The 72,089-nt window shown below is 43.8% G+C and overlaps 4 protein-coding genes across 4 annotated transcripts; 2 read left to right on the plus strand and 2 right to left on the minus strand.

Annotated features, from left to right (window-relative positions):
* Positions 1-2,565: 2,565 nt before the first annotated feature.
* Positions 2,566-5,913, plus strand: ACET3X_004682 (uncharacterized protein; the record flags this gene model as incomplete). Its single annotated transcript, XM_069450913.1, has 4 exons — positions 2,566-2,791; positions 2,841-5,268; positions 5,315-5,843; positions 5,893-5,913. The coding sequence occupies 4 exons, from the start codon at positions 2,566-2,568 to the stop codon at positions 5,911-5,913; spliced, it is 3,204 nt and encodes a 1,067-aa protein (XP_069308660.1).
* Positions 5,914-7,209: 1,296 nt separating this feature from the next.
* Positions 7,210-8,679, minus strand: ACET3X_004683 (uncharacterized protein; the record flags this gene model as incomplete). The annotated part of the gene is made up of 1 exon (XM_069450914.1): positions 7,210-8,679. The coding sequence occupies one exon, from the start codon at positions 8,677-8,679 to the stop codon at positions 7,210-7,212; it is 1,470 nt and encodes a 489-aa protein (XP_069308661.1).
* An 18,961-nt stretch (positions 8,680-27,640) lies between these two features.
* Positions 27,641-30,988, plus strand: ACET3X_004684 (uncharacterized protein; the record flags this gene model as incomplete). Its single annotated transcript, XM_069450915.1, has 4 exons — positions 27,641-27,866; positions 27,916-30,343; positions 30,390-30,918; positions 30,968-30,988. The coding sequence occupies 4 exons, from the start codon at positions 27,641-27,643 to the stop codon at positions 30,986-30,988; spliced, it is 3,204 nt and encodes a 1,067-aa protein (XP_069308662.1).
* Positions 30,989-32,284: 1,296 nt separating this feature from the next.
* ACET3X_004685 (uncharacterized protein) lies at positions 32,285-33,754 on the minus strand (the record flags this gene model as incomplete). The annotated part of the gene is made up of 1 exon (XM_069450916.1): positions 32,285-33,754. The coding sequence occupies one exon, from the start codon at positions 33,752-33,754 to the stop codon at positions 32,285-32,287; it is 1,470 nt and encodes a 489-aa protein (XP_069308663.1).
* Between the last annotated feature and the right edge of the window lie 38,335 nt (positions 33,755-72,089).

Here is a 72,089-nt window from a genome sequence, read left to right on the forward strand (position 1 = left end):
AGACTTACAGCGGCCTATGCAAGAATAGACGGCTTCTCGCCTACTTATACCTTGTGTAGTACCTCTCTATTGCTTTCTTACCTTCTCTTATCTCTTTTCCACTTACCTTAGTTTCTGTGTTCTTTCTAACAACGTTGCAATGAAGCGCCCTCTAGCAAACGTTTTAACCAAAAACAGCAAACGGCAGCGTACGAATGATCCAGAGATTGAAGAGACAACTCCTATCCACGAACAAGCTGCGCCATACCTACTCGCTATAGCGAAGTTTCCAATCGATGCGCTTAGCGCAGAATGGAGTTTTGGTGTCAATAGGTCTATTGACACAGCACACCAGCGCCGCCTCTGCGAGATCTTTAACGAAACTGGTATTCTTCGACGAGACCCTAGCCACCAACTGCAGATTGCCTGTTCTAAGGAACACGTAGAGCAGATGCTTCATCATCTGAAGGTGGAATTGCCAGCTCAGAGCACAGTTACTTCTGCCACGTTTGCGGATAAGGAAGGATTGGAATGGCCGTCGTTCAAGAGCTGGAAAAGCGTGACTGGAGGGACAGCGGAACTTATTACGGGTCACCATCGTGTAGAGGCATTCAAAGAGTATCTTCGCCTTCGGCAGTTAGGAGAAGAGGAGAGGTGGTGGGTGTGCCGCATCTACGATAAAGGCGGGTGCCCCTTAACGCGCGTACTGTGAACAACAGCCCCTAACCTTTTTAGACACGCTACCACCAGACACTCGTGTTAAACTTCGGGCGAATCGGGCCGATATTACGCTCCCTGACAATCATGGCCAGATATGGTCCGAGTTAACCAGCCTGTTCTGCACAAACGCCAATCTCTTTCAAGGCTCAAGCAAGTCAGTTGAGAAAGAGATGAGAGAGCATCTTCAGCTTAGTAGCCGCGTCAAGTTCCCAATACGGCGGCTAGTTACCCTGTGGAGAAATCAAAACTGGCAGCCCCTGCTTACGCGTTGGTGTTCTACCGCAATTGGGCAGGCAACGTTTAATCTCTCCACTTTTGAGTGGATGGCTAGTTGTCGGATAGATGACGTATGTGTAACCCGCCGCCGAAATACTCTGACCTGTCTTGCTAATCTACTGTCTAGCATTGGTTCGCTGCGTTTGAGAACGTACTTCGCATCTCTACATCTATTCGAAAGCAGTATGGGGTTGACGCCAGTTTAGCAGACTGGAACACGCTAGCTAGCCTGCCCCAGGCACGAAGTCCCCATGACGTACAAGACCTGTTCTACCCTGGCGAGGAGTTAGACAAGGATCCTGGCCCTTCCCATACGCGCCGGCAGGGCTTCTTCCCAACTCTAAGCAATGAGGCCTACCATGCGCTATACTCCACTGTACTTTCAAAGCCCACACACACGTACACAAACATCCTCGCTCTCTTAAAAACCCCGAAGAAAGAGGGGAAGCTTATGAGGAGTATTATGACCCACGTCAGCCAATGGGTAAACAGCGGATCCGCCAAGGTGTCTGACAGCGACAACAACAAACCCGCACTGCGGAAGTATCTAGTGCCCGTGCTGCAGAGCAGGCATGCCGGCCAGGCTGATCAAAAATCTCTTGACCTCCAACAAGAAGTACTGCAACACGTACAGCAAAATGCGGAAGCATTCACAAGCTCTATACTAGACCGCTATATTGACGAGTACCCAAGTGCAGAGATCAAGAACTACGGCGCACGCTTCCAGCATAAGGTGTGGAGAGAACTGCTGTCAATTGTGACCAGTTTCACAGGGCCAACCTTGCACAACAAGCACTTGGCGTGCCTAATTCAAAGCGATACCTACATAGCGCGAACGCCTACAATCGCACAAATCGCGTGTGATGCTATCTGTCAGGTCCCTGAAGTCGTCAACGAACCTGCGCTCCAGTCTACTAGGGCAGCAAACGACTTGCTAGAGACAATTCAGGTCGCAATCACTGAATGGATGTCTAGACACACTCTAGAAGACTCTGATAATACAAGTCAAGAGGTTCCGCTGCCCGCAAGGCACTCTAACGCCGAGTCTAGCAGAGAGAGAGAGCTCAATCTGACAGTCTCTGAAGCGGCACGTAGCGTTTCAGCACGGTCGAGTTCGGACCAGCTTACCCCAGAGCTAATTTCTCACCCCTCAACTGAGCCGCGCATACCCAAGGCATCCCAGCAGACCAAAGTTCAAAACAGGGGGATTGAGGACTTGAGTCTAAGCGACCTTGCTGCAGCCCGAGAGAAACACCGTCAGAAACGCACCCTTAGCGACCAGGTAGCTGTAAAGGGCAGTGCTTCTCTAAGCGAAAAGACCCGAAAGAAACACCGTAAGAAACACACCCTTGGCGACCAGGTAGCTGTAGAGGGCAGTGCTTCTCCAAGCGAAAAGACTCGACAGAAACAACGAGGGGCTTGGAGGAAGTAATCCGTATCTGACCCTAGCCCTAACCCAATAGACACTGTTCCTCTCCTCTTTCCTCTGCACTGGATATTGTGATTCTCGATCATCATCTATCGATCTACCCTACAAGATCCTCAGCCCTTAGCCAACGTACTATTTTATATAATACTGTTCTTATCATCATGTCTTTAGATCTTGCACAACAAAACGATAGCGATTACGATAACAGCAGTGCTGGAGAGGAGGACGGCCTGTACCAAGATGTGCAACCTGATGAGCACGATAGAGAACCTGACGAGCATGATGGAGAAGAATACCACGAGAGCAGCCTTGGGGACGAAGACGCAATAGCGAATAATCAACTTACCTGGGCTATTGACCACAGCGGAGGTGACCACCGACTACCTGGTGAGTTTAAGAGCATCCTACTTGTACGCATATAGTAACTACGTAGTAGTGAAGGGATTTATCAAGATGATAGACAGCCCCGAATTTAACGGCAGTAAGGCTATTGGAATGCTGCAGAAGCGATACACGATAGACTACGGATCGAGGCGCGTTGGGTCCCGACCAGCCAAGCCTGAGGACAAATTTATCCCTGAGTTCCACCTCGACCTTATCATTATCATCGGCCGGCCGCTCCAACCCATTGTGAAGTTCTCTACGTTCTTCGACCACGTAACAATCAGCTTTAAACACTGGCGAGCTCCATACAGCGCTAAACACAGCCACGGACTGTCGTTTGATATGGAGCATCGTACCTTCCGTCTTGCAAAGGGTGGAACGCGCGAATCTTGGTTTATTGTTATGCACCCTGTCGATAGCACAGTAGACCCTCTTCTGTCAGGCAGCGAACGTCGCAAACGCCGCGAGAAGGCGTCTGAGCACAGCGCTCTCAAACCCTCCCATGCCCTGTTCCTTACGTCGTACATTAAGAAAGTCTTCCTTACAGGCGTATTACTTGGAGAGGGTGTTGAGGCTTCTTGGAAATTGGATGGACCCCAGTCGCAATCGATCTCAATCGTCAAGTGGGAAACGTTCCAGGAGCAGTTCATGGAAGGGTGGCCAGAGTACGTGCGCAAGAACACGCAGGATCCGTTCTGGACTGAGAACCTGCCAGCGTTCCATGCGTATGACTACGGGCAGAACCTTCCAATTGAGTTGTCTACTGAGCAACTCAATAGTCTGCCTAAGGAAACCCGGTTGCGCCCTGATGACGAGACGTCTGACTCTGATGACGAGACGTCTGACTCTGATGACGAGACGTCTGACTCTGATAGCGAGACGTCTGATTCTGGGAATGATTTGTCAAACTCTGGGAATGATTTACCAAACTCTCAGAATGATTTATCTAACTCTGAAGACGCGGCGGCTAGGTCCGAAGGCGGCGCAGAGGGGGCTACGCCCCCACAGAGCGGTACACAAACAGGCGATCCAATTCCCCCGCCGCACGACCATCAACAGCCGTTTGATAACTACACACAGGATCTTCTACGCGCACTAGAGGACAAGTATAGACTGGAGAGCATTGAGACGGTCTCCTACGCGCTAGCGGTCGACATCCACTCAATAGCATCTTCCAACCTCCCTAACGCCTCTAATGACGTCGGTGTCATTCTCGCACCTGCGCGCTGCCTCCTTGCCAATCGCAACAACGTTGTTCGCCAATACCAACACCCGCGCGACTTTACCTTCTACCCTCTTGCCTTCCATCCATCGTACGGCAACTTCTCCTCCGCGCAGCCCCCAGCATTCCTACGCGACAACGTGCTCGCTGTAATGGAGGACAACATGAGCTATCAGAACAACGGTGCGAGCGTGTTGACTAGTGGTTATTTTCAGGCGTACTCCAACATTAAGCGAACTATACGCCATAGCCCCGGCAACTTACTTGCTACCAAGGGCATTGCCACGGCTGCCCTGACGCTGCCAGATCAGGATGGCAACCTAAACCCTCGGGTAGCGGCGAAGCGGCAGCGTTTACTGCGGAAATTGCGAGGCGAACAGACTCCTGATAACCCTACGTCTTCCCAACCGTTCGCTCGCGAGCAACAGCGGATTAAAGCCGCTATAAAGGAAGAACTGTACGCGTTTAGGATGGAGCAAGTTCTGTCTGTGCAGGTGTCGCAGTTAGCTGACGGTCAACGGAATTTTGCGACAGTGCTTCAACCTATCCTCCAGCTAATCCGGTACTTCTCGCTGGAACAACCTACCTACATTGATGTCCTCTTCGCGTTCAAAGAACGCATCTTTCCAAAGGTTCTCTCCTCCTTTGCTAGTCTGTTCGCGCACGCATCAGACGAGTTTTATCGTCGCTTCAAGGCTGCTGGCTCTAAAGGGCTGCCTTTTGCCCTAGCGGAAGGTGTGGCCGCATTCGATCGCCTTGGCAGCTACTGCTTTACTGGGTTCCCCCGGTCTTTAGTGGGCTCAGTGCTCGGGCCTCTCTGCACCATAGAAAGCATTGAGCAGGGTGGGTGGCCGTTTATCGACCCCAACATGCTCAATCTGCAAGGCAGTGGCCATGCTAACCTAGTGCGTTGGCCGCGCATGGACAATGGACGACCTATTATGATGCACGTTGCTTCCATTCGCCACCACTATGGGCCCCAGGTTGCCGCTTATTGTCACAGCGAGGTATGGTTCCGTGAGCTTGGTGGGCTCACAGGTAAAGGGCCTCGTGGCGCAGAAGAGTTCCTAGTAGAGGTGCTCGAAGAGATGTGGAAGCCGCAGACAATCGCTTTCGTAACACACCAATTCTATCGCGCTCTGAACAAGGGCGGACGGGGCAATGCTCAAAGCGTAAGCCTAACAACACTGCAGGCACGACAGGAGGCGCAAGAGCAGGTGACGCGTTGGGCTGAAAGCGAGCACCCCTTCTCTGCAGGGTTCGTGCAATTAGCGTTTCAAATATCAGCCGCTAACACAGTACAGGGAGTACGAGTCGATCTTTCCTGTCTTTTATCCAGAAGCGACTTCGGGTTTGAGAAGCCAGACGCGACGCGACTTTGCGCAAGAGCTCTACTGGGAGTGTGTTAACAGCCATGGCCAATCTAGTAGCTACCTCTTTTCAAAGAACGCGAGCTGGTTCACTGTGTTACGCGCTGCCGTGCAACACGCCAGGGCCAAGGCGATGAAGGAGGAATACTGGATCAGCGCCATAATGTCAGCTCTAGCGGCGTGCCGCATTGACTGTGTGCCTGGTTCATACCATGGCCGATTGAGCTACCGGAGAATGACGCGGCTAGTCGGTAACGTTCCGGCCCCATCCGCTATAGCGGCGAGACCGGGCAGCCTCAAGCGGGCAGCGATTGAGGCAGTACACCAAGCAAAGCGGCGCTCGCAAACAAAGAGTACTATCGACTTTGGTTGCCAAATCCCTTTTAACGCCATCCCGCCGCTAGTTGAAAAAGGTTTTCAGCAGTTGGACGGCCAGTTCTCAAAGTCCGGCATGAATCAGAAGGTTCGTGAACACTACCACAGAGCACGTCAGTGCCTCATCGAGTGCTTAGGTCAGCCAAAATGCGATCTAATGCTCATGTTGGTGTTAACCCTTGCATCCTCTTCAGCTACCCCTACTGTAGCGGTGAATGCGACTGAGTTTTCCAAAGGACCAACCAAGAACTCTGAAATGTTTGCGGCCGCCTTGGTAACAAGAATGCTCTGGTCTCTTCGACCAGATTACTTCCCGTCGGAGGAAGACGATGGTTGGGTGCTTTCGGTACGGGAGATGACGAAGAAGATTGGTAAGACTTCCCTAAGAGAGGCCCTTTTCCCAAGTAAGAAGCATTGCTAACATAGTACTATCTGGGGTAGAGCACAAAGGTTGCAACAACCGCTTCCTTCGACAACTGCAATGGATTCGGGTTACTAGTGGGCGTCGAGACTCCCCAAGGAACAGCGACATAGCGATCAACTATGATTCCGTTCTTGAGAAGAGACGTACAGAGTTAATGCGACTACGGAGCGATGCTAAAGGTTTTATTCAATGCGTGTTTGGTAGTTCTGATTATGCATGGGTTGACCGATGTCATACTATTATACAGGAGTCCCCAGTGTAGAGTAAGCTATTATAGCTTCCACTATAATTTTACATCTTCTCTCCTATAAAACACGTATATACTATATACATCTTCTATCCTATACAGCTTTTGAAGAGATTAATACACGTTACGTAGTGTTATGATTTTTTAAAATATTTCGTATTAACTGTAAATTCAGAAAAACACCAACCCCAATATTAACCGTACTATCGTTGTCGCATGTAATCCGTTTCTTAATCTTAACTGTGTCTCTTCTCTACTATTTACATAATTAACGTAATAGTAAAAAGACGCAGGCACTAGAGAATAGAGCCTGCGAAGTCTACATTGCATTAGTGGCTGAAGTAGCACAGTGTAGAGGCATCCTGTTACTATTCTCCGCAGGCAAAGGTAATAGCACCTTGCGCGGCAACCTTTAAGGAAAAGAGAGGAAGCCGCTATGTGTTTCGCTCTTCTTTGTAGTTATTTGTAGATTTGTAGCCTGCGGTGTTGTTGACTTATCTGTATCGCAATACGACAGCAGCTTCCTAGCAGGCTGTAATCGTCGAGAGCCACGGTACAGCCGGTGACTTAGACGACAGACCTAGCCTAACACTAAATTGGCAAGCTTCCGCAACACGGACGCATACACCCCACCTGCTAATAAGCACCGCTATGACTAGCAACTCTCGTCTACCTCACTACTTCCGTAGAGTGTCGCTAGAAGCTCAGCATTGTGCTCTTCGAGCCCATCACTCTTTTTCCGCAGCGCATAGTTCAGGGTCGTCAGGTAACCCGGTTTATTGTTCAACCTATAGGGCTTACAGGACAGAATAATTCAAGTACCGACATCTGTCGCAATGGCGCCGGCGATGCCGGGATACTTTCCGATGCGTCAGAATCAGTGTCATCTTCGGCTTCGCTGTCTGGAATCTCTGTTAACCCCACCGCCGTAGCTAGCGCATTCGCTTCAATGCTAAGCCTCTCCTTTCCAGCAATCGGCGCACCAGTAATTCCATCCGGCCCTAGCCAGGCTTCGAGGGCCCTGCTTGCCGTGCAAATTTCCGGCCGTTCGCGCTTCACTAGCTCAAGAAAAACATCGCGCTGGTTCTTCCGCAGCACACGCTCGAGCCAATGGTTTGAGACCTCTTCGTGGGGTATGAGCAGCAGCGATCCCCAGCCTAGAGCTTGAACTATGTCGAACCATCGTGTCGCTCGCTTTAGGCGGTAACGAAAGGCTGCGTGGTCAGATTTAGATGGTGATTGGCAAACCAGATGGACCAAATATGTGATAGCCTCTGTTCGTGCCTGGCCCTTCCCGTACCTGTTGCGAGTTCTGTCGTTACTGGCTAGACGATCAGCGACCTGGATTTCGTCGACCTTGCGAGCGTACGCCTTCCCTAGCAAAGCGAAAGCCCAGCGAGTGCCAATGTTTACAGCTGCAAGCATCGTCTCGTACCGTGTGCACATGTCCCAGGCAAAGCAGAATGCATTGTCGGCATCAGTATGAAGTGTTGCGCTACTATCCACTGACTGCGACATTTGCGTCTGGGTAAGAACATAACGATCTACTGGTTTTACCAAGAACGGCGTGCCCTGTTTCCGCCAATTATGCAGGAACTGCGCAGCGCTGTACTGCGAGGTTGCATTTCCAAAAGCACGCGCTTTTGCTAGCATGCTGCAGGCAGTATAGTAGGGTGTTGGCGAGGCTGTATAGAAATCAGCATCTTCCGCGACTTTTTGCTTGAAGATCCAAGAGATCGTCGGCTCATCGTCTGGCGCAATGCTGCCGTACGCCATACGTTCCTGCGCAGGCATCTTCTCAGGCGGTTCCTTTAAGCCTATCGCCTCGAGCTTTATTACACGCGATCTTTCTAGCTTTCTTGTACGCCGTAGCTCTGCAAGACGATTCTTGTTTGTAACTGTTGCGGACCTCTTTACGGATAGAGGCGTCGTCGCACTCTGGTTTTCGCTGTCCTCGTCGCTTGTTCCGCGCTCGTGTCCCCCCTCCGCTCTAGCTGTGTCTTTGCCAGCGTGTACTGTCATAGTGTTGACTTCGCTAGCCCTAGCCGTCGATTCGTCCGCGCTGTCCTCCTGTATTGCTAGGCGGTTTAAGCTGTTGGCACGGATCTCGCTGCGAATAGGCGATGAGGAGGCTGGACGTTTACGGTACGGCACAAGGTCGCCTGTAGCCCTCTGTGCTGATGGCGGTATGCTATCGTCCTTGTCTGAGTCTATAGCCATGCGGTCCTCCGCGATGCCTTCCGTTGGCGTCATTAGCCGCGCTGTAGTTAAGTTTCTAGGCTCTAGAGACTTACTACTAGCAAAGTCCATAGCAGCGCTTGTGAGACGCCCCCAATTTTCTGCGTCAAGTGTGCTGGCACCCAGCGTCTCTTTCAGCAGCCATATCGCATCTAGTGTCGAGTGGGCTATGAAAACCGGCTTGCACGCTTCGTCGTCGCCTACTTCTGGAACGATCCATCCCGCGTATCGTACATCGCCTGGTACACGGCATGGTTCTGCGAGACGACGCGCAAGAAATCTGCTGTAGGACGGGTTAGGTGGGCTGTATGCTAAGTTGTTAGCGACTGTAGCGTCCCACTGTGCAGGAAAGCCTCTTCCGCTGTGTTTATCCTGACAATGGTCACTATCGAGCTGTAACTGATCCATTTTAGAACCAAGGCTGACGCTCTAAGCCAGCGATTAGTGTGTGGGTAGAAAAGTAGTAAGAATAACAGCAGAGAAAAGAAGACGTGGCATGGAAAGCAGGGGGCCAGGGCGTGCCGGCAAGGTGCGGCATATAGTCGCACCGACTAACAAGGTAGAGTACGGTCCCTAATCCCAGAAGAGGTCGCGTCCTTGAGTGTAGAATACATGTTATTTCTCTTTTTAGAGTGCTATTCTTATATAATATTGAATACTAAAGTTTAGTTGTTGAAGACACGAAAGATCTCAAAGAGGTAGTCCTAGATAGGGAGGGTCGCTCTGCCTCGTACATCTAAGAGCGCAGTTCCAAATAATATAACACTAGTATTTGCCTTTAGAGGTGCAGCGTGAAGAAGGTTGGAGCGCCAGCCCTAAGGTAGTTAAAGCGTCCGAATGTTCCAGCTGCAAGGTTGCGATATGGCTTGGGACGCAAGTTGCCGCAACGGTTGGTTGCCAGCGAGGGCAAGTTACGCAGAGACCACGGTATGGCTTCATACACCTACTAACACCTTTTGGGCAACTCTCTGGACTGTCCAAGGTACTGCATGACAGAGTTGTCAACAATCAAGCCAATCAAGCTGGGTGCCCCAGCTTAGCTTGATTAGTGGGTACCTCTACCTCAGCTTAGCTTGATTGGCTTGATGGTTAAAATTAATAAGCTTGGCTTGTTTAGCTTGATTAGCTTAACAAAATTAATCCCCCTTTCAAGAAGCTTAAAAGGGGATAGTGTAGGGGTATCCTTATATAATCTTATCACCACGTGATCTTATCACCACGTGACCTTACTTACTTACTTTAACCTTCTTTATAGAGTATTAATTCTATCAAGCCAATCAAGCCAAACAATCAAGCTAGCTTATAGTAGCTTGGCTTAATTGATTTATACCTCTACTCTAGCTTAGCTTGATTGATACGCCAGCTTGATGCCCCAGCTTGATAGCGATCAAGCTGGCTTGATTGTTGACAAGTCTGCTGCATGAACAGACGGTTGTTGAACCAATGAACAAACTGATTCCTAATGGTTGTCGCTGTAGAGAAAACGTCGAGGTAGGCAGTATACTCAGTCCTGGACGGCACGCTGGGACTCTGCCTTGGCCACTGGTTCCTCAGATCTTCCACGAACGAGTCGATCGCCCTAGTTTGATTCTCCTGAAATGCGGCGTGCAATCCTGTCGTGATGCTGCTGTTCAGTCTCCGATTCTCGCTTTGGTAGATTCGCTTCATTGGAATCTGCAAACGCCTTGGTGTTGCACAGCACCGTGTTCCGAATCGCATTCTTGTTGAAGTCCTGTCCCTGGTCTAGCTCGTATTTCAGTGCAGTAGGTGGCTGTACCGCCGAGAGCTTATATACCCTATAGGCTGCAGCTAGAGCCTGTATCGCATCCATGTCTGACTTTTCGGCGTAAGCCGTCGTACAAAACTATGTCATTAGATCACGATATGGCTTGGGAAGCAAGTTGCCGCAACGGTTGGTTGCTAGCGAGGGCACGTTGCGAAGCGGTTGCGATATGGCTTGGGACGCAAGTTGCCGCAACGGTTGGTTGCTAGCGAGGGCACGTTGCGAAGCGGTTGCGATATGGCTTGGGACGCAAGTTGCCGCAACGGTTGGTTGCTAGCGAGGGCACGTTGCGAAGCGGTTGCGATATGGCTTGGGACGCAAGTTGCCGCAACGGTTGGTTGCTAGCGAGGGCACGTTGCGAAGCGGTTGCGATATGGCTTGGGACGCAAGTTGCCGCAACGGTTGGTTGCTAGCGAGGGCACGTTGCGAAGCGGTTGCGATATGGCTTGGGACGCAAGTTGCCGCAACGGTTGGTTGCTAGCGAGGGCACATTGCGAAGCGGTTGCGAAGCATGGAGTAGTATTTAGTGTGGTAGGTTGCATTCGGCCTGACTCGGAAGACCACGCGCCCGCAAGTCAGGCTGACAGCAGCGCTTCCACTCACAACGTTACCTAGGTACAGCAGTAACTTGCTATTGCTAACAGAGGCAACTTTCTAGGCTTCCTACAGTGGCAGCAGTAGGCAATACGTACAGCGTTACTCTATGTTAGTCTGGTGCGCCTATATCGGTATTGAGTCATGGGATCGATTTTGTACTACAGACTACTTGAGAAAGTTACAGTATGTCTCCGCGATTTCCGGGCAGTCATTCCTTCAAAGTATCTCAGTCTTGCGCCTTTATCGTGCTCTGAAAATAGCCTTTAGCTTGGAGGTTCTTGACTATCCTCATGTCAATGGTGTCTCGGCATCCTTGAGGGGCAGTAGTTGTCAGCCATTCAACGAAGACTTCGGCGAACCTCGTATTAATGCGATGTTGGCGTTTCGCAGCCTGTTCAGCAATATGCGCGTTACTCTGAGGCTCAAGACCATGCAAGATGTTGCCCTCTGTAAGCGATATTGACTGACACATCGCGCCCGTTGCACCCACGAGAATATAGACGCCATCGTCGACCTTGCCGCCCCCCTCATCCCAGACCTTCTTCCACTTGGGTACTTCCTTGTCCCGTGTCACGGCGTTGTAGGCATGAACAACGTGTTTCTCTCCAAACGTTTGGCAGATGTAAGCGTAGATCAGAGCACGTGACAATGTCGAGCTCGCGAGTACGACGTACTTGGCTCTGTACTCTAGGGTTTCTCCTTGGTGTGCGCGAGGACGGGGATGGGGAATGGTCGTCTTCTTGTTGCGTAGCTCTTCCAACGTCTTGTGAATGTATGCGACCTTGGCTGAGCCCTTGCAAGCCTCCAATGCAATGTCCCAGATGAATGAGTGTCGAATTGTGTCGCTGTTCACAAGAGCTGTGCGGAGGTTTTCGTTGTTATTACTGAGACTGCGGTGAGGGTCGAGGATCCGATCTCCGATAAGCTGGTCGGCATCCCAATTGTTGATTGCGGCCATAAGGTTAGGAAAGATGCTGACATGTCGCGCAATGCGGTAGGCCTCGGAGTCTGCGACTGCGCCTGGGGGCATGGTGGGCTTGGACTTCTTGCTGCTCTCTCCCCCTTGGTCTTCCCAGGCCTCCACTTCCTTCTCGTAATGCTGTTTGACCGCGGCTAGCACGCGAGACTCTTCTTGTTCCACGTTAGCGAAGTAACACGCATCGTGCTGCAGATACGTGAAGTTGACAGTAAGCTTTGCTGTGACAACGTTGAGGGGTTTGCGCCAGGGATCCAGACTGTCGGTGTCGCGCATTATGAAACACCACCGAACCATGTCCCGAAAATTGTTCAGCATGTCCTTGATCTCGCCGGACTGGAGTTGCTTGTCGAGCGCGGACTGTACTTTGTTCTTTTCCTTCTCGGTTTTACAACGCTGCATCCCGTCGTGATACTTCTTGTAGCTATTGAGGAGCTTTCTCCACACTGCAGTACAATCTACCCCTTTCAAATTGGCTAAAGCTTTGGCGCCTGGATCGGTGGACTGCTTTTGTACTAACCGCTGGATCACGTGGTCGGCGAATCCTAACACCAGGTCGACCCCGTTCGTGAGAGCTGTGCCCGTCTGACCTACTATACCAGTACGATGATCATTGGGCCTGTAGTCCAAAATGGGGTCGATGATGTGGGTGTAGGTTTGAGTTTTTGTACCCGGGGCGGTATGCAGCTCGTCGACCATGATTATTGCAGCGCAACCAACGAATGTGACCAACCACACCTCGACCCTCACACCTTTGTCGTCTGTCCATATTTGCATGCGACGAGCCTGCCAAGGGCCGAGACCATCAAGCGCAGGCAATCGTGAAGTGTCCATATGCGTCTTGGCGCACAGGCTCAGCTGTGCTCTCAACGCCGCCCTCTTCTTAGTATGCCTCTTGTCGGTCTTTTCTAACTGTTGTTTTAGCCTCTTGTACTGAGGGGGCGCAGAGGTATCGACAAGCGTGCCAAAGATCTTCGTCTTCCAAGACTCGCGAGTTGAGACTATCAAGAACCTAACGCTCGTCTTTTGAGGTCTGAAGTCCGATGTCTCAGGGACGCTGTTTGCCCATTCCTTAGTCGGGTTGTTCAACTTCCACACCTTGTTGTACTCCCCATAGGCCAATCGTGATTTCAACCAGTTAGGGCGACGGTTGACTTCATCCCACTCTTTTGGTGTCATGCTAGAGTAGATGCTGTTCTTCGCACCGCCATAACGCTGTACAATCTCTTCGCCCGTACCGTGCAAGACTATCAGCTTCGGTGGCTTGTACTCTGATCCTTGAGCCAAGTGGGCGCTGCCACCCATGATCATACGCCATGCTTGTACCAATGTTTCAAGGCCTGCTGCACTCGCAACAAAGTAGGTGCATCCAAACAGATTCGGCGTCTCTATCTCGTCTCCGTTCGATTTGAGAGCAGTGTAGGGGAAGTCTGGCGTCGCGCTGATGCCGAGGCGCTGGTACGATCTAGCAAAATTGAGATACCATATGAGGACATCGGTGATCGTCTTGCCCATGCCCATGTCGTCGGCGATGACAAGTGCTCCTCGGTCGCCGGCGAGGACATCCAAGCCATCCTTGGCGCCGACCAACTGATGGGGTAGCGGGTGGAAATCTGGGTTTAAGCCGACCCCAGTTCCGAGGTTGATCTGGTCGCCTTTGAGGTCGTCGAGCGCAAGGCCGAAGGTTTGCGCGGCTAAGTCCCACAAGTCTATGTTCGACTTTTGCGCGTGCGCAAAAGCAGACATACCATCCATCTTCACCTTCATAGTGCTCGAGAAATGCGCGTTTGCCTGGGTCTTAGCTTGTTCGTTCAATGGGGGTTGTTCCGGTTCGCCTTCGTCTAACATGCATTCTTCTAGCACCTCTTCATCGTCTACGAGAATGTCCATGTTGTTACTAGACTCGCTGTCACTAGAATCGCTGCTACCACTATCGTCGCTGATATGTATTGGGTCGTCTAGTCCGCTACCGTGGTAGCTATTAGAAGGGAAGGTCTCGACAAACTTGAGAAAGGACTTAGGTGCGCTGGACGGTGGTTTGGCAGGTCTGGCGAGCGGTAGCAGATTCACGGGTGTGAACGACGAGGGTTGAAGTGTGCGGGGGAAGGCGATGCTGTTATTCCTGGACATGTATGACGAGAACGGACCTACAGGATGCTGCTTGTGTGCGCTGTTGCTAGGTGTGGATTCTTCCCTCGACCAGGATAATGGATGTATGTTGGCCGCCAAATCTAGTATCTCCTTGAGTGTCTTGGGTGTAAGCTCCTTACTTTCCGGTGGGACGGCTTCGGAGGAGGCAACTTGCATGTGGGTGGCATCTTGTTGCTGGTCACCTTGCACCTCTGCTGGCGGGGCGGGCTCGGAGGAGGCAACTTGCATGTGGGTGGCATCTTGTTGCTGACCATCTTGCACCTCTGCTGGCGGGGCGGGCTCGGAGGAGGCAACTTGCATGTGGGTGGCATCTTGTTGCTGGTCACCTTGCACCTCTGCTGGCGGGGCGGGCTCGGAGGAGGCAACTTGCATGTGGGTGGCATCTTGTTGCTGACCATCTTGCACCTCTGCTGGCGGGGCGGGCTCGGAGGAGGCAACTTGCATGTGGGTGGCATCTTGTTGCTGGTCACCTTGCACCTCTGCTGGCGGGGCGGGCTCGGAGGAGGCAACTTGCATGTGGGTGGCATCTTGTTGCTGACCATCTTGCACCTCTGCTGGCGGGGCGGGCTCGGAGGAGGCAACTTGCATGTGGGTGGCATCTTGTTGCTGGTCACCTTGCACCTCTGCTGGCGGGGCGGGCTCGGAGGAGGCAACTTGCATGTGGGTGGCATCTTGTTGCTGACCATCTTGCACCTCTGCTGGCGGGACGACTTTGGAGGAGGCAACTTGCGTGTCGGTTACGTTCAATCTAACCGTCGTGACAAACACTACGGCTGTGCCAGCTGGGATTTCTCGCATAGCAAAGTTGAATCCACCTTGGCTTCCAATTCCGATATGCTGATTTGCTCTTGGAGCGATAAACAAGCGGCCCTTGAAGTCGAATCCATCGAGTCCTAGGCCTTGCGCAGTTTCGTAGCATTGCTCAGCTTCGTCGCGTAGTTTTTCCCAGTTGGGGATGCCCTCCCAACATATGTCACTGAATTCGACCATGCTGACTACTTCGCTGATCTCTCCATCCTTTACGGCGCATATATGTACCTGTGTGTCGAGATTTGAAGCGGTTGGCATGGGAGGATTAGCAGGCTTGTCGTTGTTCGGAGTAGGCGTGAATCCTGTAGGAACGGTTCTGGATCGAGAGCGCTTAGGTGGGTGGTCTTTGGAGTTGTGCGTTGATTCTGGCGATAACTCGCGCTTTTGGAGTGTAGAGGTTGCCGTCAAGGGGTTGGGGGTTGGGGCTTTAGCATGGTCGCCTTCCGCTTTACGCTTCCTCAGGCGATTGAGAGAATGTGTGATCAACTTGCTAATCGCCATTGTCCTCCACGCCTTGGGTTCGTTGCGGAAGTCGGGTACGGACTTCCAGACCAGGGCGTGTAGGTTCTTGTTCAGGTCTTCATTGGCAGTGTCGCTGAGCTTTGCTGCACCTCGATTGCGTGCATCGGGGTAGTTGTCCACAAGAATCTTGTCAATCGTCCTGGCTATCTCCTTTTGTCTGGTGGCGTCGTCGATGCCGAAGCCGCGGAAGATCTCTGTTTGGTTCCCCGAGTAGCTAAGGGAGCTGGGGTCGCCTGCCGGTGGATGGGCGGGTGACTGCGTGTTATCGTCCATCCTAGTCACCCGTGGTAGAAGGTGTATGCAGGTTGACGATGCTGCGGTACGTGGTGGGTGGGTGGTGTTGCGGCGAGCGTCGCAACGTTCGTGTTGTGGCAACATGCGCGAGGAAACAGCCGGAGAGCGGTGAAAAGTGAAAGGGGAAGCTCCCAGTAATTTTAGCCTCGTCGCCCGTACTGAGCCTAGTAGAACGATGACCAGGAGTAGGGCATAGTATAGCCACCCGGTTCTGGCGTGAGCGCTCACTGTTGAGCATTGCGGGTACAGCGCACAAGACTCTGACGCGGGCTCACGTTGCGTACGCGCGAAACAGAGAAAGTTGATAAAAGATATGGGGATCACCCGAGTGTATAGAAAGCGAGCAGAGGGAGAAGAGAGACAAGGAGCAGGGAAAGTAGGGAGAGACATGGGGATCACCCAAACGCAGTTCTGGCCGTCATCGTGAACTGAATCGAGCATAGAAGTTGATAGAACCAAACAAAAGAAAGCGAAAAGAGATATGGGGATCACCCAGCCGTAGGACTAACTGTAGTCGCGAAGGAGAGAGCCAAGACGTAGCCGGCTACACGCTGCGCATTGCTGTGGCCTTGACGCTCGCTAGATCTCCCATTCACCTTGGCATGTCCTCGCTTATTTGTATGGCCGGTCCGATAGTTATCTTCCTATTGCCCAAAGGTCGACTGGCTGTCCACTTCTGTCTCTTGGTACCAACTTGTAGAACTCGGGTGATCCCCATATCCTCTTCGCGTCCCTATCGTTCTCCATCCAATCCTTCTTTTCACGTGTCTTTATCTTGCTCCTCGCTTCCTCACGCACAACCCAAGGTGAGCAACGCAAAATTTGCTTGGCGTTAGCGTCTCTCGCGCTCGCGCTACCTAGTCCTGCACAAATAACACTTTCCTCCACACCAACTACTTGACACCTTCCCCGAATTGCTTCTCTTGAAAGCAAACCACTCTCAACGTCGATATCTCTACCTACCCATTGACCCTTGTCGGTAAGTTGTTGTGGCCTCCTGTTCCGCTGATCGATTGCTAACGATGTGCTGTCCGTATAGAAACAAAGTCTCACCTACCGTTGAAACTCTGTTTTTGCATATCGTCCAGCATGGCCGACCAGTCTGTCATGCACTACATGGTCAATGACCGGCCGACGTCGGCGCCGCATGATACAGAAGTCTACGACCAGGGCATTGCTGTCTTGGAGGCACCCGGCAAAGACTCTGTCCAGCTCGGAGGCCTTCCCGACGCCCCTGACCGAGAGAAGCACGCCTGCTTCACCTGCAAAGAACCAGGCCACAGGGCCAAAGATTGCCCCAAGAAGCTCGAACAGCAAGCGTGTTCCAACTGCGGCGAGGTTGGCCATGTCTACCGCGACTGTCCCACGAACGAGTGCTTCAACTGCGGTGGTCACGGGCACCTCTCCAAGCAATGCCCTAGTGAGCCAGCAGCAGACCAGGGCCCTAGGTGCAACGGCTGTAACCGTCTCGGCCACGTTGCCTCGGATTGCTTCTATCCCCAGCCGATCAAAACCCGCAAGTTTCGTGCTCCTAAGGAGGACGCCTCCAAGGAGGACGTCTCCAAGGAGGACGTCTCCAAGGATGGCAAAGACGAGCTTCCTCCTGCCCAAACCATGGCCCCACCACTGGATAAACCTAGCTTCACAACAAAGTTATTCACTCGGAAGATCCCTCACTATGTCTCCTCCGTTAGTGTAGAGATGGATATTTCCTATCCGAGCGACGACGCTAGTATCACCCTCCGTGGCCACGCTCATCGGGCAGCCTCCATTACCCTGACAGCCCACAACATCGTCAACTGCACTGTACTTCCCATGAAGATCACCGATGAGTTCTTCACCTCAAGGGTTTCCCAAGAAGATGTTAAGCGAGCTGCTAGTAAGCTTGCACTCAGCGAACTAGGGATGCTCCTACACTTCCGCTTCGACCTCCAAACCGAACAACCTGACGGACAACCTCTGAACTCCCGCCCCCTCTACGGATTGGGGTTCTTCTCCCACCAGAACTTTGGGATCTTCGATGAAGTCATCCATCGTGCTCGCGATATCCTCGAGAATGGCGGCGAGGGCACCGTGCTGCACTTCTTCACGGTCGCCACAGAGTCAGCACAAGAGCGCATGGATACCGTGTACAAAGAGATGCAAGCTCAATACAAGAACGACCCGATTCTGCTCTACTGGAAGGACTGTCGTGTCAACCCTCAGACTGGCATGGAGATCTCTGTCGACAAGCAGCCGAAAGGATTCAAGGTCCCTCCCCAGTGGGCATTCCAGAACAACACACAGTACGTCACCGTGCACTACCAGAACCTTGTCCACGAACTGCGCAAGGCCGCCAAGCAGAAGGGTTTCGAGATCACCGACACCAAGATTATGAAGGTTCGCGGCGGCGGTGACCGGTTATACTACGCCGAGCTCAGGGTACCAGAGGGCGCCAGCTACCGCGAGGGCGCCTTCGTGGACATCCAGTTCAGTCCCTACCAGGAGCAAGCGGACACCTGGCGATTTGAGATCAAACCGTCCGCAGGCATCACGCCCGCTAGCTACATAGGCGGCTTTCTCTACCGCCCTCGCTTGGGTGCATCCTTCGCCGAGCAGCCCCTGTTCAAGGAGGGCGTTCACTACAGCTGTGCATTTAACTATCGTACTTTGCCTGAAGCTGAAGAGGCATTGCGTAAGCTTCGCGGCATCTACGTCTTTGCTCGCTTGAACCCTGCCACCGTGGGAATCAAGCGCCAGATCAACGCCCTTAACCATTACTTCCGAGGCGGCGATGCCTTTAGCGATGTCACTCAAATCCTCCACAACTCCTACCTTCGCTTCCCAGACGACAAGATCGTGGACTACTTCGCCGGCATGTTCGCGTATTTGGGAGACAACGGTGCTAAGGACAGCATCATGGAGCGTCTGAACCGCTCACTCCAACCCGACGTTTTGCAGAAGCTTCGCGCCCTTGCCGGTGGTGTAGCGCTCATCCAAGGTCCTGGTGGCGTTGGCAAGACACGCATCATCGAGGCTCTGGCTGTTGCGCACTACGAGGCTCAACAAACTGGCGTTATCCATGGCCTTGGTCGCCTTGCTGCTTTCTGGGTCACGTCGCCGTTGAACAAGCAGCTCGACGACGCTATGCTCAGGATCTACACGGCCTGCCTAGAGCGACGGAAGGAGCTCAAGGCCGCTGGCATCCAGGCACGTTTCCCTATCGTAATCCGACGCCATATGAAAGAGACGGAGACAGCGGTTGTTCGCAAGGAGTCCGAAGCTGCTCGCAACGTCCTGCTAAAGAACGAGAAGCCGCCCTACTTTGAATACATCGAAGAAGAGCACTTCACCAAGGACCAGCTGAAAGAGCAGGCAGCGGCTTACCAGGAGAAGTCCAGTGAAGACAGGCGGACCATGGCGTTCCTTGACGCACTGACAGTGGACTCGCAATTCCGCATCCTTCTTGAGACGTCCGAGACAAAGTCGTCTTTCACCGACAAGCGACTTCAGTTGGAAATGCTGTCGGAGGGTGCGTGGGTTCTGCGCCTCGCCGGAGTGCCGGAGCGTAATGCCGATACGAACGAGTTAGTGGTACACGAAATCGCCCAACCAAAAAAGTACCGCGATTTCCGTTTTCAGCTCGACCTCTATGCTTCAGGCCAAGAATTCGACGCCGATGACATGCGCCGACTGACTGCTCTCACCAACGAGATCATTAGGGACCTCGCTCAACTGGCCGTAGCCATTGGCATGACCTCCGACGTAATCTCGCAGCCGCGTACTCATACGCTCGAGCAGCCGTATGCCGTTCATCACGACGAGGCTGGCAAGTCAAGCGAGTCAAGCACGCTCGCTCCTCTCGTGTACACGCACGCCTATAATAACGAGGGCCCGCTGATGGTCGAGCGCAAGGCCATAACACCCCACCTGTTCTTCGGCGATATCCATCAGCCAAAGCCTTCTGCTGCCGGTGGTTCGGAGGAACGTCACGTCTTCAGTGATCAGCAGGACCTACCTTTCTTCCATCGTGCGATGCTAGGCGGCTGTACCACTATTTACCTGCACACACAGTACCGCTTCAATTCCGACATCAACGCTCTCACCAACCACATCCTTCCTCGTGGCCGTATGGAAGTGGCCCCCGGGGTAGATGACCGGGAAGAAAACATTCGCGCCATGGAGATCGCGATGGAGCAGTTCAACATTTCCTCCGGCCATCGCGTCATCTTCGTCAGCGTCAAAGGTAGCCACGACATCGTCGGTGCCACCAAGTCTCGCTACAACAAGGACTTCATTCCCTATACCCTCCGGGCCGTCTGCAAGATGATCGCTGGCGGGTTTTCTGGTAAGCAGGTCGCTATCATCACCCCGTATGTAGCGCAAGTTGCCGCTATCCGCTTCGTATTGGCTAGATTCATGGAGCACTTAGCCAATCAGGTTGACGAGGAGGAGCTGTTCAAACTTAGCGTCCAGCTGCGAGACGTCGAAGTCTTCACAGTCGACAAAATGCAGGGCGCCGAGAAGGAAGGTATTGTATTCGACACCACCAACGCTGGCGACCTCGGTTTCGTCAAGCATACCACACGAATGCTCCTAGCCGTTGGACGCGCGCGTTCCCTCCTCGTTATCGTTGGTAATCCTGTGAGCGTCCTCGCCGAATACACTGGTGCGACCGACAAGGACAAGCGGTACGTCAAGCTCGCCTACTACAAGGTTTGGAAATGGTGCCTAGACCGAAAATCCGCCATCCAATTGCACGTTGATCCAGAATTGGCTCAAGGTTGGTGCGAGTTCAACCCCCCGTTCAATGTCGCCGAGCATATAGAGGCCTTCGCTGCGGGCTCTCAGGCCACTGAAGAGCCCATAAAGATGTTTCCCGATGCCAACTACGGACCTCTCCCCACATTTTCCACAGCCTCCCCCGTCGACGGTGATGGAATTGATTTCTATTCCGGTGGAGATGACTGGAATCGGGATGACGCCAAGGACAAGCCAAATGATGATGGGGTTCCTTTCTATTCCGGTGGAGATGACTGGAATCGGGATGACGCCAAGGACAAGCCAAATGATGATGGGGTTCCTTTCTATTCCGGTGGAGATGACTGGAATCGGGATGACGCCAAGGACAAGCCAAATGATGATGGGATTCCTTTCTATTCCGGTGGAGATGACTGGAATCGGGATGACGCCAAGGACAAGCCAGAGGGTGAGGATCACGCCGACGATGGTGGAGACGAAGCCAAGGACAAGCCAGAGGGTGAGGATCACGCCGACGATGGTGGAGACGAAGCCAAGGACAAGCCAGAGGGTGAGGATCATGCCGACGATGGTGGAGACGAAGCCAAGGACAAGCCAGAGGGTGAGGATCACGCCGACGATGGTGGAGACGAAGCCAAGGACAAGCCAGAGGGTGAGGATCACGCTGACGATGATGAGGATCACGCCGGCAATGATGAGGGTCACGGTGGAGATCAGTGCAGCAACGTAGCACACGACTGGAACCAGTACGATTGAAAAGGTTCTAGAGACGCTGGAGGTGATTTGGAGATCAAGGAAGACAAGCCTCCCAGTAGGATAGTGTGGGACTAGGCTAATATCGATCTCTTCTTGTTCTTTGAAAGCCAGTACGTAGTAATGAAGAGAAGTAGTAGAGTAAGAGTTTATGCGCTTACTCTATTCCTCTTAAAGTGATAATACACTGTATCAAAATAATAAACGTGCTGGTAAAAGACGCAAGCACAACACTGTTGAAAGACACTGTAATAAATCGCGGTAAAGGTGTGTTTCCTAAACACCTTGAGTTCACCGTATGCAGCTGTATATGTTTGACAATAGATGGGTTGGAAGTAAAGCCCTGAACTTCAAGCGGTTCTGGAGAGTTGCGGCTACGTTGGGGAGAAGAGGAGTTAAGGCAGAAGAGGATTTTGGAGGAGAAGTAATAATATACTGTATGTAGAACTTATACGGGTGTATAAAGCTGTAATATGTAGTATAGTAAGGTACAATAGGTGGTACAATAGTTGGTAATATGTACTATAGTATGTTGTATTATACATTACGATATATCACGGTTGATGTTGCAGCAAGTTGAGGTTCATGTTGCAGCAAGTTGCGGTTGATGTTGCAGTAAGTTGCGGTTAATGTTGCAGCAAGTTGAGGTTCATGTTGCAGCAAGTTGCGGTTAATGTTGCAGCAAGTTGCGGTTGATGTTGCCGCAAGTTGAGGTTCATATTACAGCAAGTTGCGGTTAATGTTACAGCAAGTTGCAGTTAATGTTGCAGCAAGTTGAGGTTCATGTTGCAGCAAGTTGCGGTTGATGTTGCAGCAAGTTGAGGTTCATGTTGCAGCAAGTTGCGGTTGATGTTGCAGTAAGTTGCGGTTAATGTTGCAGCAAGTTGAGGTTCATGTTGCAGCAAGTTGCGGTTAATGTTGCAGCAAGTTGCGGTTGATGTTGCCGCAAGTTGAGGTTCATATTACAGCAAGTTGCGGTTAATGTTACAGCAAGTTGCAGTTAATGTTGCAGCAAGTTGAGGTTCATGTTGCAGCAAGTTGCGGTTGATGTTGCAGCAAGTTGAGGTTCATGTTGCAGCAAGTTGAGGTTCATGTTGCAGCAAGTTGCGGTTGATGTTGCCGCAAGTTGAGGTTCATGTTGCAGCAAGTTGCGGTTGATGTTGCAGCAAGTTGCGGTTGATGTTGCCGCAAGTTGAGGTTCATGTTGCAGCAAGTTGAGGTTTATGTTGCAGCAAGTTGAGGTTCATGTTGCAGCAAGTTGAGGTTTATGTTGCAGCAAGTTGCGGTTGATGTTGCAGCAAGTTGAGGTTTATGTTGCAGCAAGTTGAGGTTCATGTTACAGTAAGTTGCGGTTAATATTGCAGTAAGTTGCGGTTGATGTTGCCGTAAGTTAAGGTTGATGTTACAGTAAGTTAAGGTTCATGTTACAGCAAGTTACGGTTTATATTATAGTAAGTTAAGGTTTATATTATAGTAAGTTAAGGTTTATATTATAGTAAGTTAAGGTTTATATTATAGTAAGTTAAGGTTTATATTATAGTAAGTTAAGGTTTATATTATAGTAACTTTTAATAAATATTAAAGTTAGTATTACCTAATCTTTTAAAAATTTATATATCTATTAGTATAAATAGTTAGTAATCCTTTTACTATATCTTTAAAAAATATACTTTCTACTAAATATATTTATAATAATTAATTTTTTTCTTTCTTATTTATTATTTAATAATATTACTATAGAAGTAATAAAACTAGACTACTTTTACTTTATAATAATAAAGTAATAAATAAAGAAAAAGTATAAAATAAAGCTAGTTAAATTAAATTTTATTTAAATAAGTAGAATAATAAATACTAAAGTAAGAATAAAGTTATTAAGTATTTAATTAAGTAATAAGTAAAGATAGTTTAAAGCTATATTAACTAAATACTAGTTACTACTAAGTAAGACTTTCTTATATTATCTTTATAAAAGAAATTTATACTACTATATATAAAACTTAAATAAAGATTAAGAATTTATAAAGTTTTACTATAATTAAGAAACCTTTTAAAAAAAGTTATTTATTTTACTTAACTAAGGGTAAGTATATAGTATATAGTAATATATTAAATAAGATTTTTTTACTTTTTTATTTATCTATATTCTTATATAAAGGTTTACTTAGATTTAATAACTTTTAACTACTTTATAAAAAGAAGAAAAGAGTATAACTTATATTTAAGATAAAGATATTTATAAAGTAAAAGAATAAAATATTTAATACTTTAAAATAAAAAATATTTTATAAAAATTTAGTATTTTTTCTTTAAGAAAAAAAAGTATAATAAAGTATTAGTAACTACTAAGTATAGTTATTTAAAAAATAAGAAGTAGTTTTTTATAATTTATTATTTTATAATAACTAGTTACTTCTAATTAACTTACTATATAATAAGCTAAAGCCTAATTAGTTTATTCCTTAATAAGATCTTAGTTATATATATAAAGTATACTATTTATAAAATCTAAGTAGTAAGTAGTTTACTTAGATTCTATACTAGTATACTAGATAAATAATACTCTAAGCTACTACCTCCTAAATAGCCTTTAGACTATAGCTTTCCTTAGCTTCTTTCCTTATTAAATATAATAATAGTATAGAGGTAAACAGTACTACTAGTATAGGGTTAGAGGTAAGAGAGTAGCTATAGGGGTCTACCCCTAGGGGTAAGATAGTATCTATAGAGTACTACCCTTAGGGGCGAGATAGTAGGCGTAGAGTGCTGCCCCCAGGGGCGAGATAGTAGGCGCGGGTTGCTGCAAGTTACTGCAAGTTGCTACCCCCGGGGGCGAGATAGTAGGCGTAGAGTGCTGCCCCCAGGGGCAAGATAGTAGCCGTAGAGTGCTGCCCCCGGGGGCGAGATAGTAGCCGTAGAGTGCTGCCCCCAGGGGCGAGATAGTAGCCGTAGAGTGCTGCCCCCAGGGGCGAGATAGTAGCCGTAGAGTGCTGCCCCCGGGGGCGAGATAGTAGCCGTAGAGTGCTGCCCCCAGGGGCGAGATAGTAGCCGTAGAGTGCTGCCCCCAGGGGCGAGATAGTAGCCGTAGAGTGCTACCCCCGGGGGCGAGATAGTAGCCGTAGAGTGCTGCCCCCGGGGGCGAGATAGTAGCCGTAGAGTGCTACCCCCAGGGGCGAGATAGTAGCCGTAGAGTGCTGCCCCCAGGGGCGAGATAGTAGCCGTAGAGTGCTGCCCCCGGGGGCGAGATAGTAGCCGTAGAGTGCTGCCCCCAGGGGCGAGATAGTAGCCGTAGAGTGCTGCCCCCGGGGGCGAGATAGTAGCCGTAGAGTGCTGCCCCCAGGGGCGAGATAGTAGCCGTAGAGTGCTGCCCCCAGGGGCGAGATAGTAGCCGTAGAGTGCTACCCCCGGGGGCGAGATAGTAGCCGTAGAGTGCTGCCCCCGGGGGCGAGATAGTAGCCGTAGAGTGCTACCCCCAGGGGCGAGATAGTAGCCGTAGAGTGCTGCCCCCAGGGGCGAGATAGTAGCCGTAGAGTGCTGCCCCCGGGGGCGAGATAGTAGCCGTAGAGTGCTGCCCCCAGGGGCGAGATAGTAGCCGTAGAGTGCTGCCCCCAGGGGCGAGATAGTAGCCGTAGAGTGCTGCCCCCGGGGGCGAGATAGTAGCCGTAGAGTGCTGCCCCCGGGGGCGAGATAGTAGGCGTAGAGTGCTGCCCCCAGGGGCGAGATAGTAGCCGCGGATTGCCGTAAGGTGCTGCCCTTGGGGGCGAGAGTGACTAACACTCACCGCTAGACTTACAGCGGCCTATGCAAGAATAGACGGCTTCTCGCCTACTTATACCTTGTGTAGTACCTCTCTATTGCTTTCTTACCTTCTCTTATCTCTTTTCCACTTACCTTAGTTTCTGTGTTCTTTCTAACAACGTTGCAATGAAGCGCCCTCTAGCAAACGTTTTAACCAAAAACAGCAAACGGCAGCGTACGAATGATCCAGAGATTGAAGAGACAACTCCTATCCACGAACAAGCTGCGCCATACCTACTCGCTATAGCGAAGTTTCCAATCGATGCGCTTAGCGCAGAATGGAGTTTTGGTGTCAATAGGTCTATTGACACAGCACACCAGCGCCGCCTCTGCGAGATCTTTAACGAAACTGGTATTCTTCGACGAGACCCTAGCCACCAACTGCAGATTGCCTGTTCTAAGGAACACGTAGAGCAGATGCTTCATCATCTGAAGGTGGAATTGCCAGCTCAGAGCACAGTTACTTCTGCCACGTTTGCGGATAAGGAAGGATTGGAATGGCCGTCGTTCAAGAGCTGGAAAAGCGTGACTGGAGGGACAGCGGAACTTATTACGGGTCACCATCGTGTAGAGGCATTCAAAGAGTATCTTCGCCTTCGGCAGTTAGGAGAAGAGGAGAGGTGGTGGGTGTGCCGCATCTACGATAAAGGCGGGTGCCCCTTAACGCGCGTACTGTGAACAACAGCCCCTAACCTTTTTAGACACGCTACCACCAGACACTCGTGTTAAACTTCGGGCGAATCGGGCCGATATTACGCTCCCTGACAATCATGGCCAGATATGGTCCGAGTTAACCAGCCTGTTCTGCACAAACGCCAATCTCTTTCAAGGCTCAAGCAAGTCAGTTGAGAAAGAGATGAGAGAGCATCTTCAGCTTAGTAGCCGCGTCAAGTTCCCAATACGGCGGCTAGTTACCCTGTGGAGAAATCAAAACTGGCAGCCCCTGCTTACGCGTTGGTGTTCTACCGCAATTGGGCAGGCAACGTTTAATCTCTCCACTTTTGAGTGGATGGCTAGTTGTCGGATAGATGACGTATGTGTAACCCGCCGCCGAAATACTCTGACCTGTCTTGCTAATCTACTGTCTAGCATTGGTTCGCTGCGTTTGAGAACGTACTTCGCATCTCTACATCTATTCGAAAGCAGTATGGGGTTGACGCCAGTTTAGCAGACTGGAACACGCTAGCTAGCCTGCCCCAGGCACGAAGTCCCCATGACGTACAAGACCTGTTCTACCCTGGCGAGGAGTTAGACAAGGATCCTGGCCCTTCCCATACGCGCCGGCAGGGCTTCTTCCCAACTCTAAGCAATGAGGCCTACCATGCGCTATACTCCACTGTACTTTCAAAGCCCACACACACGTACACAAACATCCTCGCTCTCTTAAAAACCCCGAAGAAAGAGGGGAAGCTTATGAGGAGTATTATGACCCACGTCAGCCAATGGGTAAACAGCGGATCCGCCAAGGTGTCTGACAGCGACAACAACAAACCCGCACTGCGGAAGTATCTAGTGCCCGTGCTGCAGAGCAGGCATGCCGGCCAGGCTGATCAAAAATCTCTTGACCTCCAACAAGAAGTACTGCAACACGTACAGCAAAATGCGGAAGCATTCACAAGCTCTATACTAGACCGCTATATTGACGAGTACCCAAGTGCAGAGATCAAGAACTACGGCGCACGCTTCCAGCATAAGGTGTGGAGAGAACTGCTGTCAATTGTGACCAGTTTCACAGGGCCAACCTTGCACAACAAGCACTTGGCGTGCCTAATTCAAAGCGATACCTACATAGCGCGAACGCCTACAATCGCACAAATCGCGTGTGATGCTATCTGTCAGGTCCCTGAAGTCGTCAACGAACCTGCGCTCCAGTCTACTAGGGCAGCAAACGACTTGCTAGAGACAATTCAGGTCGCAATCACTGAATGGATGTCTAGACACACTCTAGAAGACTCTGATAATACAAGTCAAGAGGTTCCGCTGCCCGCAAGGCACTCTAACGCCGAGTCTAGCAGAGAGAGAGAGCTCAATCTGACAGTCTCTGAAGCGGCACGTAGCGTTTCAGCACGGTCGAGTTCGGACCAGCTTACCCCAGAGCTAATTTCTCACCCCTCAACTGAGCCGCGCATACCCAAGGCATCCCAGCAGACCAAAGTTCAAAACAGGGGGATTGAGGACTTGAGTCTAAGCGACCTTGCTGCAGCCCGAGAGAAACACCGTCAGAAACGCACCCTTAGCGACCAGGTAGCTGTAAAGGGCAGTGCTTCTCTAAGCGAAAAGACCCGAAAGAAACACCGTAAGAAACACACCCTTGGCGACCAGGTAGCTGTAGAGGGCAGTGCTTCTCCAAGCGAAAAGACTCGACAGAAACAACGAGGGGCTTGGAGGAAGTAATCCGTATCTGACCCTAGCCCTAACCCAATAGACACTGTTCCTCTCCTCTTTCCTCTGCACTGGATATTGTGATTCTCGATCATCATCTATCGATCTACCCTACAAGATCCTCAGCCCTTAGCCAACGTACTATTTTATATAATACTGTTCTTATCATCATGTCTTTAGATCTTGCACAACAAAACGATAGCGATTACGATAACAGCAGTGCTGGAGAGGAGGACGGCCTGTACCAAGATGTGCAACCTGATGAGCACGATAGAGAACCTGACGAGCATGATGGAGAAGAATACCACGAGAGCAGCCTTGGGGACGAAGACGCAATAGCGAATAATCAACTTACCTGGGCTATTGACCACAGCGGAGGTGACCACCGACTACCTGGTGAGTTTAAGAGCATCCTACTTGTACGCATATAGTAACTACGTAGTAGTGAAGGGATTTATCAAGATGATAGACAGCCCCGAATTTAACGGCAGTAAGGCTATTGGAATGCTGCAGAAGCGATACACGATAGACTACGGATCGAGGCGCGTTGGGTCCCGACCAGCCAAGCCTGAGGACAAATTTATCCCTGAGTTCCACCTCGACCTTATCATTATCATCGGCCGGCCGCTCCAACCCATTGTGAAGTTCTCTACGTTCTTCGACCACGTAACAATCAGCTTTAAACACTGGCGAGCTCCATACAGCGCTAAACACAGCCACGGACTGTCGTTTGATATGGAGCATCGTACCTTCCGTCTTGCAAAGGGTGGAACGCGCGAATCTTGGTTTATTGTTATGCACCCTGTCGATAGCACAGTAGACCCTCTTCTGTCAGGCAGCGAACGTCGCAAACGCCGCGAGAAGGCGTCTGAGCACAGCGCTCTCAAACCCTCCCATGCCCTGTTCCTTACGTCGTACATTAAGAAAGTCTTCCTTACAGGCGTATTACTTGGAGAGGGTGTTGAGGCTTCTTGGAAATTGGATGGACCCCAGTCGCAATCGATCTCAATCGTCAAGTGGGAAACGTTCCAGGAGCAGTTCATGGAAGGGTGGCCAGAGTACGTGCGCAAGAACACGCAGGATCCGTTCTGGACTGAGAACCTGCCAGCGTTCCATGCGTATGACTACGGGCAGAACCTTCCAATTGAGTTGTCTACTGAGCAACTCAATAGTCTGCCTAAGGAAACCCGGTTGCGCCCTGATGACGAGACGTCTGACTCTGATGACGAGACGTCTGACTCTGATGACGAGACGTCTGACTCTGATAGCGAGACGTCTGATTCTGGGAATGATTTGTCAAACTCTGGGAATGATTTACCAAACTCTCAGAATGATTTATCTAACTCTGAAGACGCGGCGGCTAGGTCCGAAGGCGGCGCAGAGGGGGCTACGCCCCCACAGAGCGGTACACAAACAGGCGATCCAATTCCCCCGCCGCACGACCATCAACAGCCGTTTGATAACTACACACAGGATCTTCTACGCGCACTAGAGGACAAGTATAGACTGGAGAGCATTGAGACGGTCTCCTACGCGCTAGCGGTCGACATCCACTCAATAGCATCTTCCAACCTCCCTAACGCCTCTAATGACGTCGGTGTCATTCTCGCACCTGCGCGCTGCCTCCTTGCCAATCGCAACAACGTTGTTCGCCAATACCAACACCCGCGCGACTTTACCTTCTACCCTCTTGCCTTCCATCCATCGTACGGCAACTTCTCCTCCGCGCAGCCCCCAGCATTCCTACGCGACAACGTGCTCGCTGTAATGGAGGACAACATGAGCTATCAGAACAACGGTGCGAGCGTGTTGACTAGTGGTTATTTTCAGGCGTACTCCAACATTAAGCGAACTATACGCCATAGCCCCGGCAACTTACTTGCTACCAAGGGCATTGCCACGGCTGCCCTGACGCTGCCAGATCAGGATGGCAACCTAAACCCTCGGGTAGCGGCGAAGCGGCAGCGTTTACTGCGGAAATTGCGAGGCGAACAGACTCCTGATAACCCTACGTCTTCCCAACCGTTCGCTCGCGAGCAACAGCGGATTAAAGCCGCTATAAAGGAAGAACTGTACGCGTTTAGGATGGAGCAAGTTCTGTCTGTGCAGGTGTCGCAGTTAGCTGACGGTCAACGGAATTTTGCGACAGTGCTTCAACCTATCCTCCAGCTAATCCGGTACTTCTCGCTGGAACAACCTACCTACATTGATGTCCTCTTCGCGTTCAAAGAACGCATCTTTCCAAAGGTTCTCTCCTCCTTTGCTAGTCTGTTCGCGCACGCATCAGACGAGTTTTATCGTCGCTTCAAGGCTGCTGGCTCTAAAGGGCTGCCTTTTGCCCTAGCGGAAGGTGTGGCCGCATTCGATCGCCTTGGCAGCTACTGCTTTACTGGGTTCCCCCGGTCTTTAGTGGGCTCAGTGCTCGGGCCTCTCTGCACCATAGAAAGCATTGAGCAGGGTGGGTGGCCGTTTATCGACCCCAACATGCTCAATCTGCAAGGCAGTGGCCATGCTAACCTAGTGCGTTGGCCGCGCATGGACAATGGACGACCTATTATGATGCACGTTGCTTCCATTCGCCACCACTATGGGCCCCAGGTTGCCGCTTATTGTCACAGCGAGGTATGGTTCCGTGAGCTTGGTGGGCTCACAGGTAAAGGGCCTCGTGGCGCAGAAGAGTTCCTAGTAGAGGTGCTCGAAGAGATGTGGAAGCCGCAGACAATCGCTTTCGTAACACACCAATTCTATCGCGCTCTGAACAAGGGCGGACGGGGCAATGCTCAAAGCGTAAGCCTAACAACACTGCAGGCACGACAGGAGGCGCAAGAGCAGGTGACGCGTTGGGCTGAAAGCGAGCACCCCTTCTCTGCAGGGTTCGTGCAATTAGCGTTTCAAATATCAGCCGCTAACACAGTACAGGGAGTACGAGTCGATCTTTCCTGTCTTTTATCCAGAAGCGACTTCGGGTTTGAGAAGCCAGACGCGACGCGACTTTGCGCAAGAGCTCTACTGGGAGTGTGTTAACAGCCATGGCCAATCTAGTAGCTACCTCTTTTCAAAGAACGCGAGCTGGTTCACTGTGTTACGCGCTGCCGTGCAACACGCCAGGGCCAAGGCGATGAAGGAGGAATACTGGATCAGCGCCATAATGTCAGCTCTAGCGGCGTGCCGCATTGACTGTGTGCCTGGTTCATACCATGGCCGATTGAGCTACCGGAGAATGACGCGGCTAGTCGGTAACGTTCCGGCCCCATCCGCTATAGCGGCGAGACCGGGCAGCCTCAAGCGGGCAGCGATTGAGGCAGTACACCAAGCAAAGCGGCGCTCGCAAACAAAGAGTACTATCGACTTTGGTTGCCAAATCCCTTTTAACGCCATCCCGCCGCTAGTTGAAAAAGGTTTTCAGCAGTTGGACGGCCAGTTCTCAAAGTCCGGCATGAATCAGAAGGTTCGTGAACACTACCACAGAGCACGTCAGTGCCTCATCGAGTGCTTAGGTCAGCCAAAATGCGATCTAATGCTCATGTTGGTGTTAACCCTTGCATCCTCTTCAGCTACCCCTACTGTAGCGGTGAATGCGACTGAGTTTTCCAAAGGACCAACCAAGAACTCTGAAATGTTTGCGGCCGCCTTGGTAACAAGAATGCTCTGGTCTCTTCGACCAGATTACTTCCCGTCGGAGGAAGACGATGGTTGGGTGCTTTCGGTACGGGAGATGACGAAGAAGATTGGTAAGACTTCCCTAAGAGAGGCCCTTTTCCCAAGTAAGAAGCATTGCTAACATAGTACTATCTGGGGTAGAGCACAAAGGTTGCAACAACCGCTTCCTTCGACAACTGCAATGGATTCGGGTTACTAGTGGGCGTCGAGACTCCCCAAGGAACAGCGACATAGCGATCAACTATGATTCCGTTCTTGAGAAGAGACGTACAGAGTTAATGCGACTACGGAGCGATGCTAAAGGTTTTATTCAATGCGTGTTTGGTAGTTCTGATTATGCATGGGTTGACCGATGTCATACTATTATACAGGAGTCCCCAGTGTAGAGTAAGCTATTATAGCTTCCACTATAATTTTACATCTTCTCTCCTATAAAACACGTATATACTATATACATCTTCTATCCTATACAGCTTTTGAAGAGATTAATACACGTTACGTAGTGTTATGATTTTTTAAAATATTTCGTATTAACTGTAAATTCAGAAAAACACCAACCCCAATATTAACCGTACTATCGTTGTCGCATGTAATCCGTTTCTTAATCTTAACTGTGTCTCTTCTCTACTATTTACATAATTAACGTAATAGTAAAAAGACGCAGGCACTAGAGAATAGAGCCTGCGAAGTCTACATTGCATTAGTGGCTGAAGTAGCACAGTGTAGAGGCATCCTGTTACTATTCTCCGCAGGCAAAGGTAATAGCACCTTGCGCGGCAACCTTTAAGGAAAAGAGAGGAAGCCGCTATGTGTTTCGCTCTTCTTTGTAGTTATTTGTAGATTTGTAGCCTGCGGTGTTGTTGACTTATCTGTATCGCAATACGACAGCAGCTTCCTAGCAGGCTGTAATCGTCGAGAGCCACGGTACAGCCGGTGACTTAGACGACAGACCTAGCCTAACACTAAATTGGCAAGCTTCCGCAACACGGACGCATACACCCCACCTGCTAATAAGCACCGCTATGACTAGCAACTCTCGTCTACCTCACTACTTCCGTAGAGTGTCGCTAGAAGCTCAGCATTGTGCTCTTCGAGCCCATCACTCTTTTTCCGCAGCGCATAGTTCAGGGTCGTCAGGTAACCCGGTTTATTGTTCAACCTATAGGGCTTACAGGACAGAATAATTCAAGTACCGACATCTGTCGCAATGGCGCCGGCGATGCCGGGATACTTTCCGATGCGTCAGAATCAGTGTCATCTTCGGCTTCGCTGTCTGGAATCTCTGTTAACCCCACCGCCGTAGCTAGCGCATTCGCTTCAATGCTAAGCCTCTCCTTTCCAGCAATCGGCGCACCAGTAATTCCATCCGGCCCTAGCCAGGCTTCGAGGGCCCTGCTTGCCGTGCAAATTTCCGGCCGTTCGCGCTTCACTAGCTCAAGAAAAACATCGCGCTGGTTCTTCCGCAGCACACGCTCGAGCCAATGGTTTGAGACCTCTTCGTGGGGTATGAGCAGCAGCGATCCCCAGCCTAGAGCTTGAACTATGTCGAACCATCGTGTCGCTCGCTTTAGGCGGTAACGAAAGGCTGCGTGGTCAGATTTAGATGGTGATTGGCAAACCAGATGGACCAAATATGTGATAGCCTCTGTTCGTGCCTGGCCCTTCCCGTACCTGTTGCGAGTTCTGTCGTTACTGGCTAGACGATCAGCGACCTGGATTTCGTCGACCTTGCGAGCGTACGCCTTCCCTAGCAAAGCGAAAGCCCAGCGAGTGCCAATGTTTACAGCTGCAAGCATCGTCTCGTACCGTGTGCACATGTCCCAGGCAAAGCAGAATGCATTGTCGGCATCAGTATGAAGTGTTGCGCTACTATCCACTGACTGCGACATTTGCGTCTGGGTAAGAACATAACGATCTACTGGTTTTACCAAGAACGGCGTGCCCTGTTTCCGCCAATTATGCAGGAACTGCGCAGCGCTGTACTGCGAGGTTGCATTTCCAAAAGCACGCGCTTTTGCTAGCATGCTGCAGGCAGTATAGTAGGGTGTTGGCGAGGCTGTATAGAAATCAGCATCTTCCGCGACTTTTTGCTTGAAGATCCAAGAGATCGTCGGCTCATCGTCTGGCGCAATGCTGCCGTACGCCATACGTTCCTGCGCAGGCATCTTCTCAGGCGGTTCCTTTAAGCCTATCGCCTCGAGCTTTATTACACGCGATCTTTCTAGCTTTCTTGTACGCCGTAGCTCTGCAAGACGATTCTTGTTTGTAACTGTTGCGGACCTCTTTACGGATAGAGGCGTCGTCGCACTCTGGTTTTCGCTGTCCTCGTCGCTTGTTCCGCGCTCGTGTCCCCCCTCCGCTCTAGCTGTGTCTTTGCCAGCGTGTACTGTCATAGTGTTGACTTCGCTAGCCCTAGCCGTCGATTCGTCCGCGCTGTCCTCCTGTATTGCTAGGCGGTTTAAGCTGTTGGCACGGATCTCGCTGCGAATAGGCGATGAGGAGGCTGGACGTTTACGGTACGGCACAAGGTCGCCTGTAGCCCTCTGTGCTGATGGCGGTATGCTATCGTCCTTGTCTGAGTCTATAGCCATGCGGTCCTCCGCGATGCCTTCCGTTGGCGTCATTAGCCGCGCTGTAGTTAAGTTTCTAGGCTCTAGAGACTTACTACTAGCAAAGTCCATAGCAGCGCTTGTGAGACGCCCCCAATTTTCTGCGTCAAGTGTGCTGGCACCCAGCGTCTCTTTCAGCAGCCATATCGCATCTAGTGTCGAGTGGGCTATGAAAACCGGCTTGCACGCTTCGTCGTCGCCTACTTCTGGAACGATCCATCCCGCGTATCGTACATCGCCTGGTACACGGCATGGTTCTGCGAGACGACGCGCAAGAAATCTGCTGTAGGACGGGTTAGGTGGGCTGTATGCTAAGTTGTTAGCGACTGTAGCGTCCCACTGTGCAGGAAAGCCTCTTCCGCTGTGTTTATCCTGACAATGGTCACTATCGAGCTGTAACTGATCCATTTTAGAACCAAGGCTGACGCTCTAAGCCAGCGATTAGTGTGTGGGTAGAAAAGTAGTAAGAATAACAGCAGAGAAAAGAAGACGTGGCATGGAAAGCAGGGGGCCAGGGCGTGCCGGCAAGGTGCGGCATATAGTCGCACCGACTAACAAGGTAGAGTACGGTCCCTAATCCCAGAAGAGGTCGCGTCCTTGAGTGTAGAATACATGTTATTTCTCTTTTTAGAGTGCTATTCTTATATAATATTGAATACTAAAGTTTAGTTGTTGAAGACACGAAAGATCTCAAAGAGGTAGTCCTAGATAGGGAGGGTCGCTCTGCCTCGTACATCTAAGAGCGCAGTTCCAAATAATATAACACTAGTATTTGCCTTTAGAGGTGCAGCGTGAAGAAGGTTGGAGCGCCAGCCCTAAGGTAGTTAAAGCGTCCGAATGTTCCAGCTGCAAGGTTGCGATATGGCTTGGGACGCAAGTTGCCGCAACGGTTGGTTGCCAGCGAGGGCAAGTTACGCAGAGACCACGGTATGGCTTCATACACCTACTAACACCTTTTGGGCAACTCTCTGGACTGTCCAAGGTACTGCATGACAGAGTTGTCAACAATCAAGCCAATCAAGCTGGGTGCCCCAGCTTAGCTTGATTAGTGGGTACCTCTACCTCAGCTTAGCTTGATTGGCTTGATGGTTAAAATTAATAAGCTTGGCTTGTTTAGCTTGATTAGCTTAACAAAATTAATCCCCCTTTCAAGAAGCTTAAAAGGGGATAGTGTAGGGGTATCCTTATATAATCTTATCACCACGTGATCTTATCACCACGTGACCTTACTTACTTACTTTAACCTTCTTTATAGAGTATTAATTCTATCAAGCCAATCAAGCCAAACAATCAAGCTAGCTTATAGTAGCTTGGCTTAATTGATTTATACCTCTACTCTAGCTTAGCTTGATTGATACGCCAGCTTGATGCCCCAGCTTGATAGCGATCAAGCTGGCTTGATTGTTGACAAGTCTGCTGCATGAACAGACGGTTGTTGAACCAATGAACAAACTGATTCCTAATGGTTGTCGCTGTAGAGAAAACGTCGAGGTAGGCAGTATACTCAGTCCTGGACGGCACGCTGGGACTCTGCCTTGGCCACTGGTTCCTCAGATCTTCCACGAACGAGTCGATCGCCCTAGTTTGATTCTCCTGAAATGCGGCGTGCAATCCTGTCGTGATGCTGCTGTTCAGTCTCCGATTCTCGCTTTGGTAGATTCGCTTCATTGGAATCTGCAAACGCCTTGGTGTTGCACAGCACCGTGTTCCGAATCGCATTCTTGTTGAAGTCCTGTCCCTGGTCTAGCTCGTATTTCAGTGCAGTAGGTGGCTGTACCGCCGAGAGCTTATATACCCTATAGGCTGCAGCTAGAGCCTGTATCGCATCCATGTCTGACTTTTCGGCGTAAGCCGTCGTACAAAACTATGTCATTAGATCACGATATGGCTTGGGAAGCAAGTTGCCGCAACGGTTGGTTGCTAGCGAGGGCACGTTGCGAAGCGGTTGCGATATGGCTTGGGACGCAAGTTGCCGCAACGGTTGGTTGCTAGCGAGGGCACGTTGCGAAGCGGTTGCGATATGGCTTGGGACGCAAGTTGCCGCAACGGTTGGTTGCTAGCGAGGGCACGTTGCGAAGCGGTTGCGATATGGCTTGGGACGCAAGTTGCCGCAACGGTTGGTTGCTAGCGAGGGCACGTTGCGAAGCGGTTGCGATATGGCTTGGGACGCAAGTTGCCGCAACGGTTGGTTGCTAGCGAGGGCACGTTGCGAAGCGGTTGCGATATGGCTTGGGACGCAAGTTGCCGCAACGGTTGGTTGCTAGCGAGGGCACATTGCGAAGCGGTTGCGAAGCATGGAGTAGTATTTAGTGTGGTAGGTTGCATTCGGCCTGACTCGGAAGACCACGCGCCCGCAAGTCAGGCTGACAGCAGCGCTTCCACTCACAACGTTACCTAGGTACAGCAGTAACTTGCTATTGCTAACAGAGGCAACTTTCTAGGCTTCCTACAGTGGCAGCAGTAGGCAATACGTACAGCGTTACTCTATGTTAGTCTGGTGCGCCTATATCGGTATTGAGTCATGGGATCGATTTTGTACTACAGACTACTTGAGAAAGTTACAGTATGTCTCCGCGATTTCCGGGCAGTCATTCCTTCAAAGTATCTCAGTCTTGCGCCTTTATCGTGCTCTGAAAATAGCCTTTAGCTTGGAGGTTCTTGACTATCCTCATGTCAATGGTGTCTCGGCATCCTTGAGGGGCAGTAGTTGTCAGCCATTCAACGAAGACTTCGGCGAACCTCGTATTAATGCGATGTTGGCGTTTCGCAGCCTGTTCAGCAATATGCGCGTTACTCTGAGGCTCAAGACCATGCAAGATGTTGCCCTCTGTAAGCGATATTGACTGACACATCGCGCCCGTTGCACCCACGAGAATATAGACGCCATCGTCGACCTTGCCGCCCCCCTCATCCCAGACCTTCTTCCACTTGGGTACTTCCTTGTCCCGTGTCACGGCGTTGTAGGCATGAACAACGTGTTTCTCTCCAAACGTTTGGCAGATGTAAGCGTAGATCAGAGCACGTGACAATGTCGAGCTCGCGAGTACGACGTACTTGGCTCTGTACTCTAGGGTTTCTCCTTGGTGTGCGCGAGGACGGGGATGGGGAATGGTCGTCTTCTTGTTGCGTAGCTCTTCCAACGTCTTGTGAATGTATGCGACCTTGGCTGAGCCCTTGCAAGCCTCCAATGCAATGTCCCAGATGAATGAGTGTCGAATTGTGTCGCTGTTCACAAGAGCTGTGCGGAGGTTTTCGTTGTTATTACTGAGACTGCGGTGAGGGTCGAGGATCCGATCTCCGATAAGCTGGTCGGCATCCCAATTGTTGATTGCGGCCATAAGGTTAGGAAAGATGCTGACATGTCGCGCAATGCGGTAGGCCTCGGAGTCTGCGACTGCGCCTGGGGGCATGGTGGGCTTGGACTTCTTGCTGCTCTCTCCCCCTTGGTCTTCCCAGGCCTCCACTTCCTTCTCGTAATGCTGTTTGACCGCGGCTAGCACGCGAGACTCTTCTTGTTCCACGTTAGCGAAGTAACACGCATCGTGCTGCAGATACGTGAAGTTGACAGTAAGCTTTGCTGTGACAACGTTGAGGGGTTTGCGCCAGGGATCCAGACTGTCGGTGTCGCGCATTATGAAACACCACCGAACCATGTCCCGAAAATTGTTCAGCATGTCCTTGATCTCGCCGGACTGGAGTTGCTTGTCGAGCGCGGACTGTACTTTGTTCTTTTCCTTCTCGGTTTTACAACGCTGCATCCCGTCGTGATACTTCTTGTAGCTATTGAGGAGCTTTCTCCACACTGCAGTACAATCTACCCCTTTCAAATTGGCTAAAGCTTTGGCGCCTGGATCGGTGGACTGCTTTTGTACTAACCGCTGGATCACGTGGTCGGCGAATCCTAACACCAGGTCGACCCCGTTCGTGAGAGCTGTGCCCGTCTGACCTACTATACCAGTACGATGATCATTGGGCCTGTAGTCCAAAATGGGGTCGATGATGTGGGTGTAGGTTTGAGTTTTTGTACCCGGGGCGGTATGCAGCTCGTCGACCATGATTATTGCAGCGCAACCAACGAATGTGACCAACCACACCTCGACCCTCACACCTTTGTCGTCTGTCCATATTTGCATGCGACGAGCCTGCCAAGGGCCGAGACCATCAAGCGCAGGCAATCGTGAAGTGTCCATATGCGTCTTGGCGCACAGGCTCAGCTGTGCTCTCAACGCCGCCCTCTTCTTAGTATGCCTCTTGTCGGTCTTTTCTAACTGTTGTTTTAGCCTCTTGTACTGAGGGGGCGCAGAGGTATCGACAAGCGTGCCAAAGATCTTCGTCTTCCAAGACTCGCGAGTTGAGACTATCAAGAACCTAACGCTCGTCTTTTGAGGTCTGAAGTCCGATGTCTCAGGGACGCTGTTTGCCCATTCCTTAGTCGGGTTGTTCAACTTCCACACCTTGTTGTACTCCCCATAGGCCAATCGTGATTTCAACCAGTTAGGGCGACGGTTGACTTCATCCCACTCTTTTGGTGTCATGCTAGAGTAGATGCTGTTCTTCGCACCGCCATAACGCTGTACAATCTCTTCGCCCGTACCGTGCAAGACTATCAGCTTCGGTGGCTTGTACTCTGATCCTTGAGCCAAGTGGGCGCTGCCACCCATGATCATACGCCATGCTTGTACCAATGTTTCAAGGCCTGCTGCACTCGCAACAAAGTAGGTGCATCCAAACAGATTCGGCGTCTCTATCTCGTCTCCGTTCGATTTGAGAGCAGTGTAGGGGAAGTCTGGCGTCGCGCTGATGCCGAGGCGCTGGTACGATCTAGCAAAATTGAGATACCATATGAGGACATCGGTGATCGTCTTGCCCATGCCCATGTCGTCGGCGATGACAAGTGCTCCTCGGTCGCCGGCGAGGACATCCAAGCCATCCTTGGCGCCGACCAACTGATGGGGTAGCGGGTGGAAATCTGGGTTTAAGCCGACCCCAGTTCCGAGGTTGATCTGGTCGCCTTTGAGGTCGTCGAGCGCAAGGCCGAAGGTTTGCGCGGCTAAGTCCCACAAGTCTATGTTCGACTTTTGCGCGTGCGCAAAAGCAGACATACCATCCATCTTCACCTTCATAGTGCTCGAGAAATGCGCGTTTGCCTGGGTCTTAGCTTGTTCGTTCAATGGGGGTTGTTCCGGTTCGCCTTCGTCTAACATGCATTCTTCTAGCACCTCTTCATCGTCTACGAGAATGTCCATGTTGTTACTAGACTCGCTGTCACTAGAATCGCTGCTACCACTATCGTCGCTGATATGTATTGGGTCGTCTAGTCCGCTACCGTGGTAGCTATTAGAAGGGAAGGTCTCGACAAACTTGAGAAAGGACTTAGGTGCGCTGGACGGTGGTTTGGCAGGTCTGGCGAGCGGTAGCAGATTCACGGGTGTGAACGACGAGGGTTGAAGTGTGCGGGGGAAGGCGATGCTGTTATTCCTGGACATGTATGACGAGAACGGACCTACAGGATGCTGCTTGTGTGCGCTGTTGCTAGGTGTGGATTCTTCCCTCGACCAGGATAATGGATGTATGTTGGCCGCCAAATCTAGTATCTCCTTGAGTGTCTTGGGTGTAAGCTCCTTACTTTCCGGTGGGACGGCTTCGGAGGAGGCAACTTGCATGTGGGTGGCATCTTGTTGCTGGTCACCTTGCACCTCTGCTGGCGGGGCGGGCTCGGAGGAGGCAACTTGCATGTGGGTGGCATCTTGTTGCTGACCATCTTGCACCTCTGCTGGCGGGGCGGGCTCGGAGGAGGCAACTTGCATGTGGGTGGCATCTTGTTGCTGGTCACCTTGCACCTCTGCTGGCGGGGCGGGCTCGGAGGAGGCAACTTGCATGTGGGTGGCATCTTGTTGCTGACCATCTTGCACCTCTGCTGGCGGGGCGGGCTCGGAGGAGGCAACTTGCATGTGGGTGGCATCTTGTTGCTGGTCACCTTGCACCTCTGCTGGCGGGGCGGGCTCGGAGGAGGCAACTTGCATGTGGGTGGCATCTTGTTGCTGACCATCTTGCACCTCTGCTGGCGGGGCGGGCTCGGAGGAGGCAACTTGCATGTGGGTGGCATCTTGTTGCTGGTCACCTTGCACCTCTGCTGGCGGGGCGGGCTCGGAGGAGGCAACTTGCATGTGGGTGGCATCTTGTTGCTGACCATCTTGCACCTCTGCTGGCGGGACGACTTTGGAGGAGGCAACTTGCGTGTCGGTTACGTTCAATCTAACCGTCGTGACAAACACTACGGCTGTGCCAGCTGGGATTTCTCGCATAGCAAAGTTGAATCCACCTTGGCTTCCAATTCCGATATGCTGATTTGCTCTTGGAGCGATAAACAAGCGGCCCTTGAAGTCGAATCCATCGAGTCCTAGGCCTTGCGCAGTTTCGTAGCATTGCTCAGCTTCGTCGCGTAGTTTTTCCCAGTTGGGGATGCCCTCCCAACATATGTCACTGAATTCGACCATGCTGACTACTTCGCTGATCTCTCCATCCTTTACGGCGCATATATGTACCTGTGTGTCGAGATTTGAAGCGGTTGGCATGGGAGGATTAGCAGGCTTGTCGTTGTTCGGAGTAGGCGTGAATCCTGTAGGAACGGTTCTGGATCGAGAGCGCTTAGGTGGGTGGTCTTTGGAGTTGTGCGTTGATTCTGGCGATAACTCGCGCTTTTGGAGTGTAGAGGTTGCCGTCAAGGGGTTGGGGGTTGGGGCTTTAGCATGGTCGCCTTCCGCTTTACGCTTCCTCAGGCGATTGAGAGAATGTGTGATCAACTTGCTAATCGCCATTGTCCTCCACGCCTTGGGTTCGTTGCGGAAGTCGGGTACGGACTTCCAGACCAGGGCGTGTAGGTTCTTGTTCAGGTCTTCATTGGCAGTGTCGCTGAGCTTTGCTGCACCTCGATTGCGTGCATCGGGGTAGTTGTCCACAAGAATCTTGTCAATCGTCCTGGCTATCTCCTTTTGTCTGGTGGCGTCGTCGATGCCGAAGCCGCGGAAGATCTCTGTTTGGTTCCCCGAGTAGCTAAGGGAGCTGGGGTCGCCTGCCGGTGGATGGGCGGGTGACTGCGTGTTATCGTCCATCCTAGTCACCCGTGGTAGAAGGTGTATGCAGGTTGACGATGCTGCGGTACGTGGTGGGTGGGTGGTGTTGCGGCGAGCGTCGCAACGTTCGTGTTGTGGCAACATGCGCGAGGAAACAGCCGGAGAGCGGTGAAAAGTGAAAGGGGAAGCTCCCAGTAATTTTAGCCTCGTCGCCCGTACTGAGCCTAGTAGAACGATGACCAGGAGTAGGGCATAGTATAGCCACCCGGTTCTGGCGTGAGCGCTCACTGTTGAGCATTGCGGGTACAGCGCACAAGACTCTGACGCGGGCTCACGTTGCGTACGCGCGAAACAGAGAAAGTTGATAAAAGATATGGGGATCACCCGAGTGTATAGAAAGCGAGCAGAGGGAGAAGAGAGACAAGGAGCAGGGAAAGTAGGGAGAGACATGGGGATCACCCAAACGCAGTTCTGGCCGTCATCGTGAACTGAATCGAGCATAGAAGTTGATAGAACCAAACAAAAGAAAGCGAAAAGAGATATGGGGATCACCCAGCCGTAGGACTAACTGTAGTCGCGAAGGAGAGAGCCAAGACGTAGCCGGCTACACGCTGCGCATTGCTGTGGCCTTGACGCTCGCTAGATCTCCCATTCACCTTGGCATGTCCTCGCTTATTTGTATGGCCGGTCCGATAGTTATCTTCCTATTGCCCAAAGGTCGACTGGCTGTCCACTTCTGTCTCTTGGTACCAACTTGTAGAACTCGGGTGATCCCCATATCCTCTTCGCGTCCCTATCGTTCTCCATCCAATCCTTCTTTTCACGTGTCTTTATCTTGCTCCTCGCTTCCTCACGCACAACCCAAGGTGAGCAACGCAAAATTTGCTTGGCGTTAGCGTCTCTCGCGCTCGCGCTACCTAGTCCTGCACAAATAACACTTTCCTCCACACCAACTACTTGACACCTTCCCCGAATTGCTTCTCTTGAAAGCAAACCACTCTCAACGTCGATATCTCTACCTACCCATTGACCCTTGTCGGTAAGTTGTTGTGGCCTCCTGTTCCGCTGATCGATTGCTAACGATGTGCTGTCCGTATAGAAACAAAGTCTCACCTACCGTTGAAACTCTGTTTTTGCATATCGTCCAGCATGGCCGACCAGTCTGTCATGCACTACATGGTCAATGACCGGCCGACGTCGGCGCCGCATGATACAGAAGTCTACGACCAGGGCATTGCTGTCTTGGAGGCACCCGGCAAAGACTCTGTCCAGCTCGGAGGCCTTCCCGACGCCCCTGACCGAGAGAAGCACGCCTGCTTCACCTGCAAAGAACCAGGCCACAGGGCCAAAGATTGCCCCAAGAAGCTCGAACAGCAAGCGTGTTCCAACTGCGGCGAGGTTGGCCATGTCTACCGCGACTGTCCCACGAACGAGTGCTTCAACTGCGGTGGTCACGGGCACCTCTCCAAGCAATGCCCTAGTGAGCCAGCAGCAGACCAGGGCCCTAGGTGCAACGGCTGTAACCGTCTCGGCCACGTTGCCTCGGATTGCTTCTATCCCCAGCCGATCAAAACCCGCAAGTTTCGTGCTCCTAAGGAGGACGCCTCCAAGGAGGACGTCTCCAAGGAGGACGTCTCCAAGGATGGCAAAGACGAGCTTCCTCCTGCCCAAACCATGGCCCCACCACTGGATAAACCTAGCTTCACAACAAAGTTATTCACTCGGAAGATCCCTCACTATGTCTCCTCCGTTAGTGTAGAGATGGATATTTCCTATCCGAGCGACGACGCTAGTATCACCCTCCGTGGCCACGCTCATCGGGCAGCCTCCATTACCCTGACAGCCCACAACATCGTCAACTGCACTGTACTTCCCATGAAGATCACCGATGAGTTCTTCACCTCAAGGGTTTCCCAAGAAGATGTTAAGCGAGCTGCTAGTAAGCTTGCACTCAGCGAACTAGGGATGCTCCTACACTTCCGCTTCGACCTCCAAACCGAACAACCTGACGGACAACCTCTGAACTCCCGCCCCCTCTACGGATTGGGGTTCTTCTCCCACCAGAACTTTGGGATCTTCGATGAAGTCATCCATCGTGCTCGCGATATCCTCGAGAATGGCGGCGAGGGCACCGTGCTGCACTTCTTCACGGTCGCCACAGAGTCAGCACAAGAGCGCATGGATACCGTGTACAAAGAGATGCAAGCTCAATACAAGAACGACCCGATTCTGCTCTACTGGAAGGACTGTCGTGTCAACCCTCAGACTGGCATGGAGATCTCTGTCGACAAGCAGCCGAAAGGATTCAAGGTCCCTCCCCAGTGGGCATTCCAGAACAACACACAGTACGTCACCGTGCACTACCAGAACCTTGTCCACGAACTGCGCAAGGCCGCCAAGCAGAAGGGTTTCGAGATCACCGACACCAAGATTATGAAGGTTCGCGGCGGCGGTGACCGGTTATACTACGCCGAGCTCAGGGTACCAGAGGGCGCCAGCTACCGCGAGGGCGCCTTCGTGGACATCCAGTTCAGTCCCTACCAGGAGCAAGCGGACACCTGGCGATTTGAGATCAAACCGTCCGCAGGCATCACGCCCGCTAGCTACATAGGCGGCTTTCTCTACCGCCCTCGCTTGGGTGCATCCTTCGCCGAGCAGCCCCTGTTCAAGGAGGGCGTTCACTACAGCTGTGCATTTAACTATCGTACTTTGCCTGAAGCTGAAGAGGCATTGCGTAAGCTTCGCGGCATCTACGTCTTTGCTCGCTTGAACCCTGCCACCGTGGGAATCAAGCGCCAGATCAACGCCCTTAACCATTACTTCCGAGGCGGCGATGCCTTTAGCGATGTCACTCAAATCCTCCACAACTCCTACCTTCGCTTCCCAGACGACAAGATCGTGGACTACTTCGCCGGCATGTTCGCGTATTTGGGAGACAACGGTGCTAAGGACAGCATCATGGAGCGTCTGAACCGCTCACTCCAACCCGACGTTTTGCAGAAGCTTCGCGCCCTTGCCGGTGGTGTAGCGCTCATCCAAGGTCCTGGTGGCGTTGGCAAGACACGCATCATCGAGGCTCTGGCTGTTGCGCACTACGAGGCTCAACAAACTGGCGTTATCCATGGCCTTGGTCGCCTTGCTGCTTTCTGGGTCACGTCGCCGTTGAACAAGCAGCTCGACGACGCTATGCTCAGGATCTACACGGCCTGCCTAGAGCGACGGAAGGAGCTCAAGGCCGCTGGCATCCAGGCACGTTTCCCTATCGTAATCCGACGCCATATGAAAGAGACGGAGACAGCGGTTGTTCGCAAGGAGTCCGAAGCTGCTCGCAACGTCCTGCTAAAGAACGAGAAGCCGCCCTACTTTGAATACATCGAAGAAGAGCACTTCACCAAGGACCAGCTGAAAGAGCAGGCAGCGGCTTACCAGGAGAAGTCCAGTGAAGACAGGCGGACCATGGCGTTCCTTGACGCACTGACAGTGGACTCGCAATTCCGCATCCTTCTTGAGACGTCCGAGACAAAGTCGTCTTTCACCGACAAGCGACTTCAGTTGGAAATGCTGTCGGAGGGTGCGTGGGTTCTGCGCCTCGCCGGAGTGCCGGAGCGTAATGCCGATACGAACGAGTTAGTGGTACACGAAATCGCCCAACCAAAAAAGTACCGCGATTTCCGTTTTCAGCTCGACCTCTATGCTTCAGGCCAAGAATTCGACGCCGATGACATGCGCCGACTGACTGCTCTCACCAACGAGATCATTAGGGACCTCGCTCAACTGGCCGTAGCCATTGGCATGACCTCCGACGTAATCTCGCAGCCGCGTACTCATACGCTCGAGCAGCCGTATGCCGTTCATCACGACGAGGCTGGCAAGTTAAGCGAGTCAAGCACGCTCGCTCCTCTCGTGTACACGCACGCCTATAATAACGAGGGCCCGCTGATGGTCGAGCGCAAGGCCATAACACCCCACCTGTTCTTCGGCGATATCCATCAGCCAAAGCCTTCTGCTGCCGGTGGTTCGGAGGAACGTCACGTCTTCAGTGATTAGCAGGACCTACCTTTCTTCCATCGTGCGATGCTAGGCGGCTGTACCACTATTTACCTGCACACACAGTACCGCTTCAATTCCGACATCAACGCTCTCACCAACCACATCCTTCCTCGTGGCCGTATGGAAGTGGCCCCCGGGGTAGATGACCGGGAAGAAAACATTCGCGCCATGGAGATCGCGATGGAGCAGTTCAACATTTCCTCCGGCCATCGCGTCATCTTCGTCAGCGTCAAAGGTAGCCACGACATCGTCGGTGCCACCAAGTCTCGCTACAACAAGGACTTCATTCCCTATACCCTCCGGGCCGTCTGCAAGATGATCGCTGGCGGGTTTTCTAGTAAGCAGGTCGCTATCATCACCCCGTATGTAGCGCAAGTTGCCGCTATCCGCTTCGTATTGGCTAGATTCATGGAGCACTTAGCCAATCAGGTTGACGAGGAGGAGCTGTTCAAACTTAGCGTCCAGCTGCGAGACGTCGAAGTCTTCACAGTCGACAAAATGCAGGGCGCCGAGAAGGAAGGTATTGTATTCGACACCACCAACGCTGGCGACCTCGGTTTCGTCAAGCATACCACACGAATGCTCCTAGCCGTTGGACGCGCGCGTTCCCTCCTCGTTATCGTTGGTAATCCTGTGAGCGTCCTCGCCGAATACACTGGTGCGACCGACAAGGACAAGCGGTACGTCAAGCTCGCCTACTACAAGGTTTGGAAATGGTGCCTAGACCGAAAATCCGCCATCCAATTGCACGTTGATCCAGAATTAGCTCAAGGTTGGTGCGAGTTCAACCCCCCGTTCAATGTCGCCGAGCATATAGAGGCCTTCGCTGCGGGCTCTCAGGCCACTGAAGAGCCCATAAAGATGTTTCCCGATGCCAACTACGGACCTCTCCCCACATTTTCCACAGCCTCCCCCGTCGACGGTGATAGAATTGATTTCTATTCCGGTGGAGATGACTGGAATCGGGATGACGCCAAGGACAAGCCAAATGATGATGGGGTTCCTTTCTATTCCGGTGGAGATGACTGGAATCGGGATGACGCCAAGGACAAGCCAAATGATGATGGGGTTCCTTTCTATTCCGGTGGAGATGACTGGAATCGGGATGACGCCAAGGACAAGCCAAATGATGATGGGGTTCCTTTCTATTCCGGTGGAGATGACTGGAATCGGGATGACGCCAAGGACAAGCCAAATGATGATGGGATTCCTTTCTATTCCGGTGGAGATGACTGGAATCGGGATGACGCCAAGGACAAGCCAGAGGGTGAGGATCACGCCGACGATGGTGGAGACGAAGCCAAGGACAAGCCAGAGGGTGAGGATCACGCCGACGATGGTGGAGACGAAGCCAAGGACAAGCCAGAGGGTGAGGATCATGCCGACGATGGTGGAGACGAAGCCAAGGACAAGCCAGAGGGTGAGGATCATGCCGACGATGGTGGAGACGAAGCCAAGGACAAGCCAGAGGGTGAGGATCACGCCGACGATGGTGGAGACGAAGCCAAGGACAAGCCAGAGGGTGAGGATCACGCTGACGATGATGAGGATCACGCCGGCAATGATGAGGGTCACGGTGGAGATCAGTGCAGCAACGTAGCACACGACTGGAACCAGTACGATTGAAAAGGTTCTAGAGACGCTGGAGGTGATTTGGAGATCAAGGAAGACAAGCCTCCCAGTAGGATAGTGTGGGACTAGGCTAATATCGATCTCTTCTTGTTCTTTGAAAGCCAGTACGTAGTAATGAAGAGAAGTAGTAGAGTAAGAGTTTATGCGCTTACTCTATTCCTCTTAAAGTGATAATACACTGTATCAAAATAATAAACGTGCTGGTAAAAGACGCAAGCACAACACTGTTGAAAGACACTGTAATAAATCGCGGTAAAGGTGTGTTTCCTAAACACCTTGAGTTCACCGTATGCAGCTGTATATGTTTGACAATAGATGGGTTGGAAGTAAAGCCCTGAACTTCAAGCGGTTCTGGAGAGTTGCGGCTACGTTGGGGAGAAGAGGAGTTAAGGCAGAAGAGGATTTTGGAGGAGAAGTAATAATATACTGTATGTAGAACTTATACGGGTGTATAAAGCTGTAATATGTAGTATAGTAAGGTACAATAGGTGGTACAATAGTTGGTAATATGTACTATAGTATGTTGTATTATACATTACGATATATCACGGTTGATGTTGCAGCAAGTTGAGGTTCATGTTGCAGCAAGTTGCGGTTGATGTTGCAGTAAGTTGCGGTTAATGTTGCAGCAAGTTGAGGTTCATGTTGCAGCAAGTTGCGGTTAATGTTGCAGCAAGTTGCGGTTGATGTTGCCGCAAGTTGAGGTTCATATTACAGCAAGTTGCGGTTAATGTTACAGCAAGTTGCAGTTAATGTTGCAGCAAGTTGAGGTTCATGTTGCAGCAAGTTGCGGTTGATGTTGCAGCAAGTTGAGGTTCATGTTGCAGCAAGTTGAGGTTCATGTTGCAGCAAGTTGCGGTTGATGTTGCCGCAAGTTGAGGTTCATGTTGCAGCAAGTTGCGGTTGATGTTGCAGCAAGTTGCGGTTGATGTTGCCGCAAGTTGAGGTTCATGTTGCAGCAAGTTGAGGTTTATGTTGCAGCAAGTTGAGGTTCATGTTGCAGCAAGTTGAGGTTTATGTTGCAGCAAGTTGCGGTTGATGTTGCAGCAAGTTGAGGTTTATGTTGCAGCAAGTTGAGGTTCATGTTACAGTAAGTTGCGGTTAATATTGCAGTAAGTTGCGGTTGATGTTGCCGTAAGTTAAGGTTGATGTTACAGTAAGTTAAGGTTCATGTTACAGCAAGTTACGGTTTATATTATAGTAAGTTAAGGTTTATATTATAGTAAGTTAAGGTTTATATTATAGTAAGTTAAGGTTTATATTATAGTAACTTTTAATAAATATTAAAGTTAGTATTACCTAATCTTTTAAAAATTTATATATCTATTAGTATAAATAGTTAGTAATCCTTTTACTATATCTTTAAAAAATATACTTTCTACTAAATATATTTATAATAATTAATTTTTTTCTTTCTTATTTATTATTTAATAATATTACTATAGAAGTAATAAAACTAGACTACTTTTACTTTATAATAATAAAGTAATAAATAAAGAAAAAGTATAAAATAAAGCTAGTTAAATTAAATTTTATTTAAATAAGTAGAATAATAAATACTAAAGTAAGAATAAAGTTATTAAGTATTTAATTAAGTAATAAGTAAAGATAGTTTAAAGCTATATTAACTAAATACTAGTTACTACTAAGTAAGACTTTCTTATATTATCTTTATAAAAGAAATTTATACTACTATATATAAAACTTAAATAAAGATTAAGAATTTATAAAGTTTTACTATAATTAAGAAACCTTTTAAAAAAAGTTATTTATTTTACTTAACTAAGGGTAAGTATATAGTATATATTAATATATTAAATAAGATTTTTTTACTTTTTTATTTATCTATATTCTTATATAAAGGTTTACTTAGATTTAATAACTTTTAACTACTTTATAAAAAGAAGAAAAGAGTATAACTTATATTTAAGATAAAGATATTTATAAAGTAAAAGAATAAAATATTTAATACTTTAAAATAAAAAATATTTTATAAAAATTTAGTATTTTTTCTTTAAGAAAAAAAAGTATAATAAAGTATTAGTAACTACTAAGTATAGTTATTTAAAAAATAAGAAGTAGTTTTTTATAATTTATTATTTTATAATAACTAGTTACTTCTAATTAACTTACTATATAATAAGCTAAAGCCTAATTAGTTTATTCCTTAATAGGATCTTAGTTATATATATAAAGTATACTACTTATAGAATCTAAGTAGTAAGTAGTTTACTTAGATTCTATACTAGTAAACTAAATAAATAATACTCTAAGCTACTACTTCCTAAATAACTTTTAAACTATAGCTTTCCTTAACTTCTTTTCTTATTTAATAAAATAATAGTATACTTATATAATAGCTCCTTAAGTATAGCCTTTTATATACTACTTCTAACTATATAGCTATTTTTAATTAAGTAAACTAGTAGAAAGAAATAATTTTAAAAGTAGTATTTATTAAAAGTTAATAAAAGATTTAAGGTAAAAATAAATTTTTTTTTATTTTATTTAAAAAAAGAGTTTTTAAGTATTTTAAGTAATAGTTAGTATAGTTTTTTAAATCCTTTATTACTAATAGTAAGATTTATTTCTAAAGTATATAGTTTTATTATTTATATTACTATATAGCTAATAATATTATAAGAATAAAATAAATATAAACTTTACTACTATTTTACTTTAACTTTAATATAAATTAATCTTAAAAGCCTTAAGTAACTAAGAAGCCCTAAGTAACTAAGAAGCCCTAAATAACTAAGAAGCCTTAAGTAACTAAGAAGCCCTAAGTAACTAAGAAGCCCTAAGTAACTAAGAAGCCCTAAATAACTAAGAAGCCCTAAGTAACTAAGAAGCCCTAAATAACTAAGAAGCCCTAAATAACTAAGAAGCCCTAAGTAACTAAGAAGCCCTAAGTAACTAAGAAGCCCTAAGTAACTAAGAAGCCCTAAATAACTAAGAAGCCCTAAATAACTAAGAAGCCCTAAATAACTAAGAAGCCCTAAATAACTAAGAAGCCCTAAATAACTAAGAAGCCCTAAGTAACTAAGAAGCCCTAAGTAACTAAGAAGCCCTAAGTAACTAAGAAGCCCTAAATAACTAAGAAGCCCTAAATAACTAAGAAGCCCTAAGTAACTAAGAAGCCCTAAGTAACTAAGAAGCCCTAAATAACTAAGAAGCCCTAAATAACTAAGAAGCCCTAAGTAACTAAGAAGCCCTAAATAACTAAGAAGCCCTAAATAACTAAGAAGCCCTAAGTAACTAAGAAGCCCTAAGTAACTAAGAAGCCCTAAATAACTAAGAAGCCCTAAATAACTAAGAAGCCCTAAATAACTAAGAAGCCCTAAATAACTAAGAAGCCCTAAATAACTAAGAAGCCCTAAGTAACTAAGAAGCCCTAAGTAACTAAGAAGCCCTAAGTAACTAAGAAGCCCTAAGTAACTAAGAAGCCCTAAGTAACTAAGAAGCCCTAAGTAACTAAGAAGCCCTAAGTAACTAAGAAGCCCTAAGTAACTAAGAAGCCCTAAATAACTAAGAAGCCCTAAGTAACTAAGAAGCCCTAAGTAACTAAGAAGCCCTAAATAACTAAGAAGCCCTAAATAACTAAGAAGCCCTAAATAACTAAGAAGCCCTAAATAACTAAGAAGCCCTAAATAACTAAGAAGCCCTAAATAACTAAGAAGCCCTAAATAACTAAGAAGCCCTAAATAACTAAGAAGCCTTAAGTAACTAAGAAGCCCTAAGTAACTAAGAAGCCCTAAGTAACTAAGAAGCCCTAAATAACTAAGAAGCCTTAAGTAACTAAGAAGCCCTAAGTAACTAAGAAGCCCTAAATAACTAAGAAGCCCTAAATAACTAAGAAGCCCTAAGTAACTAAGAAGCCCTAAATAACTAAGAAGCTGTAACCGTTAGGGTTAGGGTTAGGGTTAGGGTTAGGGTTAGGGTTAGGGTTAGGGTTAGGGTTAGGGTTAGGGTTAGGGTTAGGGTTAGGGTTAGGGTTAGGGTTAGGGTTAGGGTTAGGGTTAGGGTTAGGGTTAGGGTTAGGGTTTTGGTTATTATATAGTTAGTATTTAATGGTTTATCATTGAAAACTATTTTGTTTATTTTTGAATATGTTTAACATAGAATATTATTATGAATTATTGGTATAAATTATGGCAAGCTATAAAAGTAATAAGTTTAATTAAGAATATTGTACATCCTTAATACATTGCTATTAATTTTAATACTTATTATCGTTAAAATTAACCATATTCCCTTTATGGACCAAACAGGTATATGATTACGATAAATAAGTTGAAAAAATAAGTGAATAAAACACTCCGCGAATTTTTTTTTCTTTTGCCTAAACATATAAGTAACCATAAGCAAAAGAAAAAATAAGGTAAAACGGATGCTCTACCAATTGAGCTAATTTCTTTTTTTTTTTATGGGGGCTTTAAGCAAAAGTTTATTTTACTCTTCTCCCCCTAATTGCTGTGTAAATATAAATATACAGTGCAATTTTCCAGTAAATATCCATTTATTTACTGGGATTTGTTATACTATTTGGTAAAGGTGTTACCTTTCATAACAAGTTAACGGTAGTCTAACCGTTATTTTCTATTTAACTGTTAAGTTTTTCCAGCAAAAAAATAAAACTTTTGCAGGTTTCAGTCGTCTTGTAAGACTTACTTTTTTTTAATATATCATGATATATTAAAAAAAGTTCGCCGGAAACTATTTTTTGTGTCTTAAATCCACAAAAGTATTTTCAACAACAGTAACACCATACATTACAAAAGTAAAGTAGAAGAAGTATAAAACGGTACTTATTTGACCAAATTCAATAAATGGAGACTCAACGTGTTTAGCCCCTAATTGCATTAAGATTAAGAAATTAGCAACAAATACAAAGAAAGCTGCTTTACTTAAAGGTCTAAATTGCATACCTCTTGATCTACTTACATCTGTAATAGGTAATAGTAATAATATAAGAATAGCTGCGAACATTGCTATAACTCCTAATAATTTGTTAGGTATAGATCTTAATATAGCATAGAAAGGCAGAAGGTATCATTCTGGCACGATAGCTGCAGGAGTTTGCATAGGGTTTGCCACAACATAGTTTTCACTATCTCCTAATACATTAGGCATAAAGAACACAAATAAAGATAATACAAATATAAATGCAAATATTGTAATAAGATCTTTAAATATGAAATAAGGAGCAAAAGATATTCTTTCGTAGTTTCCTGATACACCTAAAGGATTTCCTGATCCAGCTGTATCGTGTAAAACGATTAAGTGCATTAGTGCTAAAGCAGCTAATACGAAAGGTAAAACGAAATGTAATGAGAAGAATCTATTTAATGTTGCATTGTTAACACTGAAACCTCCTCAAATGACGATGAATTTATAATGGATTTTTAATCTCCATTCTCATAAGCTTTAACTTATGTTTAGACTATATCTTAGACCAAACATTTTATTTGGTCCTGGGGTTCTCGTGTCGAGCTTATTGTTGGTATAACTCACTCATTAGTCGTTGAACGTTCTTGATTCATTCAATATGAAATACCGAATCAAGCTCCGCTGCAGATTGTATAATAAATAGGAGGATGTTTATTATATGTCTTTGCATTTCTCCCCATTTGCCTCTGAAACATTACTGCTTCAAGGAGCCCATTTATCACAAAATTTATGGCCGTCTCTTTTTATTCTTTTTTTTGCGTCAAAAAAATGTTTTTTTTTAGCAAAAAAAAGACGAAAAGAGACAATAAACCGTATAAATCAGAAGATTATAAAACTGCCTCAGGAAAATTAAGACTATTATAACGTGTACTTGCACGTAAAGAATTTAACCATTTGATATATTGAATTCCTTTCAATCCAACTAAAGGATGTAGACCAGAAAATGAAAAGAAATTGATAACTTTTTGTATATCAGACTTAGAACTAACACCAAATTGGTTATAAAGTCCTTTTTCTGTTTCTACTTTTCTATTTGTATCAAACACTAATTTAAAAGCTTCAAATAAATTAATATGTATTCTTTGTTTCAACTGAAAACAACCGTCATTATTTGCTTTCACAAAAAATGAACCTTCGGACATTGCAAATCCCACGATTCAATTTCTAAAGAAAAGTAGTTTTGTATAATCCAGGGGTGTTTTTGGTAATTCAAAAGAAGCAGGAATATCTTTAGGAATTTTGTCAAAAGTTCTTATATCATTCTTTAAAATATACATAGCTAAATTAAACTGATCTGATCTAGTTTCAGTTAAAAAGAATATATTGTTATATAAAAACAATGGAAACACAATCTCTTGTAAATCTGTTCTATTAATAACTAACTTACAAGTAGGACTTCTATTATCACGATAAATATTTAATTTTCCTACTTTTAGTACTGAATTTATGTATTGCAGAGTAGAAAGATCTTCTAAGTGTAATGATATAACAAGTTTCATAGTTATAAATCCTTTAGTTGTTTTGGTTATTTGTATATACCCATCTCCATCAACTAGTCCGGCAAAAAAAGCCAATAATGATGAAGGAATATTAAGGTATTCTTGGTTTTTTAGTCTAGAATTGTTTTTTCCCTTCTTTAAAGCATTTTTGTGTACAGTACCTATAACAGGTAAAGTACTTAAAATAATTGCTTCTGAATAAATTTTTGTGATTTCTTTTGACTCAACAATATCTTGTCCTACTCAAGGGATAGCACTCATAAGGTTAGTAATACAAAATTCACAATAAGATGGTTGCTTTTACTAATTTTTAATAGGAGAAAAATTTGATTTAGAGTAAGCTTTTATTCTTTTTATGCGTTTAGCGACTACTAAACCTTCTTTATTTTTTACAGGTTTACCATCATTTAAACGAGCAGTTATAGTATTATTACTTACATGGAGAAATTTAGCACATGAAATTCCATTAGTAAAATAATTAAAAGAATTATTTAAGAAATAAGCTTTTATAATGTAAGTAGATCGAATGTATTTTTTTTCCGAAATTATCATTGCTCTACCCTCAGAATCAATATGTATTAAAGGTTCTGCTTTAATTAAAAGATCTAATTCTGATTTAACGATTTCATCCAATATGAGAGGGTTTAAGTTTGTAGATAATCTATTATTATTCATACAATCTCCCAGTTTTATTATTAACTCTTTACCTTTTTCAGTTAAATGTTTACCCTCTAATAGTAAAAAAGCTATTGTTTTAAAATCTGAATAATCTTTAAATTTTTTAGTTCTAAATTCAAAACTGTCTAAGTAAGGAATTAATACATTATGAATAAAATCAATTTGGTAGATTTCTAATATAGAAATAGGCCTAAAATCACTATTTACTTTTTTATCGGAAATATTAATTAGTTTAGTAGTACTACCTAACATATAAGAGTGTTCGTCTAATAAACTTAAAATAAATTCACGTATTTTTTCTAAAACTTGTCTATTTACCGAAGTAGTGACAAGTGAAACACGAACAGTCATATCTTGTTTATTTAAGTAAAATGACCCATCTCCTTCTAAAAAACCTACCAAATAATTACCTGTAATTCTTATATTATGATTTGCAGGTAAAACAAAATTAACTCTATTAGAATTCATATTTTGTTTCAATTCAAGAATATTTGAGTATATTTGTAGTATACTTAATTCATTAGATTTACGATTTTTAAATAAGAAAAATGCTTCTTTAAAGTCTAAATAATCCAAGTATTTAGTAGTATTTAATGGAAATTTTTCAAACAAAGGTATTAATATTGTTTCAATATCACTTAATTGAGATATTGAAAATACTAAAGTGTTTCTCTCAGTATTTAACCTACCGCAAGCTAAAACATCTTTTATACGTTCTAAAATTTTTCTATCGTCTATGTGTAAAGCAATTCTAAATACAAATTCAAAACCTCCTACTTCTCCTTTTTCATTTTTTCTTGTCCTTATTAAAAAATTAGATTCTGCTTCACAAAGACCTATAAATCATTCTATAAAATTACTATCTATAGGTGATTTAGGTAATACTTTATGGACACCTTTTAATAAATCATCCATCTTATCGTTTTTATTCTCATTCTGTTTCCCTTCATAGGGAAAATGAGTTGAAAAATAGATTTGATAACACTCTGATAAAAAAGGTGCGATTAAAAAAGTAATACTTTAAACCTTTGATTTGCAACCCAGCATCTATTAAAAAATGGGAAGATACTGATAAATTTATCTAAAGGTGGAGGCGCGACTCTCCTATCGCTAACTTTCGTTAACGGATCGGACTATATCTTCATCTTTTTAACAATATAATTACTTTTATAAAACTTATTTAAATGCTTTTACTTTTATTAAAAAAATGTACCACGTATAGTCTCTGAAGAACCAAAAGTTGAATTCGTTATATACAGCTGCGCTATATTTAATATAGGTTCCTGCTGATTGTCTTTTAAGAGTTTCCAGCAATTAGTGGTATTTTATTACAGCTATTACTTCGCCTATTTAACTGTAGCCAAATCTTCAATTTACTTATTCTAGTTTATTTAAACTCTTAGTGTTTAAATAAGTAAATCATGTACACCATACTTATCTTTATAAAGATAATTGTAATAAAATACAGTATAATGCCTTGTGTTTCAATATAAAACCTATATATACTGAAAAAAGATTCCGACTGTACATTAAGCAGCATTTCAGCTACCCACCTGTGAACCAGTCTGTAGCGATATTTTATTCTACCGACGGTCTTTATACTAAACAAATATATTTGACCGTTTTCACAAGCATTGCTGCAAAATCATATTGGGTCCTTTTATATTAAAAGGGGGACCTAATAAGTTTTAAATAAATATTGCCTTAAAAGATTCTGCAACTATATATAACTAATAAAAATATAACTAATAAAAATATAAACAAATAGGCTTTGCTTCTGTTTGTTTATAATTAAAAAAAAAAACTAATACAAACTTAAACACCTTCAAATACAACATGGTCCCTTATTTTACCAATCATCCTATCCACTATCTCCAAAAACATGCATTATATCTAAGTCCGTCTTCAAAAGCTATATTTTCTATTTTTCCCTTACAAAGAAGATGAAACGTATCATAGAAAGGACAAATCGTAAGAAGGGTACTTATCTGGTTACGGTACAAAGTCCGGATATCTCCGATCTAATGAGTCAGATATAACACTCCACCTAATGAGTCAGATAAAACACTGCCCCTAATGAGTCAGATATAACACTCCACCTATCGAATCATTCAAGCTTATCTGGTGATATGTCCACCTTCCGTATTAGCCGGCCACCAAGAAGGTGTGTGGTGGTGGGAGGGGTCACATAACTTTCCACCATTTGGAGGTTGCGACATTATCTTTAGCCAAGACGTTAAAACGTCCGTTCTCCTAGATCGCCGATTGCTGTGCGTGATAGATAAAGTCTCACCAATCAAAACATACAAGCTTATCTTTTTTCCGAATGGATGACGTGTCTGTATTCCCGGATCACTGGTGGATGTGAGTCACATAATAATGCACCAATAGGAGGTTTCAGTTTTATCTTATATTGTTCAGATGACTTCTACTCATTTCAATGATTGGAAGATTCGTCTACTTGGCTGCATAGTTGCCTGCTTGGTACAACGGTTGCCTTCTTGGCACAGTGGCTATGTGCTTGGCACAGTGGCTATGTGCTTGGCACAGTGGCTATGTGCTTGGCCTTTTACAGTATAACTACCACCCTTTTCACTCAACTAATTCGTGTTCACCTCACATACTTACACTTCAAAAAAAAAATTCGTGTAAAATCAACCAAATTCACCTCAATGTCTTCTACTCTTTCCTCAACCCCTTCTTCTGTCGAAGTTTCAACAACTCAACCTATTCACCAAAACCTCCCCAGGTTTTCTTCTGAACGTCTTATTTTTCGACCACTCTTTGAGTCGGATTTTGAAGCCTATCACCTCCTCCTGAAGCAACCTGAACCTATGCGTGGTTACGGCCTTGACGCAATGCCCGAAACGAACACAGCTCGACATTGGTTCAATCAATTACAAGACCAAAAAAGAGTCGGAATCTTTCTCAAAAACTCAGATGAAAGGGAGGGAGAACTTATCGGTGAGGGATTGGTCCTTAAAATGGACAAGCAATGGCCTAGAGTCCATTATGTGTTCAAAAAGGAGTACTGGGGTCATGGATACGCCACAGAGTTCCTGAAGGCATTTTTGTCCGTTTGGTGGGATCTGCCCCGTGAAAATACAAGCATCCTTGTTGAGGAAATCTCCCTCGATAGCCAGGAGAAACATAAGGCAACTGAGCGATTGTGTGCTGAAGTTAAGATGGATAATAAAGCAAATCAAAAGGTGGTGGAAAAGGCAGGGTATGAGTTTTGTGGAGAAGTAAAAAACCAGGTTAAGGAGATCTGTGCCTTTTGGCGTATCATCTGTCCGAAAAAGGAAGAAACGGTTTCTTGATGTTAAGAATTTGTCCTGAACAGTTTTTTTTTAGGAGTAATGGTTGTTTTAATGGAAGTTTACATATTGATTGTCTGGTTAGAGTATTCAACATACTCTACTTTGTTTATGTTATTTAACCAAGAATGAAATTTAAATTTACCATTTTTTATTTTTATTTTTTTTTATTTTTTTAGTTATACATTTCAGGCAAAAATTTACCTCATAAAGACATTTGCCCATAAGGAAGAACATACAAACTTACTTATTATTAATATATTAACAATAAGCTAAAATAACTTTGAATTCGTATATTTTATTAGTTAAACACATCTAACTAAAAGTTTCGACTGTACATTAAGCAGCATTTCAGCCACCCATTAGTGACCCAGTCTGTAGCGACCCTTTATATGGCCGACGGTCTTAAAGTTTATTAAGCTTCTTTAACCGTATTCACTAATATCGCCAAATAATATAAAATATTATTCTATAACCCCGTCGGGCTATACCACTTTAATCTTTTTTTTTTTATAAAAATTGCAAAAAGATTTTTACTCATGGGACTATGATTTATATAAGAATATAAATATAAATTTTAAAATGTAATTTTTAAAGTATAGAAACAATTTTTGTTACTTTTTTTTTAACATATATGAAATATATGTAAAAAAAAAGTTAGAAAAAGACCTATTTATTACGAGACATATCTTCTACTATTCATTGTCTTTTTACCAATTTCTTTTCTGTCTGTAATGCTCTCCTAATGGTTTTTTCATTACAGTTAATAGCTTTAGCTGCTTCTAAAATAGTAGGATATTGACCGTAAATAGTTCTATCTAAGTTGTACAACACAACAGGTCTTGTGTTAACTATACACTTTTTCTTAGTTTCATCTGACATAGGAGGTTTAAGTAAAGCTTTTTCTCTAATTCTTTCTATTGTTTCATGAGATAAATTTTTACCTTTATTTAATTTACCTATTTGTTCCCTAAATTTTTCTTTGAATAATTCATTATTCAAAGAAAAATTAATCGCATCACTATAAATATCTTTCATCTTTTGACGATCAATTTCAGTGTGTTTATATCCGAAACTAGTTAGAAAAAAAGTAAAAAAATTATATTTTTTTATTTTTTTTCTTACTGCTTCTGTTAAAATATTGTAATTAGGTACTAATAATTTTAAGTATTTATCTTCTAAACGCAACAATTCATGGTTATTTTCTTTGATAACAATATTAGGATATAAATCTAATACAACAAAAGCAAAATTTTTCAAATCATACTTTTTAATGGCTAATTTAACTATTTTGCTACCCCTAAAATAAATAACATGGTTGCAGAATCTAGCATAAAATCTACCAGTTGAGGCAGAACCTATATAATAATCTTTAGTTGTTTTATTAATTATCATATATATACCACTTAAACCTCTTGTATCATTTAATATTTGTTTTCTAGCCCTTGTTTTTTTTCCTACGTTATGAAATAACGTCGAAAAAAAACTAGGGGCTGACCCTTAGGGAAGACCCCCGATGGGGCTCATCCCAAAGGGATAGTTTCTTCTAAATTTAAATTTTCATAGCAATACACAAGGTTTAAACCTAACTCATTAATAATTGTTTCTAGTCTTTCAGACATTATAGTACTATTTGAAGAACTACTTGTAGAATATCCTCTTTTTACTATACTTTTGTTAAATAGTCTTTTACTATTTACTTTAAAATTCATTACATTCTTTTTATTAAAATTTACACTTTCTTTATTACTTATATCAAACCATTTTGGGCTATGTTGGTAACCCAGGAAAGCTGTAGCCATCATTAAGATAAAGATAACAGTACCAATAGTTCATACTAGAGTTCTAGGTGCTCTGTAAGATCCATAGTACATACCTCTACCTATGTGTAAGTAAACTATGAAGAAAAATGCTGAAGCAGTGTTACTATGTAAATAACGTATTAATCACCCATTATTTACATCCCTCATAATATGCTCTACACTATTAAATGCTTCTGCTACACTAGGGTTGTAATGCATTGCTAAAGTTACACCTGTAACAATTTGTATAATTAAACAAAATGCTAATAAAGAACCAAAATTTCACATGTAACTTAAATTTAAAGGTTGTGGTGAATCAACTAAGTAAGAATTCGCTAATCTTAAAATTGGATGACTTTTTAATAATCTCATTTATTTTTTTTAATATTTTAAGCTTATTTCTCTTCAATAAATTATGTTAACAGTTATACTGCTTTTATGACTATTTTACGGATCTATTATAAACCGTAAAATCTTTTATAAATTTCCTCTTATTGTTTATATGTATTAGTATATAGACATTTATACTAATACATTACTATAAAATTCTATGTTTGTTGACCGCTTTTAATGCACATTACTATGAAACTTCCCCAACTAGAACAAAGGATTCCAACAATAACTAATTGTTTTTTTTTGACGTTATTTCGCTAGCGAAATAACTAAAAAAAAAATAAGAGGGCTAGTTGGATAAAATTGAATTTTTTTAACTAAGTAAGAATTCGCTAATCTTAAAATTGGATGACTTTTTAATAATCTCATTATTTTTTTTTTTGTGGGGGCTTTAATAATAATAGGTAAATCCTAAATGAATCTTCTCCCCCGATTCCTGTAGAAATATAAGTCTATCTTGGAATCTTCTCCCCCGATTCCTGTAGAAATATAAGTCTATCTTGGAATCTTCCAGCAATAATAAACATTTATCTACTGGGATATGTAATACTGTTTTGCCGCATGTAATTTAAACACAAGGGAACTGTTTTCATAACATGTTTATTGCATGGCTAAAGTAACCCCCGTTACAATTTGTATAATTAAACAAAGGGCTAATAAAGAACCAAAATTTCACATGCAACTTAGGTTTAATGGTTGTGGTGAATCTACTAAGTAATAATTCGCTAATCTTAAAATTGGATGACATTTTAATAATCTCATTTATTTTTAGCCAAATTTATCATAATGGAGAGTTCTTAGATAGCTTCTATCCAACCACTGTTCTTGTAATAAAAATGAGAAGTTCTAGAAGGATATTGACTCTACAACAATAGTCATAAGAACAAAAAATTGGTTTAATTTCTTGAACCATGATTAGAATAACACTCCGGCATCGATAAGTGCTGTAAAAGTATCATTAAGATAATTTATACCTACAGCCACGTCTTCGTCAGCCCTTCTTCACATGATTTCAGCAAGAGTATGACTCATCCTGCCTTGACTCACGTTTTTATGGAGCTCATCTTGAATCACTTGACGACTGAATCTCATCATAGAGTGTCTTAATCCTATAACATCACTGACCCCATCTTCACTGAAGCCACCTTTCTGTGCTAGCCAGTGAGCGGGTGGTCTGGTGTGGCAAAAACGATAATGTGCATTACATAATGAAGCTAACACATTAAATTTTTAATTTACCCATTTCATAACTATTATATAGCTATTATATAAGTAAAAATAGAGCTAGTCTATAGTACGATTAAGTAAAAATATACCTACTCTATATTACTATTATTATAGCCTTTAACAAACAACTATATATAGGAATATGAGGTATAATCTGCCCTCTATAATTGTTTGCTATATTGTTTGAAATAAATTTACCCCCCCCCCGGAGTAAAAAAAAAGAAAAAAAGAAAAAAAATACCGTTAAAAACTTTTTTGAAAATCACCACAAAACATTCCGCATACACTGTAAGGGTATACAAGTAAGATCTCTAGATCAAATAGAAGAAAAAGAAGTCCAAAGATAAAAAAAGAAATTACGTCCAAAAACACGAGAATCTCTTTTATAATATTTTGTGGGGCTTTAATCATAGGTAAATCATAGATAAATTTTCTCCCCCGATGAATCTTCTCCCCTTATTGCAGTAGAAATATAAATCTAACTTGCAATTTTCCAGTAAATATAAACTTATCTACTGGGATATTTAGTACTGGTTTGCCGCATGTAATTTAAACAAAAGGGAACTGTTTTCATAACATGTTTATAGTAAACAACTACTAAACGTTAAGATTCTCAATGATATATCGACACAAATAAGAATAATCATACAACATCCACAAAATGTCCGTAAAGTATTCCGGCTTCTAAGCCTAAGTGATAATTATTTGTTAAATGATATGGTAGTACACGTCATAGACCAACAGCTAAAAATGCTGTACCTATCCCTTCTAACTTTTTCTTTCATATATTATAATATATGAAAGAAAAAGTAAGAGAAAAAAGTTCTAACCAAAAATATTCTTTAAAATTTATATTATAGTTTCTAATAAACTAGGTAATACTTTATAACCCGAATAGTTTATTTAAAATTTCTATTATAGTTTCTAATAAACTAGGTAATACTTTATAACCCGAATAGTTATAATTATCTTCTTTGTTTAAAGTATTATCTGATTCATGCAAACTTGAATTAGATAGATCTCTTAGAGAATTAGTAGATGATTCATCATTAGCATAATTTTTAGCTTCAGATAATTCTTTTATTTTTTCATTCCTAGATTCTACAAGAGCTCTATTTAAATCTGGTAAATCGCTTACATTAGGAGTTTTCCCTTCAAAAAATTCTTTAACATGAGGATCCTTTCTTAGATCATTTAAGTGTGAATTTTTCTCTTTTTCAGAATCAGGAAGTTTTTCATCTAAAATCATAGCATCATTTGAATTTCTCATTAATTTTTCAATATGTTGTATTTCTTCTTCTAATTCAAAACTTTCCTCCTCCTCGTTGGCTCCATCATTCTTATCAGTACCACCTTTATCACCATCATCGTTGCTAGACCCTTCGGTTTTATATATTATATCCGAAGGAGTACTAGTAGAAGTATTGGCATAAATTATACAAGTATGTATCTTAAGATCCTCAATAGTATATGGACACAAATAGAAACAGTCATACAACATCAACAAAATGTCAATACAGAATACCAGCTTCTAATCCTAAATGATGATTATTTGTTAAATGATATGCTAATACACGTCATAGACCAACAGCTAAAAATGCTGTACCTATCATTACCGCGTCTATCTTTACTTCAGCATATCGAACAAGTTATACGTGTTTAACTTTTATAGTTATTACATATATATGTACTAACTCGCAAACCTTATAACTCCGATTTAGCTAGGACGTAAAGTTATTTCCTTATTTCTAAGGAAGACTGAATACACCTTAATTACAGAAGAGAAGATAGAGTCGAAATATTTAAGATCTATCTCCTTCTATAACAACCGCCATCTACTCGATGCGCTTTTCCTTATTAAGAAATTAATAAAGGTTAGTTCCGCGATAACCCATTTAAGTTTCCTTAATACAAATAAATTTTTACCTCACCCATTATGATTAATAATGGCACTTATTAGACTTTTCACTATATAAGCTGGTATTATTGTCTTTAGGGCTTCCCCGGAGTTTGGCGGTTTAGTATAAGCCTATAATTGAAAATTTACTTCTTAAAAAGTACAAGTACCAAAAGGGAGTTATTATACTTTCATATCCTTGTTGCCACATTTTTGCCTTTTTCATTCTGCTTTTTGATTTAATTAATTAAACAAAAAAAAACAAATAGGGCATGTAAGGAGTCCGTAATTCCACTCTCTGCTTACTGCAAAGGGTAAAAGAAAAGGTGTCAAACCCTTAAAATACTTACTATATCCCTTTATTCATCTTAGATTTTATTGGACAAACCAAGTCAAATCCTTCTTTGGTTAAATGATCCTTGGCTTTTATTATTTTGGCTACTTTACACCAAGCATCAAAATCTTTGGATTTTACACCTCTTATGTTGAATTCACGGAAAAACGGCATAATTTTTTCATAATTGCCTGCAAAATTCATACATTCAAAATATACCGTAGTTCGGTTTGCAGAGGTTGAACGGTATGCACCGCAACCAAAAAAATCCACGAAACTACTAATTAGTGATGAATCCCTACTATGCTGAGATATACTAAATACTAATCTTAAGTAAAATTTAGAAGAAGATTTGTTTTCAGTTATCGCAAAACAACCATCTCCGGAAACAAAACCCGCCATTCACTGTCCAACTTTCATCCATTGGGTGCTACCTGGCTAACTTTTTTTTTTGTTCATAATTATGAACAAAAAAAAGTAAGTAAGAGGAATTTCATAATTGACCGAAGACTTAGCTTTAGCAAGAATTTGCATACTTTCAACTAAAGGTCTTAATGTTGGCACAGTATCAGGGAAAGCAGCCTTTAGTTCATCGTTTAAACCCAGATTAATAGAAGCTTTAAGAGACAAAATTTTCTGTAACCCTTTCATTGTTAAATGTTCCTTTGTATTAATAATATCTACAACGGATTTAAAGAGAAGAAAATCTGCAAGCTTTTGAGTAATTAGAGGATATTTAATAAAGTGAGGAATAATAACAGTAGTTAACTCTTCTATAGAAGATACGTAGTACCCACAGTTATTTTTCCCCTCTGTTATTCTCCCTATACCCCCAAAATAAGCTTGAATTTCTTTTAAAAGCGGCAAATCTCGAGAATGAAGATGGATATAAAAGATATATTCTATATTTCAAGGCAGTTGAGTTATTTTAGATTTAGATTTTCTAACTCTAATAGAAAAACAACCTTCTGCGAACTTTTTTTTTAATATATCATGATATATTAAAAAAAAAGTTAGACAAATCCTGTAATAAACCAAGGATCTAATTGGAAATTTAGTGGACCTAATGGTAGTAAGTTTTTTTTGTCATTACGAGAAGTAAATGTAAAAAAAGATCTAGAACTATTATACTTTTTTACACTACTTTTCCTGTCCCAATGGGAAGATGAATGTACAATAATTGTTATCGTAAGGGCTCCTTATCCCTTACCTTCCCTTTCTTTCAAAAGGGTTCAGACTATGTCATCAATCAATAAATGATTGCAGGGTTTTCGTGGTAGGCTTATTGTAAATAAAGTACTCACCTACTAGTCGTTGAACCTTCATATATTCCTTTTAATTTTATTTAATATATGCTTGGCTGCATATTGTCCTACATAAACACATATGAATGGTGAACGAGGAGTTCCATGCAATTTACCCTGTTTTCTGTCAACTCTATTCAATAATGGTATCAAATTTAATCGTGTAATTTTTATGGGGAATACCTGCTAATAAACAATTTTTAAGAATTTTACTAGGTATGTTAAGATTTAAGCTACAGTCTGATATACTAGTAAAATATTGTACCTTACCATTACTATCTTCTACTTTTATTTTAAAAAATTTCGACACTAATTTATCAGTACCTCTTAAAAATAAAATTCCCTCTTTTACTTCATAAAGACTTGGCAACGATAATAGATAATTTAACTTTTGCTCCATTAACGCTTTATTTTGATCATAGTTTGTAAGAAAATCAGGATTTAATCTAAAATTATTCATATTAGATTTAATGAGATGAATTAATTCTTTACCTTCATCTAAAGTATGATACCCATAATAAGTAATTTTAACTATCATAGATCAATCTTCAAAGTCTAAAGATTTTTTAGTCAACATACCTTTAGAAAAAATAGGTATTATTCTGTTCATTAAAATATTTATATTATTTATTTCTAATATTACAGAACCAGCTGACTTTCTATCGGATGTATATAAATTACCATGTTTTAAGTTATTTAAAATACTTTTAAATAATTCTAATTCTTTTATATGATTTTCATATTTTATTTTTGGTTTTAGTTTATTTGAACTAAAAGTCGCATCTCCTTCTGTGAATCCTATTAATCAGTACTCATCTATAACCATATTTTCTCTAGCTTTAGAGTTTTGATTTATAAGTTTCATATCATGATAACATTGTAAGATATCTATTTTACCTTTAAAAGTTAAATGTTTTTTATCTATTAATAAATGAACTGCTTTTTTAAAATTCAAAAATTGAAAGAATTTAGAACTCTTTAACTCTACATTATTAAATATAGGTACTATAACATTTATTAATGATTTTTGATCATTTACAAAATAATTACATTTATCTCCTGATTTAGAAATACTTCCACAGTTTAATCTGTTTCTAATATATTCTAAAACATATAAATCATTTTTATGCAGAGTAATTTGGTAAGTTAAATTTAAACTATTATATTTATTACCTTGTAAACCTTTTAAACTAATATTAAAATTTCCTTCAGCGTCCGTAAATCCTACTAATCAATCAATAAAATTCTTATCTAAATGAATTAATTTTTTATTTGATTCTAAAGTAACAACTGAATTGTTTTTTACACTAAATTGATTACCCAATGACGTAAAAGAATTGGTAGGGACTGCTGTAATGAATCCGTGGACAAATTTGTTATCATAAGAGCTCTTTATCTCTTATATCCATTCTTTATCAGAATGGTTCAGACTATGTCTTCATTTATAAAGTATTTTTTTTTTTATAAATGTGGGGTGTTCGTGGTAGAATTATTGTAAATAAAGTACTCATCTACTAGTCGTTGAGGCTTCATGTATCCCTCAAAATAAAGATTATTGCTTGTGTAACTTTTTTTTAAAAATTTATTAAATACATGCTTCGCCGCACATTGTCCATATTATCTTATTGGCAGCGCCTTATAATAATGATGGAGTTTCATGCTATTTACCCCATTTTCTATTTTAATTAATAAATTTATGAAAATTTATCTATTTCTATTCATATTTCTTTTTATTTTTAAAATTTCTTTTAATGTAGCACTATGTTCATCGTACTTGTTAATTTCTCCTACGATATTAACTACTTTTTTGAAATCATAGAAATCTAGTAATTTATTTCCTCTTAAAGAGAATTTTTCAAAAAAAGGTATTATTTTATTAGTAATATCATATAATTTATATACTACATAACTAGATTGACGAGGTCTAGTTTTCACAGTTTCTACTAAACCACAATTTAAATAAATTACCAAATTTTCTAGTAAATCTATATCACGTATATGTTGTGCTATATAAAAATACGGACTTACTCTATAACCTGAATGGGTCTTGGATGTTTTTACATAAAAACAACCTTCACCGTCAACAAACCCCGCTACTCAAAATGGATTAAAATCTTTGGTAGATAATATTAGGTTTCTTGCCGCAGGTATAATATCGGGAAACATATATAATAATGACTTTGATAAACCTTTACTTATAGAGGCTTTGTAAGATAATATTTTGTTTAAACCTTTTTCAGTTTTATGTTGACCATTGTAAAGTATATCTACTACTGAAGAAAACATACGGAAATCTTCTCTCTTTTGTGTTAATAGATTATATTTGTTAAAATGAGGTATTATTACATCTTTTAGTGCTTTAATGGATTGAACCGAATATATTACGCTAGGATTACCATTTTTAACTCTTTTTATGATAGTACCTACTGTGAAAAAAGCATTTATTTGTTTAAGTAAATCAAAATCTTTTTCATGTAGTTCTATAGCAAAAATTGGTGCTATACGTAAAGATTTAAACCTTTTTTCATCTTTAGCTATTCTAACAGAAAAGCTAGATTCAGCATCACAAAATCCTGTTATTCAATTAGGATTTAAATTACTCGTAGAATTTATGGGGTTAGAGCTCTTATCTTGAGCTTTAACCGTTGAATAGTTAGATATTTTAATTTTCATATATATGTTTTTTAAAATAGGGGCTAGAATTAACCCAGTTCCAAAGTAAAAACATGATCCAAAAGCTCCATCTGAAATAGTGAATGATGATACTGAATATTCAACACCTTGTAGTGCTGTAAATATAGTTGCTAATATGATAGTATATAATAGACCATATAAAGCTTTACTTCTTTTTCCGTTAATTAAAAAATGATGTGCATATGTAACAGTAAACCCTGAAGCCAATAAAAGCACTGTATTTATTAATGGTAGTTCAAAAGGATCAATAGCTTCTATTCCCATAGGAGGTCACATAGCACCTAACTCTACTGCAGGTGATAGAGCACTATGGAAGAATGTTCAGAATATAGCTAAGAAAAATAAAGCTTCAGATACTATAAATAAACCAACACCCAGATTTAACCCTCTTTGGACAGCAAGAGTGTGGTTACCTAAGTATGTACCCTCTGCTATTACATCTCTTCATCAGAATGACATAGCTAATATTAATGATGTTAAACTCATCATTAAATTGTATTCTGCATAAGCAAATCCATGGAATGATAAAACTGCAGATGTAGTAAGGGTTAGTAAGCTAATGGATGTATATAAAGGTCATGGAGAAGGAGATACTAAATGAAAAGGATGTGCTTGAAAATTACTTCTGTTTAAATTTAACATGATATTTAAGAATAAGTTCATAATACGTCTTTTTTTTTAAAAATCACAACCAAAACATTCAGCATAGCTCTTATACTCCTTACTTTTTTTCTTTTTAATATCTCTATCTCTATACCTAACACCTTTAAATTTTTGTTTAAAAAAAGTTTCTTTTTTTAGTTTCTTTTTTTTTCTATGGAAACAAACATAAACAAACAGAAAAAGAAACAAACATAAACAAACAGAAAAAGAAACAAAAAGAAACAAACATAAACAAACAGAAAAAGAAACAAACATAAACAAACAGAAAAAGAAACAAACATAAACAAACAGGAAAGACATAATATCATATTATGATTTTTTACCTTTTAACAATAAAAAATACAAATATCACTATTACTACTAAAATATAATAACACTGTAACAATAGAAAAATAGATATTAAAATATATTGTCAAATAATCTTTGTTCAAGTAATGATTATAAAGATTAATCGCCGTGTTATACCATTTATACATAAGTTTAGCTAAATTAACCAGTAAATATAAAGTTAATACTTGTCTTAAATCTATATTAAACCACATGTCTAAAATAGGTAATATATTTAAATGTATAATTAATACAAAAATAGCTGAAATTATAAAGGATAATATACGTACAACCGGTATAAGATTGAACCCAATAAACCCTAAAGGAAAGTTTACATTATGATTTTCATCTGAATATTTTATACGTTTCTTACTTCTAGATTGAGAGTTGTCAGATGATTGAGTCTTATCCGAGCTGTAAAAAGAAGAAGTAGACTCTGTATCTGAACGATCTTCAAGATTGAATTGCTCAGAGGGATTTATCCCCTTTTCTAATAAGTTTTTTTCCATTCTATCTTTTATAAGTTTAAATTCATTAGATTGCTTCAAATACTCAGATAATAATGTAAGATCTTTTTCACTTTTAACCGTTTCTTTGTCCAGTTTAATTTTTAAGTTATTATAAAGTTTCGCATAGGCTAAAAAGCTATCTTTGGAGGTCTTTCAATCTTGGATATAAATAGCTAAGTTATCCATATCAAATCCTACAGGAGAATGTTCCTTACTCAAGCTACGTTTAGAAGACTCTCCTTTCTTTTCTTGTAATGAGAGTGCAATAGCTTTCCTAGTATCTTCCTCATACTCTGAATCGGTCTCAGACTTAGGTGGTGATTCAGGTTTTTCTTCTTCAGGAAGATCTATTGCTTTACCTTTTCCTTTCCCCGTGTAAAACCCAGATGTTTTTAATTCACCATTCACTATGAGAGATAACTTAGGTTCTGAAATATAATTTGTTAATCCCAAACCTGGTCATGTAAAAGAAACAGCTCGGAAAAATAAAGCTTCAGATACTATAAATAAACCAACACCCAGATTTAACCCTCTTTGGACAGCAAGAGTGTGGTTACCTAAGTATGTACCCTCTGCTATTACATCTCTTCATCAGAATGACATAGCTAATATTAATGATGTTAAACTCATCATTAAATTGTATTCTGCATAAGCAAATCCATGGAATGATAAAACTGCAGATGTAGTAAGGGTTAGTAAGCTAATGGATGTATATAAAGGTCATGGAGAAGGAGATACTAAATGAAAAGGATGTGCTTGAAAATTACTTCTGTTTAAATTTAACATGATATTTAAGAATAAGTTCATAATACGTCTTTTTTTTTTTTTAATCACAACCAAAACATTCAGCATAGCTCTTATACTCCTTACTTTATTATTAATTTATATCATGATATTAAAAAAGTAAAAGGGAAAGCAGGTAACTATTTTCCTTACATTATTCTGAGAAAAATTGTATAGGGAAAGCCTTTAAAATGAATCGAACATTTATCAGAATATTAACAGTATTCCGCTCTACCATTGAGCTATAAAGGCGATTAAATAATGTTATAAAGATATCTACTCCCCAAGAGGGGGTTTACCCTTGCATTTATTTTTTTTCGACGTAATTTCGAGTATTCGAAATTACTATATCCCCCCCCCGCAAGCTTTAACTTTTTTTTTCATATATCACAATATATGAAAAAAAAGTAGGGAGAGGTTACGGTTACTTTTTTTTTTTAAAGGGTAATTTATAAATTACCCAAAAAAATTAGAGAGTAAGTAACTATTACCTTTAAATTATTCTGAAAAATTTTGTATAGATGAGTTCAAATACTACACTATTTTTATTTATTTATTTTATCCTCCCCGCAAGCTTTAACTTTTTTTTTTATATATCACAATTTATGAAAAAAAAGTAGGGGAGGATAAAAGAGTTTGGTTTATAAAAATATTATACTAATAGGTATAACCTAGGGATATGAAGGAGTTGAACCTTATATTTATGATCTGCAATCAAAATGCATAGCCCTATGCAACACACCCCTTTTTTCTATAGTACGGGACTATTTTTTTTTTGAAAAAAAAAATGGTATAATTCTTTAGAATACAAAATTATACCGCAGTTAATGTAGTTCTAATACATCTTTTTTTTTTGTGAAAAAGATAAAATTACAAAAACCTGTTTTCTAATTAAAAAAAAGGTAATAAAGCTAACAAATTATAAAAAAAAAGGTTATAATGTATAACAACATTATACATTTCATAGTAAATATACTATAACACCATTTCCTGTTATTTCTTGTTAATGTAATTCTAGTGCATCTTTAATATATGAACAAGATAATACCACAAATACTTGTGATTGTATAAAGGCAATACCTAGTTCTAATCCAGAGAATGCTATTATAAAGGCTAATGGTAATAATCCTAGAATAAAGAAAATAATACCAGAACTCATAATATTGTATGTAAATCCACTTAAGATATTTAAAAGCATATGACCTGATAATCGTCCAACAACTTCATCCTTAGATTATTTTATTTACTTAAATTTTTAAAGATATATACTTCAATTACGAGATGTACTATAAAAGTATACAACATATACCTCAGTATTCTAGTCTACTAGTTTGAACAGATATTTCCCTTTAAAAGGTTTAGTTCTATTATCTTTTAAATATAAAGATATATTAGCTTGACGATAACCTAATGCTCTAGCAGCAGCGGTAATAGAAGAGTATATTATAACCTCTTTAGTGTCAACGTTAGTAACCTCCACTTTCTTAGAGGTTTTTTGAACCTTTTCGTTAATTATATTTGTACTTGTGTGATCTGAATTTAATTTAAATGTATATCTACCTAAAACAGGTTTATCTTTTTTCAAGTAAATATAATGCTCAATATATCTTTTGTCTATATCTAAAGCTCGAGCTGCAGCCTTAATGGCATGATAAGTAGAAATACTATTTGTTTCCAAATCAGTTACCTCAACTTCTATTCCACTAGGTTGACCTTTAGATAATTTAGTTAAAAATTCCGGAGATTTGAATGTCTTAGAAGCAGCTATACGCATATTTTCTATTGTAGCTTCAGAATGTGTTCAACCTGATCCTCGTGAAGGACTTCCAGGTGTTTTTAATAGATTGTATTCAGGAGAGTATATTTCAAAAAAGTGTTTTTCTCTAGACATAAGACTATCTTTTTCACAAAACTCTAGAATAGTCAGACTAAAATTAGTATAACCGTACTTTAATAAAGCAACATTAATAGCCATACTTTTTTCGTTTAGCATTCTATTTACATTGTAATATTCCAAAAGTCTACGCTTTAAATCTATAGAACTTCCTACGTACTTCTTATTATTCAATTTATTAGTTCACATATAAATTCCAGATTTACCTTTAATATATTTAAGGATATCTAGTTTGTCTTTGTCTGCATCAGAGAAAACCATCCAATCAAAAGAAGAGTCATCACTTTTTGAAGTTGAAAACGCTCTCACCCCAAAAGGTATTAAACCTTTTGTAGAAAAGGCATACTTTTTAGGTGGATACAATAATCTACGCGATCTTACGCTATATAGGTTAAACCTATCATATGTGACAGATCTCTTAGTGGAATTTTTAACAAAAGATAATATAATTCGTTCACAACTTTATCCTTTCTTTAAAGGTATATATAAACTTTGTCCCCTTATTTAAAGGTGTTTATATACTTTATCCTTTCTTTAAATTAATACAGTATGATTTTACATCTCACGAAATTGCCGATTATATCTTTATTTTCCTTTTCAATTCCCTCTTTATTCTCAACTATTATGTCGATAGAGGAAATAAAAACAAAAAGGAGAAATATTATAAAATGAGGATAGGCTATTGTGATAACTTTAATCTTAGGTTACTTAATTTCGACCAAGAACCGGCTTTCCCGGCGACTAGAGTACACCTTACCATTGGTTTTACCTAATGGAAGAACCGTCTACTCGTTGCTCTTTTACAGATAGTTCATTATCTATTTTAGATCCGCGATCACCCATTTCTATTACTAGAATCTCTAATGATGTTACTATACCCTCAATCATTAATGAGGCCAGGTAAGAAGTTTCCGTCTTACCTTTAGTTATTAGAGCTTTAGGGCTTCCCCGGAATTTGGCTCTTTTACACAGTAAGAATGAGGCACCTAGTCTCATCTTTTTATGTTGGCTGCTAATCTTAATCCTAAAGATACATTTCTAGCTAAGTATGAGATGAATTCAATTAATACCAGTAAAGGTAGTAATGCTAGCGGGCAGCCCGCGGGAACAAATAAAGAAAAGAATTTTAATCCGTGCTCTTTGAATCCTAAAACTGTTGCACCTAATACAACAGTAAAACTAAGTGAGAATGTTAAGATAAAATGAGATGTTGAGGCAAAACTATAAGGACTTCTTGATAGACATATAGACATATCAAGTCGGACTATATCTTGACTGCTCTATTTAGTAATATGAGCAGCCTTTTACGTGTAGTCTCTGAGGA

The sequence above is a fragment of the Alternaria dauci genome, chromosome 3 (genome assembly GCF_042100115.1).
Source record: "Alternaria dauci strain A2016 chromosome 3, whole genome shotgun sequence".
Taxonomy (NCBI): Eukaryota; Fungi; Ascomycota; class Dothideomycetes; order Pleosporales; family Pleosporaceae; genus Alternaria; species Alternaria dauci.